This window comes from Schistocerca piceifrons, chromosome 1 (genome assembly GCF_021461385.2).
Source record: "Schistocerca piceifrons isolate TAMUIC-IGC-003096 chromosome 1, iqSchPice1.1, whole genome shotgun sequence".
Classification (NCBI taxonomy): domain Eukaryota; kingdom Metazoa; phylum Arthropoda; class Insecta; order Orthoptera; family Acrididae; genus Schistocerca; species Schistocerca piceifrons.
Genome location: NC_060138.1, coordinates 611,093,943 through 611,166,031, shown reverse-complemented (window position 1 = coordinate 611,166,031; position 72,089 = coordinate 611,093,943).

Here is a 72,089-nt window from a genome sequence, read left to right as displayed (position 1 = left end):
CTCTGTCGATCGATCTTAAACATCAAGGCACTGAAATATATAGAGTCTGGTTCTCAGCCTTTTCATTTCAGCATTAAATTTCCCTATTTAGTTTTTTAGAGACACTTGTAGAACTGTGCGTTCATATTTAGATGCTAATTAGCAGTAACCGTGTTTCTTTAGAATCGGTTTCCTGTGGTTTGTAATGATAATGTTACTCAAACTGTACAGTCAGAAACCAAAGAAAAATTTGGAATAGGAATTCTAGTCCAGGGTGAATAAATAAAAACTTTGAGGTTTGCCGATGACACTGTAATTCTGTCACAGAGGGCAAAGGAGGCGGAGGGGCAGTTGAACGAAATGGGCAGTGCCATGAAAGGAGGAGATAAGTTGAACATCAACAAAATGAAGATAACTGAATGTATTCGAATTAAATGAGATGATACTGGGGAATTTAGATTAGGAAACGAGATATTTAAAGTAGTAGGTGAGTGTTGCTATTTGGACAGCAAGATAACTGATAACTGATGATGGCCGAAGTAGAGAGTATATCAAATGTAAATTGGCAATGGCAAGAAAAGAGTTTCCGAAGAAGGGAAATTTGTTTGCATCGAATATAGATTGAAGTTTTGGGAAGCTTCTTCTGAAAGTATTTTTATAGAGTGTAGTCATACATGGAAGTGAAAAGACAATAGATATTTTTGAAATAAGGTGCTACAGAAAAATAATGAAGATTATGTGGGTAGATCACGTAACTAAGGAGGAGGTAGTGAACAGAATTAGAGAGAAAAGAAATTTGTGGCACAACCTGACTAGAAGAAGAGATTAGTTGATAGAACACATTCTGAGACACCAAAGGGTCACCAATTTAACACTCGTGGGGAGTGGTGGGGGAGTGGGCGGGGGGTGGGGGGGGGGGGGGGAAGGAGACTGAGAGATGAATGCAGTAAGCAGATTCAGGTGGATATAGGTTGCAGTAGTCACTCGAAGACGAAGAAGCTTACCGTGGATAGAGTGGCTGAATCAAACCAGTTTTCTCACTGAAGACCACAACAACAACAACAAATGATTCGTGTTCCACCACTTGTTAGTAATCTTATAAGCAGAGCAGGATTCTTCGTGTACTGTTCACCTTTTTAATTCAATATCTGCAGTACAGTTGTTGATGGAATCTACTATTTTATTTATTTCGTTTTTCGTATATTCTCGCTTCAAATAAAGTAACTTCCTTGTAATGCCTTGCAAGCTACAGCAAGATATCTTGTCCCTGTTTTCTTGTATCACAGAAATTCATTCACCCTTTTATGTCGGCATTAGCGTATGTAGTCAGTGACTGAGTTTGCTGTGGAAGGCAGTTTGGAATCTAGTCAGCCATGTGCAATTCCATTGCTATCAGACTTCGTTGCTAAAAATATCCAGTAAATATTAGCTTAGCGTTTCTCATAACACTATTCCCGTTTAATGAGAACCTATGCGTAAATTCTTTTTGCCATTTAAATGAAATTGCCTGATTTTTGAAGATTATTAGATTGAGGCCAGTTTCGTTTAAATTATTTCCCCCTTTGCTGTATTTTCCAGTCTTCTGGTCTGTCACGTTTCTGGGCTCCAATATTCACTTCCTTACTGTAAAGCAATATTGTCGCTGCTATTAATTTCCAGAATTTCGGAAGTGACTTCCATTTGCAATTCTGAAACTTCCTCTTAATTGTGCCACATAGAAGCCATAAATTTTAGGCTATGAAGCGACGTCATGATGTAATTTCGCAACCCAGATACAAGAACTTGCAGACTTGTCCTGTTGTTTTTTTGTTAATAATTGCCTCATCCCACACTGACGAACTTTTTCAGACCGCCATCACTTTAGTCTTTAATGCAGAGATGTTGAAATCGCTGGTTCCGTTGAAGAACATTCTGTGAGGCCGCTAAGCTGAACTGGCCAGTCACAAACAGCAAAGCAAAAGTAAATTCATTAATTTTAATATACGCACATATTTACCTCTACATTTCAGTAAAGTCGTCGTTAGTAAAAAAGATTATGAAAAAGAGTGGGTTTACGCTTGACATCCATGCCTAAAACTTGTGTTACGTCAGCATATGTTAAGACAGATCCTTGCTGAAAAATATCTGGAATAACTTTAATATGCCACAGAAATTTATTTCATACTATGTAAAAACCAAAGTAAGCTGGTAAATCGTATTCCCTGTCAGTTGCTATTAGGTACGCAGCAGCTGCAGACTGTGCACATAGCGTCTGCTACAACTTCAGTCGTCTTTAAATCTTTCTGCCACTGATGTTATTCACGACACTTTTCAGTTGTCATTTTATTTACTTTCTTAGGTATTCGTAGTAAAACCAAACGTCCTCAGCTGAAGGAGACAGTGACCTGTATTATTTGTTACAAATTTTAATCTTCAATGGAATACAATTCAACAATAACTAGATGATATCTGGTTTCGGTTCACTGACAGACATCTTGAGATCTACTAAACCAACATGAAAATTGCCTTTCTGTTTATATTGAAACCTCCAAAAAGATTTTTGAAATCTTATAATTTTTTGAGTACTTAAGTACTCAAAACAAAGTACAATGCTTTCACTGTAATTGTTATGTAAGACACTAGACAGTGTTAACCATCACAAACTCATTGCTATGAGTAACTTGCCGAAATATCTGAAGTTCGTCAGAGCGTGTCTGGCGGCAAATAGAACCAGAAGGAAACTGATGATTGCGCGCGTCTTTAGAAGAACAGGAGATAGAGACTCCCACTTTGTACTGACGCAGCCATCGATAAAAGGTTATATGAACCACTGAGACTGACACAGCTGTCAAAATCGGTTTAGCCAAAAAGAATAGATGTGAGCAACTGATTGCTGACCTCTGGAGCTCATGTTTTAGTTAATACACTGAGAAGGATGCTCTCCCACAGTAATTTACACACCGATAGCTGTGATGGTCTACGACCAGCTGTGCTCCCTAAATCGTCTTTTAAAACAGCGTCGTGTCTGACCAACGTGATATTGGTAACTATCACTGTAGCTAACCTTATATATCCCTGAACTAAGCTATTTTTACCGTTTGCCGCCAATTTTATACCGAAGACGTAGTTTTAAAATATGTTTTGGTCTGCTTGTTGAAAGCTTTACTCAACTTTTCCGTAACACTCGGTCGTTGTATGTTATTGCAATAACTCTGTTTTTAACTTTTCTTTCTTATTATTATTAACAAAGAAATTGTCATTAGTATTTTGCGAAACCTTTTTTTAAGCCTACATTTTAAGTTTCTCATAAATGTTAGTGACATCTGAGATTACGTTCACATTATCTACTGTATCACGTTTGTTTACCTTAAATAAGATAATTAAATTAATGAATAAAACCTTGTGATTAAGACATCCTTTAATTAATATTTGTAATAACTAGTTGATTTCCCAGTTTCAACAAACGTTTAATTTTGATGAAATTTCGGATCACTACGAGCGCTATGTTTAGTAATTCATATTGCAACTGGATTATTTTTAGCTACACGTTGTGCGTCAAATACTGAAATAAAATTTAGGAGCGTAGTACATATCTGTCAAAATTTAAATAATGGTCGAATTATTCGAACCTTATATGAAAATTTATTTTCTGTGTTACTCAGGACGCTGTAGGGATTACACATGTACAACATTTAGTAAAAATTACAGTGTGCATTTTACAAAGCATCAAATCACAAATACGTATTTTTAACACATTCGCCTCTAAGCATTATCGTACACGTCACTTTACAATCGTTGTACAGTTACCCGCCGTGAGCTTCAGTGCGTTTGTGCACTCTTGGGAGATCATATCGTGTTGCTTGTCTGGTGCCTCTGTACGTTCCCTAATGAGGGCGCAGCGACCATGACGCCACCGAACACTTCATCTGGTGTATTCAGCCTTCGATTGTACACTTCCGACTTCATATAACCCCATGGCGTAAGGTCTGGTTATCATGGTGCCCAGCTAATTCACGCGTCTGCTAAAATGTAGAGGGGCTCCCTCGTGCTGGAAGTATGTTGCTGTCGGCGTGGCCAAAGGAACATCGTAGAGGCGTTCTTTGGCTTCATAAGTGAATAGCAGTAACTGAGGCAAATAACGACTGTCGTTTAACAGGTCACAAAATTCAAGTCGTGTGGCATTGCCGCCAATGTGTAGTTTGTGGACGAGCTGTACGTGAAATGAGTAGAAGTTTTCGGCCTGTAATGTTCGCCACACGTCTTCGTGCAGGAAGTCGCCGTGTGTTGACAGCAGGACTGCGCTGCACTATTTCAACAAAGTGTTGCTGTTCCTGCACAGGTTGTTGAACTACACGTTCAGAAGAAATATGGACCTTCGAGGAATATCTTTTTCAAGCAGTTTACCGAGAACTCTGGTAAACACCGTACGATCAGGAACTCAGCGTGTCAGAAAGAGCAAACGGTATTCTTCGACAGCAGCGGGAGCACTACTGTCGCAAACCTGGAAAAATACACGATATGCGCAGCTTATTCTTCAGTACTGTAGATTGTTATTTTAGCCAGCATTTGTGTAAAGACAGTTAATCAGTGCTTTTCTCTGATACACTATCAATCCCTCGCGCTACGTCATTCACAACACACCACGGACAACAGCGCATTCAATGAGCTAGTTGAATGGCAGAAAGACATCCTGGGCAAACAGGTTGCAACCGGATGGGTTGGGCCAGAGTAAATTGTCAAACTGGTTCAGTTGGTAAGACACATACTGCACGTTACCTGCCCAAAAACAGACGTACAACGTGAGCCAAAAGTCCGTTAACATTTGAAAAGGGACAAATTCACAGAATAATGGTAAAAATTGACACACATGGCTGATACGACATGAAGTTTTAATGAAACCAAAAATGAATACAAAAACTAGCCCAAAAGGTGGCGCTGGACAGCAACATGTCACTGACGCTCTTTAAAATCGAGTATAAAATGAGTTGTAGGTACGCCGATATGTTGCAAAATCGCATCACCCCTAGCCTGGCTGATAAACACCTGCTGGAAGGTACGACCTTTATGCAGGATGGCACTCCATCCCAAATTGATACACGCGTGAAAGATCTCCCGCGTGCATCGTTTGGTGAGGATCACATGCTGAGCCGCCACTTCGTCCAAGCTTGGCCTCCCAGATCCCCATACTAAAATCCGTGTGACTATTGGTTGTGGGATTACCTCAAATCGCATATCTACCGTGATCGTCTTATCTCATTACAGATGCTGAAAGATTACATCCGATGGCAATTTCCCACCATACCTACTGATATGCTGTACAGTGTTGTTCCCAACAGTTGTGATAAACATTCTGCATTTCTTACTTTATGTTTTCGTTTTCTTCAAAGGGAAACAGAAAAGGTGAAGAGGTAGCCTAGCGTAGAGCCTGTGCCTACCGTCATACATTTTTTGCTTTTCAGATGTTAAAAAACATGTTTTCCTGTTCCTTAGTACGAGGACGGACTTGCTCTCTGCTAGTAAACGAAGGTTGATGTAATCGGAGGTAGCCATTTTGTGCTACGTGGATAAGTGAAAAGTCTGTATTTTCTTTATGCATCGAACAGAAGAATATAGTATTATTTTACTAACTAAAAGATTGTATCAGTTGTTATTCCAAGTAGTATTGTAATAAGAAGAACTGAAGCCCACCTGTCTACTTCAGAAAATTCACGAAGATCCGATCAACGCAACATGAACACGGTCAAGATTTTGTACGTAGATATGGCGATCGGACATAGCATTATAAATTGGTAAGCAAAAATATTCAAAGGGAAGAAGAGAATTTTGTGCATGCAGAACCAACATGAACTAATAAGAATTCATTTGCAGGCATAGCCCAGCTTATTGTGCTTGTCCGAGTGCAAAAAATGTAATGTCATTAATTCAATATATCTAAAAAAACATTTTTATTATACTTTTTATTATATTATAAAGTGGCGACAAGTGACATGATGTAATACTGAAAAAAAAACAACTGAAAGAAAAAGAAATAATAAATAAATTAGAAGGAAGAAGACAACAATACCAAAAATGGACAACAAAGCGCAATAGAGGAAGAACCAGTTACAAGACAATAGTCAGGCAGGACCGCGCAATGCATATGGAAAATGCGTCCCCAGTAGACATATTAGAAGATCCAAGCACCTATTTCCTAAAATCCAGAACCTAAAGCTTCAGAGGTTGACGCTATTAAAATCAAGTAGAGAGAAAGACATGTCTTTATCAGTACAAAAAAACATATTAAGTGAACAACAATTGAGACTACAATCACAAATAGATGTACATGCATTCTGTCGCGCGAGAAGTAGCGTGGAAGTAAAATTTAAATAGAGGAAATATTGATTTTGGTAACTGCAGAGGCGTAAGGAATTCTGTAATGGAGGGTCGGAACAATAAGGAAATGACATTCCAAAATCAAAATGACAATGTCGTAACCTTGCATTTACTAAACGCAACAATCAGCGGTTTGGAATCGTTAATGTAGTGATTATTTGGATGCTGGGCGCGACATGCCACTGTTGTATTCGACGCCCGTGAATACAAAACATTTCATTACAAGCCATACGTTGATTACAGTAGACGAAATTAATGACACCTCAAGGCAAGAAAATATTTTAAATGAAAGTATTGCTCGTAGTACAGACGCAGATGCTGACAGGCGTAGGCCGGAAATGAATGGGGAAGATATACAAGCCTTATTTCGAGCCTTAACAGGAACAGTACAAACAGGCATGAACGCAATGAAAGCAAATATAAATTCTAAAATGTCAGATTTAGAAACAATACAAGCAGACATGACCTCAATAAAGGCCGGCCGATGTGGCCGTGCGGTTCTAGGCGCTGCAGTCTGGAACCGCGAGACCACTACGGTCGCAGGTTCGAATCCTGCCTCGGGCATGGATGTGTGTGATGTCCTTAGGTTAGTTAGGTTCTAAGTTCTAGGGGACCAATGACCTCAGAAGTTGAGTCCCATAGTGCTCAGAGCCATTTGAACCAACCACAATAAAGTCCGAGATCGGGAAGGTAAATGCAAACATGACACACATTTCAGACGAGGTAAAAAATTTTCGCACAGAACTCAATAATTAGGATACGAAGTTGGCACAGAATATTTCGCAGATTTCCACTTAGGTGGATAGGAAAATTAACGAGCTAGTACAAACTTCAGTCCATAATATGAGTGAGAAATTAAAAGGTATAGTGGAAGAAAAATTTGACACACTAACGCGCACGTATGGTCATGAGCTATTCGGAATCAGTGAAACTCAGCATAATTTACAGGTAATGCAAAATAATACGCAGGTTAACATAGACAATGTACAATCCGAAGTAGCGAAGCTGCACTCTTTCTATGACGAATTGCCTGAAAATGTAGAGAAAATCACAGTGGGGATAGGGTTACTTAAAGTTAGAACATAAAAGAATCAACTCAGACATTGTGCAACTTAACGAAACAGTAAAGATTAATACAAAGTATGAAAACACAACGTTCGCAGAAAAATGCGTAAGCAAACAGCTTAATTATGTGGAAGTGGTAAAGGAAGTAATGGGGGACAAGGAAGAAGAAATTTTAAAACGCCTAGAGCAGGATATCAGACAGTAGAACAAAGGGTAAGGGACGAAATAGTAAACAAAGTACGATAATATCGTCGCCGGGGGCGGTAAGCGGAGCTATAAACAGCCGTCCGCTGGTGAGAGAAATCAGTGGCGCGGACAACAATGCACAACCCACGCCGCGTGACGCGAGAAACGGGCAAAACTTCTGTGAAACAGATATGCCATCACTGCACGTAAATGCTGTTCAACCCTGCTGGATAGCGATGTTAATGGACGAAAGTTTAATAAAACATCGACAGTTTCCTGTCTTCTCAAATGAAAAAAACGAATGCACCCGGTAGTGCTTGTCCGAGCCTTTAAGAATGTACTGCCTAGGACTTGGACAGAAGCTCAAAAGATCAAATATGTGGTAGGACACACCGAGGGTGACGCCCTTTTGTGGGCTACAGAGATGTCGGAACTTTGCGAGACATATGATCAGTTTGAGAATGCATTTTTAGATAAATACTGGTCAACAGTTATCCAGGAAAGATTAAGACGAGCCGGCCAAGGTGGCCGAGCGGTTCTAGGCGCTACAATCTGGAACCGCGTGACCGCTACGGTCGCAGGTTCGAATCCTGCCTCGGGCTTGGATGTGTGTGATGTCCTTAGGTTAGTTAGGTTTAATTAGTTCTAAGTTCTAGGGGACTGATGACCTCAGAAGTTAAGTCCCATAATGCTCAGAGCCATTTGAACCATTTTTTAGATTAAGACGAGAGGTATTTAACCCAGTATCATATCATTCAAAATTAGGGGGCCTAAGGAACTATTTTGAAACATATCTAAACAAGATCCGTTACTGGAATAATTCGGTATCTCATGTCGATGTATTGAAAATCTTAAAGAACTAATTACCAGAAAACGTTAGAGAAAAATTAGTAACCATTCCCGAATATGATCTCGAGTATTTTCTTTCAGTGCTCGACTCACTAGATCTAATTCATGAGGGTGGGCAAGCCATGCCTAGCTATCGTAACGGTATTGAACACAACTCAAATGGGAAGAACAACTACGGTAACGGCAATGGCTATTGAAATTTTAATGGTCGTGTGCGTATGAGTGAATGGCATCCGTATGTACCGCCGCCGCGCCACAACGGAAATCCGCACAATCGATTTGCCCATCAGCCATAGAGTGACCGAAGGTACGAAAAAAAAATATCAGTCCCTTAGAAACGGTAGTGGCCGAGCCAGGAGAAATTCGAGAAAAAACTTCAACACTAGACGACAAGGAAATGCAAATTACGAGGATCGGAATATGTAACACAGGTATCCAAGAGAGAACCAACAGCCCGTACAGTCAAACCGAAACAATCGGGACACGATCTGGCGAGCACGCAAGCATACGGTAAACATAGTAGAAGTGACGGCAGAAAATGAAACAATACCTATACTGCCCCCAGGAAATAGTAATGGAGCGTGACTAGAGGAAGAAGGTAATGAACTGTCAGAGTGCCACAGTAATAGTACGAGCAATATAAACACTAACACGAACAGAAACAGAAAGGAAGAAGCAGACAGTAAAACAAACTCATATGAACAGTATATCCGGAAACTATTTTTAGGGTGTGATAAGATCGCAGATATCAAAGAAGACTTGTTTACTGAAGAGAAAGAAATAACACGCAAGGTAAGTGAAATTATTCAAGCAACAATAAAGGTAAAGGTGGGACACACAGATGTAGCAGTTGTTTTGGATACTGGCACGTCAACAAGCCTGACGTAAACCAGCTTGTTTAAAGAAATAGCTTGGGAAGTAAATATACCCACGCTGCCTGTAGAGAACTGTAAGATCGTAAAGGCGATGGGAAATAAATCTAAAGTTATAAAATTACAGGCCAGCATACCACTAGCATATGTGGTGTAAATTTGCAGTGTACCTTCGTGTTGGTAGATAAACTTATAGCGAACTGTATACTTGGTATGGAGGTGTTCAGAAGAACTGGGGTAGAAATAGATAGCAGCAGCGGGGAATGTAAGTTTCACGTAGGAGAGCGCACGGTGACAGTGGACTTAATAAGAGCTACAATGACAAATCAGACAAGGCAGATACCCGACATTAATGTTAAACTTATCTCTCATCAAATCTTAATGGCAAATGAAATGGAACTTGATGTCACTGGCGGAGAGATCCTCGATGAGCAAACAGTAGACAGTAAAATAAGTAAATCCACTTTTCTTAACAATGAACAGCGAAGTGAATTGACAAAGATACTCCTTAAATATCATAACATTTTTCGTAAACAACCCAGTGATATTAAGGGATATGAATATAAAATGGAAATGTACCCGCATGAAACCTATTGTAGAACGTCATATGGCATGCCTTGGGCAAAGAAAGAGGCTGTAAGACAAGAAATAGAGGTTATGATTAGGTGGAAGGTTATTGAAACATCGCACGCACCTTACTGCAGTGCGATTCTCCCAGTTGGTAACACTGACGGAACGGTGTGGTTGGTGTTAGACGCATGAGAAATAAACAAAATCATCGTTCCTACTAAAACAAGGCCAGAGACTTTAGAAGAGCAGTTATTAAAGTTTCATGGCGTTAAGTATTTAACATCCCTTGATTTGAAAGCTTCATACTGGCAGATTTTATTACATGAAGAGAGTAGAAAGTATACAGCTTTGATAAATGCCGGGAGGAGCTACCAGTTTAGGGTGCTACCTTTCAGATTAAAGGTGAGCGCTGGTATATTTATTGAAGCATTAGACAGAGTACTGGGACCCGGACTGCTTAGCCAGGTTACACTCTACGTTGATGATCTATTAATCGGAACTCAAACATTAGATGAACATGTAAGTATTTTGCAAAAGGTTTCTCAAAAATTTGATGAATACAATGTCACAGTTAACTTTAAAAAGTCTGAATTCGGAAAGGACAAAATAAAATTTTTAGGGCATGTTATTTCGCCGTTAGGAATTCTACCTGACACCAGTAAACTAGATGCGATACGCAATTTCCCTACACCCTAGACAAAAAGGTTTTCTAGGAATGACCGCGTTTTTCAGGAAATTTCTGCCACAACAATTGAACAGTAGTTCACTATTAAACTTACTGCGTAAAAATCACAGTTGGTTGTGGACTAAAGAATGTGAAAATGATTTTCAGCAGATTAAGCAGGCGCTGATTAACGCATCTATCCTTAAACACCCAGATATGGAGTTGGTCTTTTGTTTAAGCACCCATGCTTGTTATCAGGGCCCGGTGCGTGTCTGTTTCAAATAATAAAAAAGGATGGTAAAGAAGAAATCTATATAATCAGTTTTGCCAGTAGAACCCTCACACAACGTGAAAGATCTCATTCTGTAACTGAGCTAGAAGCGTTAGCGGTAGTTTGGGCGTTTCGCATATTTGAATATTATCTTTGGAGAAAACATACCAAAGTTTACTGTGATCATCAGGCTTTGTACTTTCTTCTTACGCGTAAGTTGTTACATAAGAGAATAACGAGGTGGTGCACCTAGGTTCAAGAGTTTGATTTTGAGATAGTGTACATAAAAGGGGAACAGAATGTTTTGGCAGATGCACTATCACGGTTACCCCAAGGCCTCGCCGATTTCCACGAGTTAGAAGAAAAAACATCAGATTTCAAGGTACTTTTAATAAATGATGGAACTTTTAAACCATATTATATCAAAATGTGCAAAATCATGCAACGCTTGCAGGAAGAAGACCCGAGATGGAGCAAGGTAAGAAAAAATTTGCAGGCTAGAACACACGTACCTTTAAGAGCAGTATTACATTATACATAATGGCGTCCTTTTCCACAGAAGAAATCGACGAATGGATAACTGGTGTTTGTGCATACCTCAGGAATACGTGCACAACTTAATTCAACACACGCACCGCACATGGGGACACTATGGAGTGCTAAAGTGTGCTGCCAAAATTTCTACGTACTGTCATTTCCCTAATATGAGGCGACGTATAGAGCAAGTTATCAGACGCTGTGCGGTTTGTCAAAACGTCGAGCACCAGAATGGACATGTCTTAATGTATTACACCCAATAATAGCAAAGCAACCAAGAGATCTTGTATCTATTGACGCCGCAGGACCTTATCCCCAAACCCGCGACGGGGTCAAATACATCGTAGCCCTTTATGACGTTTTTAGTATCTCCAACTTTACGCAGTCAAAACAATTAGGTCTGGACCAATTATAAGGCAGATTCTGGAAGACTACACAGCACGCATTGGGAAACCCCACGCAGTCTTAACTGATAATGCATCAAATTTTACAAGTGACCAATGGAAATCATTTTTGAAGTCACAAAACATACGCCATATTTTAGTATCCAAGTTCCACCTGGAAGCAAGTCCCGTCGAACGGTGCTTCCCTGAGTTTAATAGGTTTATCCGGACATATATACCACAGAACCAAAGGAAATTAATAGAATGCCTCGGTCCGTTTCAGCATATAGTAAATCACCTACCGCACATATCAACAGGGTACTCACCGGCCGAACTTATGTTTGAAAAGGTAGAACTAGATGAATGGGCAAAACCGATACCTAAATTAGAAAACAAAGACGTAGCCTTAGATGAGAAAGTACGACGAGCGCTAATAACATTGGAAGAGCAAGCTCAAATAAGGAAAGGAATTTACAACAGGAAATTGAAAAACGTAACAGAAGTCCAGATTGGATAGGAGGTACTACTAAGAACTCATCCGAAATCATCGAAATTAAAGGCAGTGAATAAAAAATGGCAATTGTTATATGTTGATCCATATATCATTGGTGACAAGACACACCCTGGGTGCTACTTGATAGGAAATATAAAAAATTGTAAAATAAAGGGCATGTGCCCACGTAAAGATTTGCGGAAATTTATTAAATGAAAATTCAAGTCTCATTCTTTCCTTATCTGTTGCATCAGTAAAACACATGAAGGTAGGAGGTTTGTCGCCCTTTGACGAATAAACCGACTTGCGCTCGTTTCCTGTCCAGCTAGGGGGTACAATATTTATATTTCCGGTATCCTCTGCCTCTTCTGCCAATGAGACTGTCCAGTTTTCTTCTACTATCTAACATGCAACCTAGTGAGTAAAAATTTTCCTTGTATTTTGATACAGTACTTTCTTAAGACTTAAATAACTATAGAAGCAAAGGAAACCTTTTGATATTCCTCAAGGAAACACTGAATATACAACAACAACTAAAGCAATTATACACGATACTGAACGAGTGAAAACCATTACATGAAGTAGATATGTTACATCAGGAGAAAAAACTTAAACAAGAGTGATGGAAAAGAAAGGGATCCACAGCGCGCGAGCTTTAAGTGATAGTCCTGAGCGGTGAAGTGTACTGAGACGCGCAGCCGCGCTTAAAGCGGAACGTACATTAACAATTATATGCGAAGTGGCTAACAGGTGATCGCAGGGTCAGATATGCAAAAAGCAAGATTGAGTTCAGTGTTCCCTTTAAGATGCGCAAAGACACACTGAGCACCGCGACGGAAACTACACTCCTGGAAATGGAAAAAAGAACACATTGACACCGGTGTGTCAGACCCACCATACTTGCTCCGGACACTGCGAGAGGGCTGTACAAGCAATGATCACACGCACGGCACAGCGGACACACCAGGAACCGCGGTGTTGACCGTCGAATGGCGCTAGCTGCGCAGCATTTGTGCACCGCCGCCGTCAGTGTCAGCCAGTTTGCCGTGGCATACGGAGCTTCATTGCAGTCTTTAACACTGGTAGCATGCCGCGACAGCGTGGACGTGAACCGTATGTGCAGTTGACGGACTTTGAGCGAGGGCGTATAGTGGGCATGCGGGAGGCCGGGTGGACGTACCGCCGAATTGCTCAACACGTGGGGCGTGAGGTCTCCACAGCACATCGATGTTGTCGCCAGTGGTCGGCGGAAGGTGCACGTGCCCGTCGACCTGGGACCGGACCGCAGCGACGCACGGACGCACGCCAAGACCGTAGGATCCTACGCAGTGCCGTAGGGGACCGCACCGCCACTTCCCAGCAAATTAGGGACACTGTTGCTCCTGGGGTATCGGCGAGGACCATTCGCAACCGTCTCCATGAAGCTGGGCTACGGTCCTGCACACCGTTAGGCCGTCTTCCGCTCACGCCCCAACATCGTGCAGCCCGCCTCCAGTGGTGTCGCGACAGGCGTGAATGGAGGGACGAATGGAGACGTGTCGTCTTCAGCGATGAGAGTCGCTTCTGCCTTGGTGCCAATGATGGTCGTATGCGTGTTTGGCGCCGTGCAGGTGAGCGCCACATTCAGGACTGCGTACGACCGAGGCACACAGGGCCAACACCCGGCATCATGGTGCGGGGAGCGATCTCCTACACTGGCCGTACACCACTGGTGATCGTCGAGAGGACACTGAATAGTGCACGGTACATCCAAACCGTCATCGAACCCATCGTTCTACCATTCCTAGACCGGCAAGGGAACTTGCTGTTCCAACAGGACAATACACGTCCGCATGCATCCCGTGCCACCCAACGTGCTCTAGAAGGTGTAAGTCAACTACCCTGGCCAGCAAGATCTCCGGATCTGTCCCCCATTGAGCATGTTTGGGACTGGATGAAGCGTCATCTCACGCGGTCTGCACGTCCAGCACGAACGCTGGTCTAACTGAGGCGCCAGGTGGAAATGGTATGGCAAGCCGTTCCACAGGACTACATCCAGCATCTCTACGATCGTCTCCATGGGAGAATAGCAGCCTGCATTGCTGCGAAAGGTGGATATACACTGTACTAGTGCCGACATTGTGCATGCTCTGTTGCCTGTGTCTATGTGCCTGTGGTTCTGTCAGTGTGATCATGTGAAGTATCTGACCCCAGGAATGTGTCAATAAAGTTTCCCCTTCCTGGGACAATGAATTCACGGTGTTCTTATTTCAATTTCCAGGAGTGTATTTTAGAATTTAAGCGAGCGGCATTCGCGGCGCGCAGCCAGCTGGACAAAACAGGAGCAATACGAAATGGATTACCTCTCAGCTGATTACTATGACGTAAATTGGTTACACAAACAAAACGAATAGAAAAATTTATTCCCAAGTCGGAGACTGTAGTGTAAAGAGCACTGATTTTAAGAGTATGCCATTAAGTTAACAATACGTAGTTTTAAGAAAACGAACACATCAGTGCAAGTAAAATATAAGGAGCGTAGAATGAGCTAAATTTGTGAACTTAACATAAGCTATTGAGTGTACATAGTTAGAAATATGAATAAGTATTAAAAATAGAAGAGAATATACACAGTTAATGACCTGTTCGACTAAATACAACAGGATTAAGACAAGTTTAAAAGAGAAGTAACAGCATGTACATTTAAAAGAGCGCGATTAGCACAGAACATAAGAACTAAGCAACCTATATACAGCTCTTAAGTAAGCGACGATGAGAAATGTAGAATGAAATATACACATAGAAAAATGGATGTGACTGAGACGTAAACTATATCATAACATATCGTACAAGATTTGGCGAAGTGGGGCGCGTACAGAACTACACTTCTTTACAGACAAGACTAGAAGTAGCGAGAGTGACGTAAGGGAGAATACATAACCACAATTATGCTACTACAGAACTCACTTTTGTTAGTTGCTATTAATTACATGGTACCTTATAGGAAAAGCGTAAGGAGCAAAAGAGAACTGCGAATATGAACCGTACAACACGCGGGAGATAAGCTAAGTAAGTACGAAAACCAACCAATACATAATTACATGAACTTAAACAAAATAACTGAGGTAAGTACAGTATGTTTAAAAAGTGATACGGAGAAATAAATAAAATTTCAATGCTGGATGATACTGGTAAATAGAGAGAGAGTGAAAGATTTTAGATTCAGTTGGAGATATAAATTAGTTAATCTACGTTTGTAGTGATATACCATACATGGAGTGAAACTAGGAAGAGAATGACAGTGTATTAGAGTAATAGGAGTTTATTTATATTTGTGGGAAGAAATAAATAGGGAGGTGGTGCTAGTGTGAGAACCCCATAGGTAATACATGGGTATAAATGGAGATTTATGTGGAAGATTTCTAATAAATAATTACATGGGTATACGGTGATGAATATGAAGATTAATATTACAGGGAACCTAGGCTATGGCCACGAAGACGACGTAAGAAAGAATAAATTATATAGTTTTATGTCTCAGAATGAATGATTGTATGAGTACGGAAAGTGAAGTATGATGATACATGTAAGGTAAGTAATTGTGAAAACGAACATCTCGAAGAAACAGTGAAGAATAAAGAAGAAACAGTGAAGCCTATAGTAACAAAGGTACACGGTACATCTAACGTACACCACAGTACAATGATTTGCTACACAGACATCAGAATGTAAAACAACATAGCATGAAAAATATTTCCTTAGCGACTAAGTTAGAGCTTGAACAACTATAAGGTAGATATAAATGAAAATATGACATACAATTAGTACGAGGAATGAACACAAAATGTAGTGAAATAATGTTTTCTACACTGAGTTCTTGACAGACGCAGAAGCAAAAGCAGTACTTCAGCATAAGTGTCTTCTTCTATAGCAGGAATGCATTATGAATGGGATTAAACATGACAAAAAGACAGTAAAGTTACCGGTCACTCGTTAGAAGGTGAACATGTATATGTCGTCGCACCAATAAGACAGAAATACGTCTTGGAGTATGTGTACATGAATGAGAAATATTACGACGATTAACAAGCAGTGATGAAGTCAGGACTGTCAAGGGAGAAAACATTCCCCACACTCGCTCACAAACGAGCACTTGTAAATATTGTACATAGTATGAAGTTTATCAAATGCCAAGGATAGAATAAGTACACTAATGGCGCACTACAAGCAGTAATCCTAGAAGTAGCTTGATCTCTGAGGCACACTCTAGCAAACTCTCTTTTTTCCATGTAGTGAGTAGTGCTAGAACGTATTTTCTATGTGTATTTGTGAAGTTAAAAACGCGCAGGAGATTGGTCCTGCAAGACAACAACAGAAAATCCAAATATTCAGAGTAAATGAAAGATTCCTTCTGATTTACATATTAGTGTGTAAGATGGTGCATGTCATAGGGTCCATATATGAAATGTGAATGTGGGCTGTAAATTTATATGTGAACTTTATTATTGTCAATGTCTATGTCTATGTAAAACGTATGTACTATTGTCAATTTTATGTGAAATTTTATTCTTGAAGAACCATTTATGTATGTAAGTGAAGGGCAACGCGATAGACGAGTAAAACACTCGCGTTTGTGAAGTGATACAAAAATAGTAAGCCTGATACTAGTGAAAATAGTGGCTGAGCCGTGATAAGAGTAAACGCTACAGTCCAGCGAAGTGAATACAGTGAGTGTGATGCGTCTGCGACGGAGAAGTCAGAGGAAATCCATATAACCACTAATTGATGTGTGAGGACGGCCAAACTACAATTCACAACGGAAGATAACGCCGAGTCCTGCAGTGCAGCCCTTACCTTCAATGCCACTGGCCAAAAACCTCTGTCCAGGTGCGAGATGATGTATTGGTGTTCTTCGGGTTGAGCGTTGGAGCTGAGTACGTGGTATCCAGTGTCCGGACTGGAGACCATATACAACACCGACTTCATAAGCCGGGAGCGACATTACAATGTATGCGCGGGCAGTGCTGCTGCTCACATGACGCTTGGGTAACTGCTGCGGGCGCATTAAACAGTGAGCTGCTGCTGGCCATAAGCGCAGCGAACAGTGAGATAGCATGTGCCCAGAGGACATCTTCTCAGAATTGTCAATGAACCAAAAGCCAGTGAGAACAACCATTTAAAAAAACATGGTGCATGGTGGAAGGACAATTTAAGAAATGTAAAATTTTTCCCCTGTTCATACAGCTTAATAAGTGTATTGAGAAATAACAGACTAAGACGTTAGCACAACATGGACGCGCAATTATGTAATAGAAGTATATGTGAATATATTTATGTGTATGAATTTGCAAGAACAAAGAAATGAAACTCTGTAGATATACTTGTAGTAGCATAAGGGCATCAAAACTCCATTGACTTGCACTAAGTGACTGAACTATGAGCCCCAAGGTAAATAAGGCTACTGTATACTCTCTCCCTAAATAAAGAGACTTATTTCCGACAGTATACAGTAGGGGAGCATTTGTGATAAACCTTTTGCATCTCTTACTTTATGTTTTCGTTTTCTTTGAAGGGAAAGAGAAAAGGTGAAGAGGTAGGCCAGCGTAGAGCCTGTGCCTATCGTCATGTATTTTTGATTTTCAGATGTTAAAAAACATAAGATGTTTTCCTGTTCCTCAGTACGAGGAAAGACTTGCTTCCTGCTATTGAACGAAGGTAGACGTAATCGGAGGTGGCCATTTTAGGCTATGTGAATAAGTGGAAAGTCTGTATTTTATATGTGCAGCGAACAGAAGAATTTAGTATTATTTTACTAACTGAAAGATTGTATGAGTTATTATTCTAAGTAGTACTGTAGTAAGAAGAAATGAAGTCCACCTGTGTACTTCAGAGAATTTACGAAGATCCGATTAACGCAACATGGACACGGTTAAGATTTTTTAGGCGGATACGCCGATCGGACATAGCATTATTAATCTTAAGTAAAAATGTACAGAGAGAAAAAGAGTATTTTTTGCATGCAGAACCTATGTGAACTAATAAGAATTCATCTGCAGGCATAAACCAGCTTATTGTGCTTGTCTGAGTGCCGAAAAAGTAATCTCATTAATTCAATATATCTAAAAAAACATTTTTATTATATTTTTAATTATATTATACAGTGTCCCTCGACTACAGGTATTGCTGATGAAAGACGGTCGAAATGCTGAGCATTTGCTAAAAATCAATTGTATGAATCATTCCTTTTGTATTATACGAAGCGCCATCTGTTGGTAATTTTGTACATACTTTCTTTCAATAAACCGCCATGTCATTTCAAGCATGTGTATCAGTTTTTACCTCTATACCTACATTATTCAGTCAAGCACTGAATTTTCAGTTGTTAGTCGCCTTTTGGGTCACCCTGTATATTAAACCGTTTCTATCTCAAAAACCATTTGGAATAGGGCATATGAGCATATGAACTACTTCACTTCCTGTCATAACCCTGAATGCTGATCATTCCTTCTGCTATACCACGTATATATACGTCTAGTATGTAAACGTTTGGAAGAGTAATGTTATTCCTAGTTATAGCAACTTGTAGCATACATTTTGTCTTGAGGTAAAGTATCTTTTTGAGGTGACTCAGTAGCCACAAATCTCTTATCAGCAGTTCTATATTAGGGAACAGATTTAGTTTAGTTAGTCTGAGGAGCATTTGCCACAAATTATGCTACATTAAATCGAATTTTACATTTGATTTTGTATTACTATTTGCCATCGCAGCTACAGCTTCAGTTCACTTATTTTTTAACTAGCTATTTAATTCATTCCTTACTGATGGTATCTTCACAGTTACCTTCTTTGTACGTATGTTTTTTTCTTTCCAACTTCTGTTATTGCCATTTTTAGAGATGTCCATTGCTCTTCAACTTTACTGGCTACTGAGGTATTCATTACCGTTGTATCTATAGCTTTAGAGAACTTCAAGCGTATCTCGTCAGCCCTTAGCACTTCCGTATCCCACTTCTATGCGCTTTGATGCTTCCTGACTAATCTCTTGAAATCAGGCTACTCTTCATCACTATTATGTTGTGATCTGAGTCTATATCTGCTCCTGGATATGCCTCACAATGCAGTATCTGATTTAGGAATCTCTACTTGACCATGATGTAATCTGAAATAATCCCATTCACTCGGTATTTTCCAAATATACCAACTTATACAAGTTAAATACATTATCATAACAAAACTAAGATAAACTTCCTCAAAGGCATATAAAACCAAAAGATACAACAGCAAGCTTAATAGGAAACATAAAAGAAGAAACACGACCACCAAAGAAAACTGAAGCTAATATACTTATAAAAACAGTTCTAGTATACTATGCAAAAAGTTAAAATAAATATTTAATAATAAACCCTGAAACTAATTCAGGTTTGCACTCAGTAAAATGAAAAGAAGTATGATTAGTTTCAGTTAAACATGAACCAAAACAGGTTAAAGGAAATGAAATAATAATACAACAATAATAAATCTGATAATTTATAAAAATCATGTATGCAAATATTGCCAATTAACATAATTAAAGACTGTTAAATTTGAAATAATCTAACTTTAAATGAAATAGTTTGAGCAACAGAATGTAAAGAACTTATTAAAGAATAATTTGAATTTGATGATTAGCCAGTAATTATCACAGTATAAACTCCTAATCTAGCACAGCATAAAAACAGAAAAAGAAACTAAATGAAAAGAACACATATAAGCTGAATAAGGAAAAATCACCCAAACAGTAAAAGAAATCATCAAATTAAAAACAAGAGGAAAATAATGAAGTAAGCAATTTGATATAATAGGAATAAATTGCACCTTCCAATTTAATTTAATTGCGTCACTAAAAGGCTGAGGAATACCAATAAGATCTACCTCATCAATACGCTTTACAATCTGAATATAACCTAAGACTTTTTGTTCTAATAAAGTTAAAAAAGCTACACTAATTAATACACAAATATCCAAAAGAATAAAATTTAATGTACATATAAATAAATTATAAAACGTCATTACCCTTTGCAGAAAAAATATGTCATAAATCAGTTGTTAATTCAACGCATTACTCTGTAAAAATAGTACTTAATTAATTTTAATAAGTAATAAAAGGTATTTTATGGACATATCCTCCTGACATCGCTTCTCGCTACTGCGAGGCACGAGATTTACTCCCAACCACACCTTTGGAACATGGAAGTCATGTGTCAATCAATGCCGAGCCATGCTACCGGACGAGGGGGCGCACTTGTAACTGCTATAGCTTGTTGGAGTAATAAAGACTTACATGCGCGCGTTCTGTCTTGCTGCAGCCACCTTCACTTCCGACGAAGTCGCATAGTGTTTCCCGACTCATCGAACCAACAAAGCCCAGGTGGGAGAACCGTCGCCGTCTGACCACTAGAAGAACGGTTTTTCTTTACCTGTCCATAGCGGTCTTTACACCCCGCCGCGCTGCAGTTGGGGGTGAATGGAAGCCTTAGATTTGTTGAAATGGTCGTCTGTCACAAATAGGAACTTTCAGTACTGACTTTCCTTCACGTTTTCTAAATTCTGTACCGAGCAAAATGTTCAAATGTGTGTGAAATCTTATTGGACCTAACTGCTAAGGTCATCAGTCCCTAAGCTTACACACTCCTTAACCTAAATTATCCTAAGGACAAACACACACACCCATGGCCGAGGGAGGACTCGATCCCCCGCCGGGACCAGCCGCACAGTCCATGACTGCAGCGCCCTAGACCGCTGGGCTAATCCCGCGCGGCTGTACCGAGCAACTGATCTCTGAGAGCATGGATGACACCCTCAGTAAAGGTCTACTAGGAAGCAATTTCACGAGGCGGTTACGGTGGGCCAGTCAGGAGCGAACGCGCCGGCTCTTGTACTGGGAACGTTCAGTTTGAATACACAGAGTAGTTGGACATTGGTGGCTGACTGAGATTCTGGTTTGGTTGAGTGAGATTTCAAGTAGAACTGAGTTCAGTTTCTGATGTTCATTCGCAGATCTCGTGCTGTAAATATTTGCCCATTTTATGGTTCGTTTTGCAAGGCTTGATTTAGTGGAATTTACAACATTCCCAGAGCTTTAACGAGCCCTTATCAACGCTGAGACGCCCTGTTCGTTGATCGGTGAGATGGGCAATTTTTGAAGCACAGTATAAAGTTTAGATTAGTCCAACTGAAAATCACAGTAGTGGAATGAAATCATCACCTCCGCGTTCTCTATTATGCATATGGAACTCTTTTCCTTTAAATCTTTCTGCAATAATTGTCCATTGTACCATGTATATAATACATGAATGTTATGTGCTTCATTATTTAAATGCAATTACAATTCTCAATAGAAATTCTGAGGTTATTCGTGATATTCCTTTGCCTTTATTTCAAATTTCCTTACGGCTCAACGTGTGCTTTTCTATCAGAATCAAGCAATCTCACGTAATGTTGTATACCTTGTGCTTTCAGCAGAGATACCAGTTTTTTCTAAACAGTTATTACAATTATTACATTAGGCTACACATTCCTGAAAAATCGCAGTTCGTAGTAACCTTAGTCTATTTCCTTGAGGTTTTTTTTTTTAAAAAAAAAGTCTGAATGTTATTCAGCAGTTGGAGTTGCAGAGAAAGCTGGCAGCCCATCATTTTATACAGGCTGTTCAGCTATAAAGTGTTGATTATTTTGAGAGGTGGCCGTACCCACCAAAACAAGGAAAAGAAGTGGTATAACAATAGGTTCTAAAATGATACCTTAAGAGCTAGGAACGCTTGTTCATCTCCGACACTATGAAACACTTCTATTCTACTGCAAGTTCTTTGCTTTCTATATTTAAGTCGCTGTGCAATGAACCGAAACAAGAAACAAATGACCACTAAACATAAGCTCTAAAATTCTGGGAAAGTGCGTTGTATCTGTAAAGGAACTCTAACACAAGACAAATTCTAGAGCACCTCTCCATCGATTTGAATCCTTAACAAGTAGACAAGTCAGGAGACACGGAAAGAGTTGAGAGACTCGCTGCTCTTACGTGAGAATTCCGTCAGTATCTTTGTTACGAGACGAAAAGATAGGTTGTGAACCATACCTCAAAACATGACCAAATGAAAATACAACTAAAATCACCAGTAACAGGTCGAGAACGTCTATATTGCATTATAAAATGGGAATCTTTGGAAAAAAGTCGATGTCGTTCTCACCAAATTCCGTTAAGTAAATTTATGGAATCAGTGTTTAAAGAAGAATTTGCGATAATTCTGCTTGGGTTTATCGCGTGTCTTGCGTAGCGATCATGAGAATTAGAAAAGAGATGTTAGAGAGCATGTGGAGGCCTTCCCTCTTTCCGTATCTAATGGAGTAGGAGAGAAAATCGCCGCTATAGGCACGAAGGAGACTCTACCACGCGCAGTACAGGGATTTGCAGATTCTAGATAAACAGAGTTATCCCGCGATAATTTCAAGGCTGATGGAAATTGGCAAATGTATCAATTTGACGTAAGCGACCCTGGTCCAGAAGCGACAGAGCCGGAAGTTCTGAGCGAAAATCGTTCTGTTACTTCTGATAGTGGAATACATGTGCTGGTACTGTTTTTGCTAAGACTGTATTTTTATAGAGTGGAGCCCCTCTACGCCCACACCAGCATGATGGCCATCATTGAAGGTCTATTGCCATCTCTGCATATCGGTTCGTTTTCACTAAGTGAGGTCTCGCAGGATGTGTTATGATTAACCACTAACGCGCTCTTATCTGGAGATAGACTGGGTCGAAAGCTGAACGAAGGGTAGCGGTTTGAAAGGCAGAGGATAAAAAAGTGCCAATTCAAGAACCAACGGGATAAGCTCTGCGGGAGTAGAGACGCATAGTAAGAGCAGTAGCAGATTGCTTGCTATCTGCGAGAGATCATGCAAAGGTTAGGTAAATTGGTGATGGGTATCATGCAGGCAGATACCTTTGAAGTTGTGAAGCATTATTACTCGGCGGCTGCAGACGGTTATCGGTGCTGTCTTCTCGACCAGCACCACCATACCTATAATGGTTGCGTTCATCATCGGTTAGTGTCCAATAGGTCATATACCGGATTCACAGTGTAGGGTAGTGCTGGTTTGTTTGCCCGTTAGAGTGCGAGCTTGTCGGCTTCCTGCTGTTGTCTGCTGGTCGGCTGTGATAGCAGCTGGCATATCCAGCCAGTGTTGCTAATGTGCAGGGGCTTGACGATGTTGTCGCTTGTAAGTGTGTGTTAGCTCGTCATAGGTGGTTATGGCTTAGATATACAGTGTCTTTGTTCGCTTATGCTTCCACCATCCACCTACGGTTGTTATCGTAGTTCCCCAGAGTTAAGGATGAAAGGATTGTTCGAGTGTCTCGAGTTCCTATATACTGGTGTGGCGAGTTTTTTGAATACTTCCTTGAGGATTTCAAGGCGGTATTCATTGTGAAGATCCACGGTGCGAGTGTAGAGTGGAGCGTTGCTATTGATGTGTAGCACTTTGTTCTTTATGATCTGCAGGCGGCGCAAGCGTATAGAAGCTGCATACCCCCAGACGGGAGCTGCATACGTCATCAGAGGTCTAATTAGTGTCATGTATATGGACCTCGACGCCTTCCTATTTAGTGGGCACTGCGTAGAGTTGCTTGAGCCTCGCATGCGCTCTGTTGACAATGTATTCAATGTAATCCCCCCCCCCCCTCGCCCCTCCGCCCCTTGTAGGTTTCCAGTCCAGCCAGATATCGAGGTATCTAACTTTCTCTGGTACTTATTGGGTGTGCATGTAGTGATACCTGTCTACAGAGCTGATGTTTGTGAACAGAACTGCTTTGCTCACTAAGACTGGAGAGTAGGCAACTTTCAGAGGTGGTAGCTCAGACCAAAACAAGAAAAAAAATGTCTAGAGACCATGGGCTCTACAGTGCATACCTTCACACCTACGAGCACTTGTTCATCTTCGATACTGTAGAACACATCAATTCTACTGCAAACTCTTTGGTTCACATATTTTTGAAGGAGGTAGTATGGACCAAAAGAAGGAAAAAAGTGTATTAAACATGAGATCTGTAATGCATAACTTAAGGACTATGAGCCTGTATTGCACAGTATCGAAGAAATTTTTTCTTCTTTTAGTCGATACTACTTCGTCCCAAAATACGGAAATCAGCTAGTTTGCAGTAGAAATGGTTCACTGTTCCCTGAATGTTTGTATAAACATCAAGCAATCATGCTATAAATGTATCCATTCGACAAAAGACAAAGGAAATGGAGTTTAGTGGTTGGTTGGGTTGGGTTGTTTGGGGGAGGAGACCAGACAGCTACGTCATTGGTCTCATCGGATTAGGGAAGGACGGGGAAGGAAGTCGGCCGTGCCCTTTCAAAGGAACCATCCCTGCATTTGCCTGCAGCGATTTAGGGAAATCACGGAAAACCTAAATCAGGATGGCCGGACGCGAGATTGAACCGTCGTCCTCCCGAATGCGAGTCCAGTGTGCTAGCCACTGCGAGTTGTTGTGGCCTCACACTTTGTGAAGTAGTGTGATGCTATTCCCAATCTTCGACTTGGTGATGCTTTCTTTTGTTCTGATCCTGTAGGAAGAAAATAAAGTGTATGTTCATAGCCTTTCAAAGCCAGTATCAGTTTGAATAAATCATTTTGTGTGTTAGGCCGAATAATTGCAAAATAGCAAAATAACTATAGAGTCGACGATTCGATCGTCTCTGCAGCTTACCTTTTAGTCGCTCTGAAGAGCGAAGCTCCAAAGAAGGTCCAAACGTCGAGTATATACAGTATCTGTTTCAGTGTTATGCACGAGGTGGCAAAGTCTTGGGATAGCGATATGTACACACAGATGGAGGTAGTATCGCATACATAAGATTAGCAGTACGTTGCCGGAGATGCCATTTGTATTAAAGTGACTCACGTGAAAAGGTTTCTGACTTGATTCTGGCAGCACGACGGGGATTAACAGACTTTTAACGAGTAATGGTGGTTGGAGCTAGACGCAAGGGACATTCCATTTCGGGAATCGATGGAGAATTCAAAATTCCCAGACCCAAAAGTCAAGAGTGTTCCAAGAATACCAAATTTCAGGCATTACCTCCTTCCACAGACAACGGATTTCACTTAACGACCGACAACAGCGGCGTTTGCATAGAGTTGTCGATGCTAACTGACAGGAAACACTGCCTGAAATAACCGCAGACATCAATGTGGGAGTACGACAAACGTATGCGTTAGGACAGAGCGACGAAATTTGGTGTTATGGGCTATGGCAGCAGACGACAGACGCGAATGCCTTCGCTAACAAGTTAGTGGTGGCTTCGTAATGGTAAGGGCGTGTTTACCTGAATGGACTGGGCTCTGTGGTCCAACTGAAACGACCATTGACTGGAAATCGTTACGTGCGAATACTTGGGGACCACTGCAGCCATTCATGGACTTCATGTTCCGAAACGGCGATGGAATTTTTGTGGATGGCCGACCGCTGTGACCGAGTGGTTCTAGGCGCTTCAGCCCGGAACCGCGCCGCTGCTACGGTCGGAGGTTCGAATCCTGCTTCGGGCATGGATGTGTGTGATGTCCTTATGTTAGTTAGGTCTAAGTAGTTCTAAGTCCTAGGGGACTGATGACCAAAGAAGTTAAGTCCCATAGTGCTCACAGCCATTTGAACCATTACGCCGAACAATAGGAGGTGCGACACGACATTAGAAGGTATCGCATGACTTCCGTCACCACTGTCTGTAATGGCGTGGTCTAGCACCAGAATGATTTTGTACACAGAGGAGCGTCCTTTCGAGCTCATATTTCGATTTGTTCTAAAGTGTGTTCACAAGCTGCCGACGAAGTCTCCCGCAGAGCCTCTCGGATGTCGGTGTATCTGGGAACAGCTGTTGGCTCGGCAGGAGCCGCCCCGTCTTTAACCGCCTCGAGCAGAAAGTCGCGGCATGGGCCACTTGTGCGCCGCTCTCGCTTTGTTGCACCGCAGCGCCGCAGCCGGCGGCATTCTTCACGCGCGGACGCCTCTCAAGAGCCGCAGCCGGCCCGCCACTGGCCGAATTTTCCGCATGGGACGCTCTTTTCATATTCGATTTTGAGCGCCGAGGCGGCCAATTATCCGACCCAAGTGCCCCGGTGACGCGGGGGCTGCAGCTGCAGGTGTTGTGTGCACCGCCGCGCCTCGGGACCCGCGCCGACACTCCAGATTCCCTCTCGCGCAGCATCCATCAGGGATATTTCACGCTCAAACGCGTCCAGTCGTGACTCCTGTGCCTGAGCTTTAATGCTGGTTGCCTCACACATGTATTCCTGTAGCCAATCAGTGTCGTCAGAAATGTAGACTCTTTCGTGCGCGCTAAATTCTAAACGCACTGACAGTTATTTCCCCGTTGGTCAATGAATCCACCCCTTTCAGTGCGGTTGCATGGTTACGTTCGCTCCTGCAGGAGTATTTAAAGTAGCGATCACGGAGGACATGGACGCTGACCTCAGATAAGTGACGCTAGATGGGAATGAGGGTCGGACGGGAGGGGTAACGAGCCAGTCTGCGCAGTTGCGCTAGGTACTGTGTTCGACTGGTGCAATGGTTAACACAACTCCCTAGTAAGAAGAAGATCCTGGTTTCGAATCATTGTATGACGTACATTTTCACTCGTCACCTCTGATTCCTCATAAAGTCTCGATGCAGCTCACATCAATAGTTCCTTCCCTTTAAATTCCTTTCTCCCCTGTTCGCCTTCAATATACATAATTATTACTAATCATATGGTCTGACCGCAGCGTCTACACCTATTCAGACAGCCAGGCAGCCCTGAAATCATTGGCAGCTCCTGCAACAAGATCTAAGATTGTTGCAGATTGCCACAGGGCTCTGGTGGAGCTAGGGGGAAGCAATATGGTGTACCTAGTGTGGGTCCCTGGCCACTCAGGGATCTGTGGCAATGAACAAGCCTATAGATTGGCTAGGATGGGGGCAACAACTCCATTTATTGGACCAGAACCTGTCTTGACAATCACTAAGGCTATGATGAAATTAGAACTACAGAACTGGCTTAGGAAACAGCACGTAGGATATTGGACCAAGGTCCATAAGCAAAAACGTGGTAAGGTAATGATGCCCAAGCCATGTTTTAAAAGAAGCTCTGTAATCCTGGGTTTGAACAGGAAAGAGATCAAACTCATGACTGGACTGATGACCGGCCATGGGAACTTCAAAAAACACCTACACACAATGGGCATAATGGAAGAGGACCCTAAATGTAGGATCTGTGATGAGGATGAAGAAACTGCATCACACCTAATCTTTGAATGCATGGCATTGGAGAGTAAAAGATACAGAACCTTCGGGACAACTAGACCTGAAGAAATTGTGTCTAACAAAAAACTGGTAGAGGGACTTCTTGCACTATTTAAGAGCACTGGTTGGCTTTACTAGATATACAGGGAGCGATACCGCACAATAAACCTAGTTTCGGTGCGGGCAGTGGCAGGTTAGACCTAAGCTGTTTTAGCTCTCCTTTTAAAATCAATCAATCAAATCATATGGTCCATAAAACTGCGTCTGTAAACCGTTCTGCCATCTTCAGAACAAGAACTGACGTTAATGACGTTATTCTGAAAGGTCTGGAATCCATATCGTTTTTAAAGGATTCACATCTTTTCACATTCATGCCTTCTGTCTAATACAATGCTCAGCAAAACTTAAAGACGGTCTAAATACCAACGTATTAATTACTCGGTGGAAATGAAAGGAAGTGCCGGAATATGTTTCCAGGGTCCTCCAACTTGTGCGCAGAAATTGCAATCAGCGTGACTACAGAGCCAATACGAGGCAGTTGAAGCAACTGGAAAAGACACTGTGTGTCAATCATTTGGTAGTGTTCTTCACTACATGTCCCAGAGACAACATTTCTATGACATCAGAAGGACAAGAATCATCACGAAATTGTGTAGGACAGAGCGTGACGAGTGTAATCCAGGGATTTGGTATTGGTGGCAGCATTATTTGATGTTCATCTGGAGCTTTCCAAACCACAGGCTCTGCTGTCTGAAGGAGAAGAGATGGTCGATCATGTTCAACAATAGCAGCAAATTACCGCTATAGACTACTAGCAGCAGGAACAGACCCACATCAAACAATAGCGCTTTGGTGATCCAGGTATTATGCTGTCGGCAGGTGTAATGTTGCGTGGGTGTACTAACCTCGAAATCTGTGGACACGGTACGCTTACTGGTCACTGTTACTGTGACAGGGTGCTGTTTCCCCAGGGCGTCTTTTCTAGGGTCCATTCAGCCGTGACTTCAGTTTTATGAATTAAAATACGCTACGATATCCAACTGCGGAGGTTAAACTCTTGGAACGAGAGACTATTCGGCGAATGGACTGGATAGCCTGTTTCCCTAACTTAAATCCCATAGAGAGCGTGTGTGATTCATTGGGAGAGACGTGTTGCAGCACTTCCACAAGCACAAACGACCATCCAGCGGTTGTCATCCGCACTGGTGAAGGACTGCAACGCCCTAAGACAGGGCCGGCCGTGGCGCGCTAAATTTCACGTGGGCCGAGTGTGCCGGCCACGAGCGGGCCGAGGCTTCGCCAATATCGTCTTTGCTTGTTACTACCCGGAAGTACTCGCTACAGCGGGACGTTTGATTTGGCATTTTTCGATCGACTCCGCCTTCTTCAGTTCTGCAGAATCGTAATGTCACCACTTTTTACCCTGCGCTAGTTGTTCGTGATATGAAGGACGTTCACAAGTTCAGTGGATGTTTGCACAAAAGAGATAGTTTAGCAATCTATCGTCACAAGCCTTTAAATGGGGACGATAGAAGAGAGGGATGAGATTTCTCGGTATTCATTATGCAGTCCCAAAAGCGACGGGTACTGCAAATTTGCTTTGAAATGATAATACAATATGAGGCAGAAGGAATTTCAAGATTTAGTAGATAATGAAAGAGATTGGACTCATTGTTCATCAAGAACCACTTAGTTCTAAATTTTCGAGCACATAGCTCGAGTTGTTGGTATGAACACCAAAATTTATGAAGTTGCATGCATTATTCCACCGCCATTTGCAGTAGCTTCCCATGGAGTTGAACGAGGAGTATGGAGCCTTTATTTATTACTGTAAAGTAGTTGGTTAAGTCAAGGCATATGCACAGAACTATTTTTGGGTTTAAAACTCGCTATTGTTGAACTTATGAAAGAAAAAGGAGTGCAGGAACGAAACTTACAACATCCGGAATGGATTGCACACCTCACATTTTAAGTGGACTTGACCGCACCTAGCCCACAATAAAACACTGAAAGGTGAAAAACAATTTATTTCTAATTTGATGGGGATGTGTTATGAAAGAGAATCACACTATAGAGGGGACACATTCTGACAAACGCTGTTCAGTTTCGTAAGCTCATTGCCACTAAGGAAAGCGTGAGGTTTGAAGAATTCATTGCAGCCTTGAGAGAATTACACGGATAGCTTTGTAATGGTTTTGAGGAGACTGTCAATCTTACATCCGTTTTCGAGACCGTTTTCCATCTCAGATGAAACCGTCTCTATGAATGTGCAGATGTAGAAGACTAACCTGCAAGGTAACTCTAGTTTTAATGACAAATATTTTACGTTGAAGCTCTCTAGGGTGTTTACATAGCTTTACTAAGGCAGAATTTTCATGTCTACATTGAAAAAGTACATATTTGCAACGAAAACCATTTTTCGATTACAAAACTAAATAAGTTATGATTATGTGGCAACTTGACTTCGAAAATATGTGATATTGTTTGCATCTGTCCATATGCCAACAGTTTGTACCAGATAAAAATTATTCTTCAGTGCACCAATAATTATGAAATAATTCTGAAAATTTGTTTTGTTTTTGTTCTACGTTGCTGAGAAATGTGAAAAATAAAATCAGGTCGTATGTAGTGTGATTGCACTACCGTTTACAGACGGCGCGCTCGCAGTTTCCCACCATTCACATTCCTCGCACCCAGATAGTGGCTTAGTGGTGCGGTCAACGTGCAGCGAGGCTGAGCGCTTTGGCACTCGGGCCCCGGGCACAGTACGTGAGTCAAAATCTTGGCTGCCACTGCCCTACCACAAGAACTCTTTACAACCCTTTTTGGCCAGCATGGGAGCACGTTGCAGAGCATGCGTTGCTGTATGTGGTGATTACACACGCAATCAAGAACCATGTACAGCCTTTCATAATTGCCATTAAATGCTACACTGTGATACAGGCAGTGAGGTACCCACATCAAAAAATAGCGTTTTCGTGGTCGTGGTGTAATTATGTCAGTAGGCATAATGTTGCACAGGTGCACTAATCCCGAAATTTGAGCACACAGTACACTCACTGGTCAACGTTACTGTGACACTGTACTGCTTACCCATCGGCGTCTTTTCAGGGGTGCCTTCGACTCTGACTTTATTTCTACGGATAATAATCCGCGACCACATCAAAAAGTGCTGTTGGAGAAGCTCTTGGATGGAGACGGTATTCGGCGAATGGACTGATCTGCTCATTTACCCAACTTAAATACCACCGAGCACGCGTGGGGTGCGTTGGGGGAACATCGACAAGAACTCCCTGCCAACCTTGTGACCAGCATTGGAGCATGTTGCAGGGCGTGCATTGCTCTCCGTGGTGATCGCACATCCCATTAAGAAGCTTCAACAGCCTTTTGTAATTTCCAGGGAACATCGCATTTCAGTGTAATTATTGTCTTTGAATGAAAATGTCATTTGTGTTCGTCTCATTGCGAACTTCTTTTGTACTTTTTGTACTAAGTTATAGCAATGGTCGAAGTTCCGCTGCGCTGTGTGTGATCCAAGTTGGGCACTTTCGTCTCAACTTTCGCATACCAGTCTGATAGTGGTTTCCAAACGGCTTTTAGTTTAGTCGTGAGGGTTACTTCATTGTGTATTTGTTTGGGATATTTTAAGTTTAAAGGCGGTCGCTTTGTAGTGAGTTCTTTTTATACATGTACACTGACTACTTCCGCTACGCGTAGGTAAGTTTTCAGCCGTTCAGTCGCCTGTCCTCGCTTTCCGAGGGCACGGTATGTATATTTTTCCAGACGGGAAAGAGCAGGTATTTCTTGTAGCAATGCCAGAACTTTGAACTGAGCCAACCAATGGAACCATTGCGAGCATACATTTATGTTGGCTGCCTCAAGCAGTTTGAAGTACAAAACCGCTGTCGTCTCGTCCCTCGACCTGGGTTTCATTAATTTTCATATTCACGTCTTTTGTTTATTTTCTATGGATGCATTCGATCAGCAGCTTCCGACACAGTTGTGAGAGCGCAGTAAGCTGACAGAATTCAGGTTGCATTCACATGTCTGCAAGCCGTGACACTGTTCAAGTTATGTAAAAATAGTGTTCTTTTACCTGGTGCCTTTTGCAAGTAGACTTGCCGCACATAAAGTTATTTTTACTCTCGTTCCCATGTGCTTTAGGACCCGGAGTGATCGATATCTGGGACTGTGAATTCAACTGACTCAAAAATCGAGTCTCTCACTCGCAAGGCCACTTTTAAAGAGTATGTTATACACTCCTGGAAATTGAAATAAGAACACCGTGAATTCATTGTCCCAGGAAGGGGAAACTTTATTGACACATTCCTGGGGTCAGATACATCACATGATCACACTGACAGAACCACAGGCACATAGACACAGGCAACAGAGCATGCACAATGTCGGCACTAGTACAGTGTATATCCACCTTTCGCAGCAATGCAGGCTGCTATTCTCCCATGGAGACGATCGTAGAGATGCTGGATGTAGTCCTGTGGAACAGCTTGCCATGCCATTTCCACCTGGCGCCTCAGTTGGACCAGCGTTCGTGCTGGACGTGCAGACCGCGTGAGACGACGCTTCATCCAGTCCCAAACATGCTCAATGGGGGACAGATCCGGAGATCATGCTGGCCAGGGTAGTTGACTTACACCTTCTAGAGCACGTTGGGTGGCTCGGGATACATGCGGACGTGCATTGTCCTGTTGGAACAGCAAGTTCCCTTGCCGGTCTAGGAATGGTAGAACGATGGGTTCGATGACGGTTTGGATGTACCGTGCACTATTCAGTGTCCCCTCGACGATCACCAGTAGTGTACGGCCGGTGTAGGAGATCGCTCCCCACACCATGATGCCGGGTGTTGGCCCTGTGTGCCTCGGTCGTATGCAGTCCTGATTGTGGCGCTCACCTGCACGGCGCCAAACACGCATACGACCGTCATTGGCACCAAGGCAGAAGCGACTCTCATCGCTGAAGACGACACGTCTCCATTCGTCCCTCCATTCACGCCTGTCGCGACACCACTGGAGGCGGGCTGCACGATGTTGGGGCGTGAGCGGAAGACGGCCTAACGGTGTGCGGGACCGTAGCCCAGCTTCATGGAGACGGTTGCGAATGGTCCTCGCCGATACCCCAGGAGCAACAGTGTCCTTAATTTGCTGGGAAGTGGCGGTGCGGTCCCCTACGGCACTGCGTAGGATCCTACGGTCTTGGCGTGCATCCGTGCGACGCTGCGGTCCGGTCCCAGGTCGACGGGCACGTGCACCTTCCGCCGACCACTGGCGACAACATCGATGTACTGTGGAGACCTCACGCCCCACGTGTTGAGCAATTCGGCGGTACGTCCACCCGGCCTCCCGCATGCCCACTATACGCCCTCGCTCAAAGTCCGTCAACTGCACATACGGTTCACGTCCACGCTGTCGCGGCATGCTACCAGTGTTAAAGACTGCGATGGAGCTCCGTATGCCACGGCAAACTGGCTGACACTGACGGCGGCGGTGCACAAATGCTGCGCAGCTAGCGCCATTCGACGGCCAACACCGCGGTTCCTGGTGTGTCCGCTGTGCCGTGCGTGTGATCATTGCTTGTACAGCCCTCTCGCAGTGTCCGGAGCAAGTATGGTGGGTCTGACACACCGGTGTCAGTGTGTTCTTTTTTCCATTTCCAGGAGTGTATATATTTGCGTAAGGTTGTGTCGTGATTTTCGGAAGGGATGTAAAATGTTCTGATTCAATGTTTGTATTTAACCTTAAAGGTTGAGTTTGTACAGGACATATATTCACGTATTATACTAGATTTTTCATATGTCTAAGCTTCACGAATTATACCACGTGATCTCCGTCTTTCAGTACCTAATATTTGCTTCATACACATCCATGCTCTTTTCATTTCTATTGCAGTTTGCTTACAGGTTTCACTACGCATGCTTCCAAAGTATACATTTATTCTGGGAAGCAAATTTTCAGACGCTGACACTGACCTTTGACTTACACGACCGTGCAGACGGTGCCTTCGTAAATTATTGCTTCCGCCACAGAAGCTCTCTGTTTTCATGTTATTAGGGACTCCCAGCAGACGAGCTGAGAAATAAGTGTTAAAAACATGCGATAGGTTGCTCCGTTCCCGAGTTACTTAGCATTGAAGTTAGACAATCAGGAGGTTGTGTTCGCAAATTCAAGCGGCCCGCCAGAGACGGAGTCGCCAAACGTGTCCTTCGTTTGGTTTCCTAAAATCGAAAAAGTGAACGATACAAAAACTCGACATGCGACGGCTGTAAGGATCGAACCCGAGTCACAAGCTGAACACTCTTGTGAGCTATCATCTTCGCTATGATAAAAATTGACACTAAATGTATCTGCCGGGTCGCTTGAATTTTCACACGAAACGGCCTCATTGGCAACTTTAGCCCTAATTAACTCCGAAATGGCGCAACACATCTACATCTGCGTGATTACACTGCTATTCACAATAAAGTGCCTGGCAGAGGTTTCAAGGAACCACCTTCAAGCTGTCTCTCTACTGTTCCACTCTCGAACGGCGCGCAGGAAAAACGAGCACTTAAATTTTTCGTGCGAGCCCTGATTTCTCTTATTTTATCGTGATTATCATTTCCACGTATGTAGGTGGGTCCAACGGAATTTTTTCGCAATTGGAGGATAAAACTGGTGATGTAAATATAATATATTTTCTTAATAATTGGTTTGTTGGTTGGTTGATTTGGGCGAGGGGACCAAACAGCGCGGTCACCGGTTCCATCGGATGAGGGAAGGACGGGGAAAGAAATCGGCCGTGCCCTTTCAAAGGAACCATCTCGGCATTCCCCTGAAGCGATTTAGGGAAATCACAGAAAACCTAAGGCAGGATGGCTGGACGTGGCTTTGAACGTCGTCCTCCCGAATGCGAGTCCAGTGTGCTGCCCATGTGCCACCTCACTCGGTCTCTTTAATAATTATTTCTCAATACACCCTACTCCGCGACAACCCTAAGAGCTTTTAAGACTATTTCGGACCACCCTGTGTAAGTACAAGGGAGATAGCTGTGAAGAAATATTGGGTAACAAGAGAAATACTTGAAGTGATCGACGATAGAAGGAAGTACAAAACTGTTCAGGCAAACACAGGAACAGAGCAATACAAGTAACTTAAGAATTAAATAATTAAGAGGTGCAGGAAAGCAAGGCGAAATAGCTGGAGTAAAAATGAGAACAAATTGAAAAATAAAAGTTCCTCGAATGAAGTGATTCAGTGTATTTGTTAGACAAAACATCTTTCGATTAAATTAAAACCAAAGGTGTCAACATTAAGAGTGACTGAAGTGTGAGTCGTTTCCAGCTGTTAGATCCCTCAGGCCTATACAGTGGCACAACTTATAGAATTAATACAGGTACATAAACACGTGGAGGGATGTAGTTACCAAAGGGTTACGAAAGTATGTGCGATAGCACCGACAATATTTACGGCATATATGTGAATTCTGGCTTAAGGTTATGGAAACGTACCTGTCATAACAAGGAGGTGTCTATAAATAATGACTATTTCCTCACTTTCCATTTTGCTGATGGCCAAGTCATTGTCACACAGGATTAGGATGACATGAACTTCATACTTAAAAAGTTGCACAGAGAAAATCAGAAATGAGGTTTAACCATTAATTTAAAGAAAACAGAATATTTGGTTACTGGAGCAGTGAGCCATGACCCGACATTATATTTTGTGGTAGTAAGGTTATAAGCTCCCTGTGTCTTTGGAGATTATATGGGTTAATTGATGATTATTATGTTAATATCCTCTTGTTGTAGTTGAACGTGTATATCGAGACTTCGTTCATTTTTAAATGCAATGGTGTGGTACTAACTGATGGAGACGCACTAAGAAACGGTAAAATTTAATTTATTTCCTTTATCACACTGCACAAACAGAAACACACTATTATTCAAACTGTGTGCCACTAATATTAAACATAGAGATAAATCCTTCGCTACGCAACCACCTTTGGCTCACGCAGCCTACACCTTCCACAGCCTCTCAACAACTGCCTCTGTTTGCGACTCTCTGCGCCACTGGGCATTGTCGCCCTCCAAAGAACAACCACTTACAGATACTACATACCAGTACTCTTACAAGGTCTTTGTAATCTCATAAATATTTAGCAGGCGTTATTATCAAAAACAGGTCTATTAAAAGCGGTGTTAAGAATTGCATTGACCAACGTTGTTTTTCTACCTTGGTCAATGCAGTTCTTAATATCGCTAGACAAACAACCAAACAATTAAACTGTATGTTGTGGAGCACACACATTAGATCAGAAACGAAGACTATGATAGTTAACACTAGAGCAGAATGTATAGCAATGTATGCAGTAGGTACGTGAGAGATAATTAAAATAACGTATAGAAACTTTTTGTCAATGGGGATGGGATTTTGGAAGCATTCCTATAGGCTGACACCATGGAAAAGAATTAAAAAGGAACGCACGTGAGAAAATGAACCTGATCATCACTGTATTGGATACAATCGTAGCAAAACGATTGAGATAGTGTAGGCATGTATGCCGTTTCAGTAAGGACGGATCAACTAAGAAGGTAACGGAAATGATTCCATCTAATAGAAGAAGAAGAGGAAGAAGAAGAAGAGACCTGAAAACAACATATGAAGAACCTGTCAGAAGAGCTATGTCAGAGAGGAATTAGCAGGCGAAAGAACGGAAAGATAGGAGACATTGGAAGCTGGGAAGTGAGAAACAAAAAACTTTGTTTTAAATCGCAATAACAAAGAAGAAGAGGAAACGGGAGACAGAAAAGAAGTAAGTGATCCAGTATCAGATACAGAATGTTACAGAACTTTGGGAGACTTGATATCGAATAAAGTGGGAGACATAATTAACATTCATTCAGGATTTCTAAATTCGTTTATGGGAGCGGCAAGCAAAGGACTATATTTTGTTGCTAGCATGTATGACTTTCGATAAATGTTTCAGACTTTCGGATAAACGTTATCCACATAGTACCAAAGACAGTTGTAATAGCAGTTCATCAACATCCTTAGTCACCACGAAATTTGCATCCTGACCCATGTCGTTGCCATTATTGCTTTCCTCAACCACGTGAGATGCACCACAGTAATAGTCCTAGATCTACATCTACATTTATACTCCGCAAGCCACCCAACGGTGTGTGGCGGAGGGCACTTTACGTGCCACTGTCATTACCTCCCTTTTCTGTTCCAGTCGCGTATGGTTCGCGGGAAGAACGACTGTCTGAAAGCCTCCGTGCGCGCTCGAATCTCTCTAATTTTACATTCGTGATCTCCTCGGGAGGTATAAGTAGGGGGAGGCAATATATTTGACACCTCATCCAGAAACGCACCCTCTCGAAACCTGGCGAGCAAGCTACACCGCGATGCAGAGCGCCTCTCTTGCACAGTCTGCCACTGGAGTTTGCTAAACATCTCCGTAACGCTATCACGGTTACCAAATAACCATGTGACGAAACGCGCCGCTCTTCTTTGGGTCTTCTCTATCTCCTCCGTCAACCCGATTTGGTACGGATCCCACACTGATGAGCAATACTCAAGTATAGGTCGAACGAGTGTTTTGTAAGCCACCTCCTTTGTTGATGGACTACATTTTCTAAGGACTCTCCCAATGAATCTCAACCTGGTATGCGGCTTACCAACAATTAATTTTATATGATCATTCCACTTCAAATCGTTCCGCACGCATACTCCCAGATATTTTACTGGGAGTGGTCGCCTATCTGTTCTTCTTCCCGACCCGCTCCTAATCATCTGTCTCGTCAAATATGGGACTATTCCAGACCGGACTCGAACGCCTGCCGTGCCCAAATCCATATCCTAATCGAAAATCTTGATGGCATCTAGCACGAGGCTTAGTTCCTACAATACACTATCACGGAACCCAAATGTTTCTCTTGAACAAGGTAGGTGTAAAGATTATTTCTGAATTCTGACACCTGTTTCTACGACATTCCCACGTGAAATTCAGCGAGAGTTACTGTAATAAATTAGGCTATAATAAATTAGGGAAAAATTCTCGGCCCCCGTATCAAAGCACATTTGCTGAATACATCTCGGCTAAAGTGGCCGACTTTAAATTAACTTTATCACTTCGGCCACTGAACAAAGAATCTCATGAAGGGCAGAGCTCATACTCTTTGATGCTAGTGTTTGTCGCTTAGTAAAACAGTGTGTTCAAATAGCACGAGAAGCCTCTTTACGGATCAGAACGCAATCTGGTGCAACAGCCCACACAAATTTCCAGGTAATGTCGTTTTCTACCATTGAAGAACGTAGTATACGAAAGAGATCTGTTGCTCTTGTTTGAAGAATTATTTTCCTGAAGAAAAGATGATCTTCATGAAATTAGTTGTCAACTTTAAACCGCAGGTAACAAATTAAATGGGCACCATCGTGTTTGTCTGCAGCTTCTGAATACCGAAATCAACATTACTTTCGAGTTTTTTAAGCAACTGATCGTTAATGTTGTCAGGCATATCGTATATTCGTTGTTGTTTGGGAAAGAAATACTTGCTGACTCTCGTATCGTAATAGATACCATGCCCAGAACTCCTGGTAAAATGATGTCTTCCGCTATGGTATGGGTTTTTTTTCGTCTTTGTTACACGACAGACAACTTTGTTAGATTTAGGAAGAGCCTTTTAGGATTCTTAGCTTGTTTACTGAAGGTTTTCTTTCTGTCTTTTCTTTTGACTTTTGGGGATAGTGCTCACGTGGCTTGTTTACTAGATAGACTAGAATGATCTGACTCCAAATGTATTTTAATATTATTAGAAAACATACTTTCAATAATTAGGACTGTGAAACGAATAACACACTGTGGTGGTTATCCATTTCCAACAGCATTATTCGTAATACCGAAGTATTAGTAATTGTCGGCATACTTCCTTTGCATTTTCTTCTTTTCATGTCCTTAGAACTGCATAAAATATTTGAAATAAGACTTTTCATTCTCACATTTGAAAACCTGGCCATTAGTATAAACACAAATCGCAGACCTCAAACAACCAATAAAACCTTCAAACTGACTGCTCCTGAATAAAAGCAAATGAGACCCATAGTACGATTCGACTTCCCTCTACCACGCTGCCATAATATCTTGACAGCTCACTACGTATCAGTACCAGCGCACCGTGTCAACATGTTGTTCAGTTACTCAACAAATAAACCAAATTATTATTTTTATGAAAACACGGATAATATACAAAATGTACAAGAACCAAGAGGGAACAATAAGACTGGTGGACCAAGAACGAAGTGCACGGATTAAAAAGTGTCCGAGACAGGGATGTGGTTGCTCCTACTGTTCAACCCATACATTGAAGAAGCAATGACGGAAATAAAAGAAAGGTGCAAGGTTGGAATTAAAATACAAAGTGACAGGATATCAACGATAAAGTTCGCTGACGAAATTACTACCCTGTGTGAAAGTGAAAAAGAATTACAGGATCTGTTGAATGAAATTACTACAGAGTATAGTTTGAGAGTATATCGAAGAAAGATGAAAGCAATGAGAATCAGCAGAAATGAGAACAGATTGGTGATTACAGAGTGGATGAAGTTAAGGAAGTCTGCTATCTATGCAACAAACTGCCCATGATGGACGGGCCAAGGAGAATATAATCAGAGTAGCATTGCCAAAAAGGGCATTCCTGTCCAATAGAAGTCTACTAGTATCAAACATTAGCTGTAATTTGAGGAAGAAATTTCTGAGAATATACGTTTGAAGCACATTGAGGACGTAGACTACAAGTGCTATTCGCAGAGGAGTACAAAATGCGGCGCACTGCATCAAAACAGCACTCGAAAAATACATATATATGTATCTGAACTTTAAACAAATCAAACTATTTCTTACAAATCCATCTTTAGTTGACTGTTACAGACTTCCTTGCTTTCGTGCTGCAGATCTCAAATTTTGGCATCATTGTTTACTGTCATTATTTACTGGTTTGTGCAGTAAGATAAACAAAAAGTAATTCATTCAAAATTCAGTTAACTTAATAGAGACCCCCTTTTTTTTTTGCATTGCGAGGAAACATACATGAAAAGGATTCTACATTTTAAACAGATTATTACATGTTTAACTGATTGGCCAGTTATAAGCTGCAATGTTTTAATTAACTACGAATATCATAATAAACCCCAGTGATAGACACCCTTACTGTAAGGGCGAGACGCCCTGTGAGTTACAAAGCACAGTTTGAAAACCCTTGCTTTGGAGGCAAATTACTAAACAAATTACAGTATTTATTGCCGGAATGAGTCGCCATTGATTCATATCTGCATTTAATTTGAAATACAGTGATTGATTGACGTGCGACAGGGCCTGAAAGCAGCTGCACAGCGTTGCACGGGACCCGCTGGCGGCCAGTTCGGCGCCAGCTCGCCACTTCGTTCACGCAATACAGCGAGCTGCGACAGCGGTGCGTGTTACACAAACGCGCGCCTGTGTCCCGGCCAACCCCCGCCGGCGACGCACCGAAAGCCAGCTGTCATGGCGACGCGCACAAAACACGCACTGAAACTCGATATGGACACTCATTCATTGCTGTCCTATATGTCTTCACACGTTCGCGCTGCCTCTCTGCTGCCCACAGTGTGTCTGAATTCACTCCGCGACAGTCGATGTGGACTCACAGTGTGAAATTTTGTGGCACGCCTAGTGTCACTTTTGTTTTGCTGAAACCGGCTTTGCACGGTCAGTGACTACTAACAAAGGTTGCACGGGAGCAGAGAGCCAATGTGTCTCCCGCTGAGGCGGCAAGCTGCTACATTTCCAGGCATAAATTCAAAATAAATCGAAGAATAAACTTTTCCCTGTCCTTGTTTTTTGGTGGGCCAAAGAATATGAAGAACGTTAGCAATACATTGCTGCTTATAACCTACTTTCATTCGCTAAAGCTTTGTCGATTAATATTCTGGGAGTACCTCGACCTTAAAAGTTATAGCATTACTATAATATCTTTTAAGGGGGGTAGGACGTCAAACGGGCCGACTTGGAGCAGAAGAGGCAGCACAGGACATTTTAATTTCCACTGTCTATACTTTTACAAGTATATTCATAAAACTTTGTCAGCATGACCAGGAAGGATTCAGGATTCACACTTGTAGCAGCGGAAGTTCAAAAACATAACAAAATAATTTTTTTCCATGTGAAATTTCATCATTTTTTCACTTACTAGTGGCTGCATTTGTTGCTATAGGTACACTTTCCTTCATAAGTAAAAGAGACCGGTTGACGAATTTTGCACAGCATGCAAACCATTCTTACAGGTGTCTGACGCTCTACAATCTATTTAATTTATGAAAAAATGAATGAGCTGTTACGTTTTAAACTTTATGTTTAGAAAAAAATCAAACTTTGTTGTTAATTATCTCAATTTTTACCACAGTTTTTAATAGAGTTGGAAAATTCTAGAGTTTCAAACACCTGTAAGTATGGTTTGTATGCTGTGCAAAATTCACCAAAGAATCTCTCTTACTTGTGAAGAAAAATGTACCTCTATGAACAAATGCAGGCAATAGTAAGCGAAAAAACGATGAAATTTCACATGTAAAAATATTTATTTTGTTATGTTTTTGAACTTCCACTGCTATGAGTGTGAATCTCGAATCCTTATTGGTCATGCTGACAAAGTTTTATGAATTTATTTGTAAAAGTATAGACAGTGGAAATTAAAATGTCTTGTAGTGCCCGTTTGACGTCCTATCCCCTTAAAGCTGTTTTGTTGACTTTATGAGAGCCGAGGTTGTAATATAATTGTAAGGTTTACAATATGCAACATCAGCTAACCACAAGTATGGTTTAAAACGGTTATTCAGATCAAACTACTTCTTACAAATCCATCTTCAGTTGACTGTTACACAGACTTTCTTGCTGCAGATCTCATATTGCCGTCGTTATTTATTGGTTTTTGCAGTAACATAAACAAAAAGTAATCCATTCAAAATTCAGTTAACTTACGAGACACTTTTTTTGCATTTCGCAGAAACATACATGAAAATGACAAAGTTAACAGGGCACGAAATTAGTGACAACTACAGTGATGTATATATCTCTGTGACGTATGTTTCATATATTTCAGACACGAGGGTACATTTTAAAATTTCCACTTCCGCATGTGCAGTATACGAGTGTTGATATTTCTTGGAAATCTTCGATTACACTGCGAGGTGCCGGGGTGGAGAAGAGTTTGTACCTCTTTAAATCCGGCGAATTTTGCATGACAACTGGACATGCACTCGACTCCCTCCTTACCAACAGTAACGAAAGGAATTGATGGTGGACCCAGCTAGTTCGTAAAATAAGGAGCGCACACTCACAATAATTTAATAAAAATCATTATATGCTCAGTAAAGAAAAAGGGAATTTTATCATAATAAACAACAGGAAATGAGATTCTGCATCTAGCTATGAAATTATATGCTATTTGATTTATTATACATCAGAACACAAAGGTACTTGATTGTCAATACAAACATTAGGCTAAAGAGTAGGTTATACTGAACTACTATGAGAATAAGAGTTGGCTCGAAAACAAGGGGCCCCTACTCTCTGTGATGCAATAGACTGACGATAATGACTGGAGGTCCTAATGAATCAAATATTACTACCCCGACTATAATGCAGTATTGCGATTAGTAGTGAGACCTCAAACGGTGTTACATGGAGAAACAAGCAAGGTGGACGTGTAGCAAAGCGAGCGCTCTTGCCGCTGAGGACTTCAGTATAAAAATGATAGGTCCTACAATGCCAGAGCTGCAAAATACTTTACCAGTGCTGAAACCTGCAGCACGTCGTCAGTAGGCAGCGTTCTGCTGATGTAGGCGCCGACTTCCACTGTGCAGCAACTATGTTTCAATCCCTGGCCTCGGAAGCTGTCCGAGAATTCTAAGTTCTGCCGAAAAAGAGTGACTGAGTTGCAAGACCGTCCGACTCGGACGAAGATCAGATCCCGAATGCCTTCGCCCACTCAATGTAATAGCGGAGCCAACGTTACTCAGCACCCACTACCCTCGAAAAACCGTGATCAGCAATCAGTGCTGATTCTAAAATTCCCCCACACTATCTCAGAACATCATTCGCGCCCGTAGCGACCATTCCCTCTAATTTCGAGCAGGGCTTTATGATGTCAACTGGCCTCAGTTTAAGTTGACCAATCGTGCCTCTGCAATATAGCTGGGGGCACTGAACTTGCCGTTTGAGCGGCTACGAAAACAACATGCCTAGACAACCAGCCATCCGGCGCCAGACAGTCGCACCCGGCAGTGCACGGTCCACAAGTATTCTCAGAACCATGAAGACAATGCAGTCAGTCGACGCCAGCAGTCTTCATTCCAGACGCGCCGGAACGGTAAACAGATAACCTGCGGTGACACTCAGACGGATCGGAGGTCGTTTTGCCCTAACTCCGGTGTTCGCCTCGCAACAGGCAGTTCCCAACATGCACAGCAATCAAATGAAAATTACTTTGAGCTCTCAGTACAAATACTCTCGTTAGAATAATCTTATTCGGCCTGTTACCACTGTACAGTGACATAAAACATTAATAAAATTGATGAAAATGAGAGGCGACATGCAAAAGAAGGCATGGAACTTCTCAACACATCATCCTACGTATTATGGCAGCACACACGCGCTGTGTTCACGAAGCATGGTACAGCATCACATAAATAACAAAAATATTGGTACGAGAGATGGTAATGAAGTATACATGTTGTATTATCGATGCTGTGTACATTATACATGCACTGTAAAATTTATCTTTGCTGAAGCAATAATTTTAATTCAAAGACCGAAAAGAAAAGGTTAAGCTATACAGAAAATACCAATATGACATCAAAATATGCCACCAAATAGTTGGGTCAAGACTTGTGTCTTACATATATGTGCACATTTATTACAACCATCCTCAGTACACCATAGGTATATATATATATATATATATATATATATATATATATATATATATATACTTTAAACATCAAATATAAAGTTACACTCTACATTTTAAACAGATTATTACATATTTTACTGTTTGGACCGTTACAATCTGCAGTGTTTTAGATAACTACAATATAGTTAAAACTCGGATTCCACAATCAAAGTTAGGAAAAGAGTTTTATTTTGTGAAAAAAGATACAGTAACCAGTCGCAACTTCTGCTTTTTGCAGGAGATCTAGAGTTCAGTCACTGAGTGACCATCTTCAGTGCAAGAGGTAATGCAGGAACCAACTAACATACAACTGCGTGCTTCTTAGCACCAAAGTACAATTGTACAAATTTCACACATACGGGATGGTACATACCAGCAGGTAAAGTTCAGCCGTCATTTGGCATAGTCCCCTTTGGACTATACACTAGAAGAGTTAAACTGTGCTGAGTCCGCTGTTTACAGTTTTCGGAGCTGGCTTCAGTGTACGTCATACATGACTTTGGCGCTCTTTATGTATGTGTCATATTATAAGAATATATTGCATATATGTAGTTGGTTATTTGTATTATTATGAAAATAGTCTTTTTAAGGAAATACAGTTCTTATAGAATAGAAGCGAATGCAATGGTTAATGTTAAAGCAGTAAAAACTCTGTAAACCAAAGTGGTGGTAGTGTGAACTGCTTGGTGTGGACTATTGGCGTGTACATTATCAGTATTCATATTGTTCCAAAGAAGTACATCATGTATAAATGTATCTAGGAACATAGCACATCCATTGTTTTCCATGTAACTTATATTAAAAACTAAAATTTTAGGTACTTCATTATGCATCCCTTGCCGTGCTTATGTGACTAGTCACCTACTTGATTATTGTAATTTCCATAACTATGCATCGACACTAATACAAAACAAATATACAATAGAAATAGATGTTGATTAAAGTACATTAGTCAAAGTTCAATAATTAATGGAACGAATTTCAATTAAAGCTGATTAGTGAGCTTAATGACACCCAGTTACTGAGCAATTCATGAGCTTATATGGAATAAGATGTCCTCACATGGTACTAATTTGGTGTTAAAGATATAAACCAATTACATACTTATCAATAGCTTCATACACAAAATAGTTCACATATTAAAACCACTTTCACTGTAAGAGAATTTTTGCTGCTTAAACACCACTCTCTGTTGTATTCGGTTCTCTTGCACAACGATAAATAATGTATTTCCTTAAAATGGCTAGTTTTGTGATAATGTAAATAACTAGGTATGTGTATGTAGAACGCATTAATGTAGCATTACGCATGTATAGAGGGCATGTATAGTTATCTGTGATGTACATTGTAAACAATGGCTTCAGCGCAATTTGAACTCTTGACATATGTATAGTCCAAGAGAGACTATGCCTAATACCGGCTGACCTTAATCTGCTGGTATGTATTATCCACTTATTTGTGAATTTTTTGTAGTCATGCTTTAGTGTTAGCACGTATGTGAGTGTATTTTAATTGTTGACTGAATTACCTCTAGGTCTGTAGATGGTCACTCAGTGACCGAAATTTAGATCTGCTACAATTAACACAAGTTGCGACTGCTTGCTGTTCCTTTTTTCACCAATAGAAATAACTATGGTCGCTGAGCACTTCTAGGTTACATATGGATCCAAATTTAAAAAATTGGACGCGCTGTGAAAAATCGTAGACCACCTCAACATTACGTCCACTTGAAAATGAGAGAGAACCTCCTGAAACTTATTTAGTTAACTGGTGTTGGGTGACTGTTTATTCAGAATTAGGGTAGATATTCTAGAGATTGTGAAATTCAGTCTCCCTCTCCTTATCTACAAGGCATAAAATCTGAAAGTTGTTTTTCATATTGTCAACTGCATTATTATTTTATGCAAGTTGTTGATTTAGCCAATGTAAATTTTGGGGCAGTCAATACAGTTCAGTTTATTAATTTCTGCTCTTTCTTGTTGAGATATTAATGTGTGTAATTCTTTGCTGCATTTTATAATTAGTGGAAATCCATGCTGCACTTGAAACGAACTTTTTTAAAACTGTGCTTGTGCCTGGTAGTAACTGCACATTGTAAAACACATAAATATCTTTTGACCTCTAACATACGGCACCCCCAAATACTTCGAAGATCTCAGAGACTAGTTACGCATCGTCAGTGACATGGAGGAGTAGTTGTTGTACCGACATGATCAGTGGTCTCCACTGATATGTCTAAGCTCTTAGGCATTGTGAGCGTTATTGTACTGATTTGCTACACATTACCATGAATTTTCTCCTACGAATAGAATGGAATAATTCTATTTCATTAACAACAACTAAATTTAGCGTATGAGAATATATTTAAGTTGCACAATCTGATAAATTTGCTAATTTATCGCAATTTTGAGGGATCTGCTTCCTGCACTGTAACAGTGGCACAAGCAGCATTTGTTTGGATGGGACCAGACAAACGCCGGTCGCTATCCGTCCGCTAAGAGCAGTGCAGGAGTGCGCAGTATCACATGCAATTGTTATCTTCAGACAACTGGAGGGATACTAGCGTCTCTCTCTAGTGACGAGAAAGCCAGCCGCCACTAAACGTCAAAATTTGCTTTTAGTGTTTGCTTTTGATTATTTTTCTACTTCATTTAAGAAATAGTTATTGTATTCTAGCGCTTCAAGAGGTAGTGAAATATCAAGTGTCATTACTGATAGTAAAAGAAATGTAGATAGCGCAAAAACGCATAAATGAACTGCCTTACCCCCGCAATACGATGGAGAAGGGGGGGAAGGGAGGGAGGTGTTAGAGGCTCAGGACCTTAAAAAATATCCATTTTTTTCCGTGGTGATCGTAAAATACTCTCCCTCCTTGGCACTTCACGTTCCGTATTTGCACTTCAGTACCTCTTTAAAAAGTATGTTGTTAAAAAAAGTCAACAATAGTTCACGAACTTTGTTTTTTATTTTTTAGGATGGGCATAAAGCACTCCCCCTCCTTGGTAATGCGAATTATGGGAAATGCGTTTGGATTGATAAAGTTAAGCTTCAAAATGTCAGTTAAAAAATGTTCTCGAAACTGCATTAAATTCAACTAACCCCGCAGAAAGCATGACAATACAGAATAAACACAGTATTTCATGCATAAAAAGCTTGTATTTCTGTAGTTGACTGCCTTTATTATGATGGGCATTTTGACACACAACAGTCTTGCATGCAATCTAATGGTACCCGCACCCTTTTACTTTACGACTTTTCAATGCGTAAATGTTTTATTGACGTAATTTGTTTCTCCTTCAAAAAACAGCTGTCTTAAAAAATTCTGAAATTTCTGGTCTGATGGCGGAATTGTGTTTCCTATTTTTAATTTTATTGCTTCCGACGTGTTATTTTAACGCCTGTGTAATAGTTTTTCTTTTTCAGTAGAGTTGTGGAGGCTTATCTGATACGTTTAACGTGTAAATACAGCATTCTGTGACAGTTGTCTATTTAACAGCTTCACAAATAGGTTCTGTTCGCAGTAAGGAACGAAATTTCAGGTTATTATGTAGATTTACGAGGTATTTCTGAAAAATCATGTCTCTTGCTATTTGCTGTTCACTTATTTTTCTTCAAAAGAAGCGTTATTTTTTTAGTAAATGTCAGTAGTGTATAAGATAATCGTGGCTAAACAGTATTGTAATATTTTGTTCCACACATTTCATGGTCCTTGGGAAACACAAAGTATGAGATATTTGGCATCTTCTTTTTGTATTGCGGCAATTTGTTGCTCTACGCACGTTCCTGATAAAAACCTTGTTTAGGATCGCCAGAGAAAATAAGGGATCGAGGAGGAACCGTACAAACTATAGATTTCGAATGGTGTTTTCTACAAGGAACAAAAGGAATTATTTAAAGTGGACATGCATGCTTCATTTTAAAATACTGCTTGCATGTATTTATAGACATTGCTTCTTTTTGCTAAGATTCATTAGATTTTACTCATATAAAGAATTCCCTACAATGAAAATTTAAACTCACTACTACTTGCCGTCCTACTTTCATAAATTCGGTGGTACATTTGTTGCGCACCTCTGTCGAATCTATCGTTCATTAGGGAAAAAATTCTTTCTGCCTCAACATTTGAATCATGAATGCTTAATATAAACCCAACTAAGGTACTTTCACCAAATTTGGAAGCTGGGCTTTTTGGCTCTCAACATGCCGAAAACATTAACCCATCTTCTGTCTGCATTGCCTTCCATGGATATGGCTTGCTTCGAAATATCCTTTGCATTACGAAATTCATCATACAAACAATCTTCGTCTACATCATCTTTCCGAACAGAGTCAATTATTTCTTGAAGATGCTTAAATTACAGGTCGGAACTTAGACAAAGAGGCACCCTAGCCTCTATTTGCCTCAGCAATAGATCTCTAAATTTAAAATTTTTGACTAAATACATTTTCAATAACACATAAAATTCCATAAGACTATTTTCAATGTGTTTTCTGCTTTTTGCATGCAGAGAACAGTCGGTATTACCGCCATGCGCCACACCAAATTGCCGTTTGCAGATAGAAGAGAAGGCTTTGAAAAAACTATCGTTCACAGGACGAATCCAGGAATATGTTTCTTCCCAACACGAACGATAAACACACACGATCTTATTTTTTTACTTTTTCTCGTTGGTGATTTCACCCTGTCTTCATCACTACTCATATTAAAAACGAGGAATCGCAAACTCCGAATCTGACCAGGACAATGCTCACCTCCTTTAGCTTAGCGTAATGTGGTCCATCGTCCAAGGACCTATCCAGAATTTTATCAAAGTGGACGAGGATTTTCATTTATTCACAAAATTTCCATAAAGAACGATAAACCATTTTGCTCGACGTCGATCGTTGAATTTTCAGCAAGCAGAGATATAATCCCGTTAGTTAAGTTTGCTGTAGTTTGGCAAACCACTAACAAACAAACGTGCTCCAATCTCCCTTCACTCTCCAATGCCATTTTACCCTGTTCTTGTTTCAGTCTGGATATGAGTTGAGAAACTGATCAAGAATGTAAGAGTGCAAATTTTTTGGGACACCGTGATTATTACCTACAGCGATTTTGGAGTAAAGAGATCTCCGTTCGACAGAGAACATAGAATTTGTTGTAGAAAATTCAAAGGATCCGGAATCATTCAAATTTACACTTTACCAAATTTCCTCATTTAAGTGTGTATCTGTCTTTCCTTGCAACGTAGGGAGATCATTTTCTGCATTAATGAATCTCCTGGCAGACAAATGCTTCAGCCTAAATGAAAAGAATTGAGACAGGGAGTCTCAGAAGAGATGTTCGGCTTGCCTTCGGGGCAACTCTTTTCATTTATGCAGAGAGGCTGCATCTTTAACGGGATTGGAGTCAGCCAAGAAAAAAAAGGATTCGGAAGAAATTGGCTATGGGACCACAACCAGAACTTGCTTAAATTGGAAACAGGAAACCACAGAAAACCATTTTCAAGGTTGACGGCAGGTGGATTCGAACAATCTCGCCTTCCGAATCCAGGGATTGCTAGCTCAGCGCCTCAACAACGCGCAGAGTTATCCCGATCGGTTGAGAATCTGAAAAAAACTGGTGGTTATACAATGTTTCAAAATAAAGCAAAGTGCATCACAACAAATGGAATTCTAATACTATATGTTTTTTTCCTGCAGTTGTTCATGGTTGTTTTAAGACTTAATTGTGCATGGAATTGCTGTCTTCAGTTATTATAGTATCTCAGCATCGTAAATAGAATTTGTACGAAACCGGCGGAGAGGGGGGGGGGGGGGGGCGGGAAGCAGGGCGCAGTCGGCTCGGACGAAATCAAGCAGTCCGCTGAAAAAAATCTTCTAGAAACGAACTAAAGATTGTGCTGTCATCCCATACCCCTTCCATTCTCCACCAACCCCTCCCCCTCGTTCCGTAACGGAACCGGTTTTCACAATTTGGTACCTCTTGGGAGACCGAATACGCGATATTTTTCCATTTGGGCTACTAATGATAGAATATTTAGCAACGTTTTTTAAATGCAACCACCGAGGTTTTGGCGATATTTTTGTTGAGCAACGTGATGTTTGGGCGACAAGGGCAAGTCCTAGTGTATTTTTATGGCCAAATTTTAATCTTATTTGCAATGCAACTTTGATCATGGCTGTCTCTCAGCAACCAATGTAAATTTCAACGGAGGAATACCACAGCCAACCGGTTGCAAATAACGTTTAATACACTGGCCTAGGTTTCGACACCTCTAAGGATGTCTTCATTACAATAAGACTTTAACAACCGTAAAATTACATTGCAAGCAGGCAATAGTCAAAATACCGAGCAGATATGCTCGAGTCAAAAAATAAAAATTAAAAATGTTCCAGCGTTTCGTACGTATACCTTGAAATGAACAACATCCGACTCTGATGTTTAAGCCTGTCGTTGTCCTTACTGACTATCGATAGCGTGTATTCCTCATTCGTAGGATTGAAAATTCTAGTATCTATCAGTTTCAATACACCCTGTGTAATGTTAGCTGATAGCTGGCATGGATGGGGCGGGGGGGTGAGGAAATCCGGATCCCATAACACCTCCCCCCCCCTTTGACTACGTCATTGCTTCGTCCAGTTTCTAGGTCGCCGGTCGGCAGAGGAGATCCTTTACGTGAGGAATGTTGCGGGTTTATTTGTTTACTTGTTATCCACAGTTCCGGGTATTGTAGAGGATGCCGTGGTGTGCCAGGCGAAATAAACTGTTTTAACCTCACTGTGAAAATTAAATACGGGATGTACTCGAAATAGTACGGGAAAGGAGATCTAACAAAGATGTAACCAAAACACGGGATTTCTCTGGTAACACGGCACAGATGGCAACCTTAACCTCAGTATTAACAATACGATTCGCTACACAGGATACTGTATTCAATAGCGTAGCTTATCGCCCGCTTTGCGCTCTGCCATCGCAGTGTGTAATAGAAATGAGGCGGAGTGCCGCAATTACACGTGGTGAACTGCGGTGCAGTATTGCTAGCAATAAAGTGAAGCATTTGTTGTTTACAGTCATTTTCTTTTGCCAAATTAATTGCATAGACTTTTTCTTAAAAAAAGGGAAATCAGATCATCTAATAATCAGACATGAAATTATGAACCTGTGATTTGTTGCATTGTTTCTTTCACGTGAGTATTTCATAGATGTCAAGTGCTAAACAGAGTAATGAATACAATAACAATAATACAGTATCCATCCACAATTATACCATGAAGAAGTCGTATGTACCGAATAATTTGTTTCCAGTGTAGCCCTAAAAGTTTTCTCATGGAAGTAATGGGCGATAGGTAGTATCTGTAACCATATTACTAGAAGCGAAAAAGACCTTAATTATTCATAATGTCGGAAAGGTCCACATCATAGGTGTAGTGATTAATGCATGAGTACTCACAGCTACTACAACTGTCAACAAATTTTATTGGTAATCTTTTATGCACTAGCCACTTAATATGACCGCTTTTGGCAGCTTCTTCGCTACCTTTAGGTCAGGCACACCCTTTCCCACTCTAGTTACGCCTGTAACATGTCGATGCGTTTCCGTCAGTTGACGTCACACTGATGAAACTGTATGCGACTTACATGTTAGATGTGTAACTAGTATAAAATTGATCCGAAGATAGCCCATTACCGTCCGAAGCGGCTTAAAAATGATGTTTTAACGACTTCAATACGGCCACAATTAAGACTAGCCTTATCTGTAAAACTTTGAACATAGCTGCTAAGATTCAGTGATCGTGTCAGAATTTTATTAGAACAAATAAGACCTCAGTCACAAATATTTATGACCGAGGGCTTATTTGTTCTAATATTATCTGCAAAATTCGGTTAGTAAAACCTCTAGCAAACCCATTCATCTGCGGGTTCTACCATGAGGAAGGCACAAAGCTGCTGTTAAAGCCAGTAATAAGCTGCTGTTACGTCCCCTCCGCAGCAACTTCTATTACTGTTGAGTGTGTCTGTTATTGAATCGACAAATTATTATTGTTACTCTCATGTAGACGGTACGTGTAATACATCAGTGAGATTTATCCCTCTTGTAGACAGTCACCAAACATGGAGTCAGCTGGTACTGGATTGGTCCAAATGGCTCTGAGCACTATGGGACTTAACATCTGAGGTAATCAGTCCCCTAGAACTTAGAACTACTTAAACCTAACTAACCTAAGGACATCACACACATCCATGCCCGAGGCAGGATTTGAACTTGCTACCGTAGCGGTCGCGCAGTTCCAGACTGAACCGCCTACAACCGCTCGGCCAGGTACTGGATTATACAACACAGTCATCGTATGTAATTTCCCATTTTTTCCTTTAGGATTCAAGACAATTCCGAAACTGTTTGATACTTTAATATTGTATAAAAAAATACCTTATTTGTCACTAACGACTGGTTGCTATTAGAGATGTTAGTTACCAGCAGCAGTTGTTAAAAGAAAGAGAGGAGTGTTACAGTCAAGTAGAGAGCAACGACAGAAATACATAAAGAGTACTGCGGATACTATTAGCAAACGGAATATTTCATAACAGAAGATGAACCACAGTTTAGTGCACTCTTATAGTCTATGTGTAATTCACAATCACGTACATGGAATTAACTTTAGAAACTGGATGGTGCTCGTTTACGCCCTTCGGAGTTTACTCAAATAAGTAACCCAAAAATGGCGCCAAAGCAAAGGTTATTTAGAAGTCATAAGACAGTACAACTATACGCAAAAACGTTACCTAAGGGAAAAACGAACCAATATTTTTAAATATCTAATATATACAGTTACCTCGATGTAGTGGAAGAAAATAGATTTCAACAACACTTAATTCGATGCAGAAAGAGGTGGCGTATTGGTTAGTGAGAAGAGAAGCGTTAATGTCACATTTCTGTCCTGTACGTTTGGTTTTTCATATATTTACTAAATCGATTAAGGCGACTGCAAGAACTGTTATTTGAAAAGGACGTGACTGGTTTTATCTATTTTACCCTTGTCGGCGAGGCGCTACATCTTAATCTCCCCGTCCTTCCACCCTTGTTTCATCGGAGACGTTAAACATTTGGGTGAGGTACCATACTAGCTTAAATCAGACGATGCACATAATACGTAACACAGAAACAAAATAAAAATAAATGTAAAGAGTCGTATGAAATTAAATACACACCCTATAAAAGCGCAAAGACACAACTAGAAGCAACGGCCTTCAATTTATTTTTCGCGACACTAACTCCAGTTCGACTCTTCAATGTTTCCAATACTCTTGAAAACCGGCAGTCCCCCTCGCCATCTGTAACGTCTTGACCCGCAGCGTCGCACGTCGGTGGCTTTGTTCAATGTGTTGCCTGTACAACAACCCGAGAGCCAGACTAACAGCGTGACCGGATGTGGTCGTGCTTAAATAGCGTGTTCGGAAATTCCCGTTACAAACTTGTAGTAGTTGTAGAGGGGAGTGAGTATATAATATCTGAATAGGACACCATGTCCGGAAATATACCGTGTCCGTTCTACGACGGTTTCGATTACGATATTTAACTAATCCACTTTCGCTTGAGGAACTGAATTAGACGTGACGCAATAGATTTATTAGATAATAATACGAAAGCGAACATAACTAAGTATTCATTTATCACTTAATCACATTCGTTTGTATAAACACTCAAATATATCGTGTTTACGTTATTCCAGTACAAGAAAGAACCCCGTATAATGCACGTACAGAACAATACTGATGCAATATAAAAGCGCTCGATGTGGCGACCACCGACTTTGTTACACACATTGTAAGTAGGCTGTTTATGTTTTCTTTATGTAAGTAGGCTGTTTAGGTTCTTATATTGGTAACGCCGCCGCCACGTAGCGCTCTCTGTATGAAAATGAAATCACTGGCTGTGCTGTGTGCAGTCTGTGGCTAGTTTGCATTGTTGTCTGCCATTGTAGAGGGGCAGCTGGATGTTAACAGCGCGTAGCGTTGCGCAGTTGGAGGTGAGCCGCCAGCAGTGGTGGATGTGGGGAGAGAGATGGCGGAGGTTTGTAATTTGTCATGAACTGATATATATATTATGACTTGTGATGATATTAAGGTAAATACATTGTTTGTTCTCTATTAATATCTTTCATTTGCTAACTATCCCTATCAGTAGTTAGTGGCTTCAGCAGTTTGAATCTTTTATTTAGCTGGCAGTAGTGGCGCTCGCTGTATTGCAGTAGCTTGAGTAGCGAAGATTTTTGTGAGGTAAGTGATTTGTGAAAGGTATAGGTTAATGTTAGTCAGGGCCATTCTTTTGCAGGGATCTTTGATAGTCAGATTGCGTTGCGCTAAAAATATTTTATGTCAGTTTAAGCACAGTCATGTATAAATTGTTCAAAGGGGAAGTTTCATATGTCGACCCTTAGCCGAGGATACCTCACTGGAATCTTCTGATTTTTTTTCTTGTAGTTTGTGTAATTAGTGTAGCTTTTGTTTATTGCTAGCGCGTAATTGTAGAGAAAATCTCCTTTGTAGTTGCAGTCTTTCATTGTTGTACAGTAAAACAGTTGTGGCATGCATGTAGATTTGCACCAAGTATTTCGCAGCTGCAATTAACTAGATATTATTTTCAGTGTTATGTTAATGTGTTCTCTTATTTTTGCTCTTCAAATTGTGCTTTTCTGTGTTATCGTGAAATATTGTGACAATAATGGCGTAAGAAAAACGTAATACTAGGCTCCAAAGTAAACTGAGAAAAGACAGTGAAAATGAAAGCAGTGTGTTAGCGCCACCGAGTAATGAATTAACTGATGTTCCAAGTAGTAATTTGGCAATTGTGCATAGGGAAATGGAGCGGGCGGCAAACAATGGTGTAGACAGTGAAACAATTAGAGAACAGGGAAGCATTATCGATCGATCGGTCGGCAACAGCTCGCCTCAGGAATCCGAAATGACAGGAAACAATCTCGCAAATACTGTAGATTCAGGTTTTGCGTCCTCACCGTTTTCTCAAATAAGTCAAGACACATTTTCAGCTTGTCAAAATGTGAATGTTGCCGGTGCAAATGCACTGCCGAAAAGAATAGAGGAACAGATTCCAGACACTAATGCATTGTTATTACAACTAATGCAACAAATGGAACAAAATCAGAGACAAACACAGCAAAAGCTGCAAAAGTTAGACACAATGGAACAAAATCTTAAAAAGTTAGACTCATTGGAGCAAACTATTGAACAAACACGTGAGGATTTAACTACTGAGTTACATAACATTGAATCGAAATGTCAAAAAGTCTGTAATGACGTAAAAACACAAATTTGTGAGCATTTTCAACCTATTTTTTCGCGGCATGAAAATGCATTACAGAATCACGAAGCAGCCATAAAAGAACTGCAAGCCATTGTTCATGAAAATCATGAGACCTTGTGGGCTAAAATTGACTCAGTTGCATCTACCGATTCGGTTACGCAACTTGCAATAACTCAGGAAAACTTAAAGGACACAGTAGATTCGATTTCAACACAAATGGACACTCTGAAACTTGGTTCAGAAAAACACACTGAGGAAATGTGTTCACTATCGGAGAAAGTAGCTGAACTTTCGGATCAGGTCACTAACTTATCTACAAAGGTAGATGATGATCTGAATGACACAAGACCTGTAGCCTTCACTGACACAGAAGAGTATGAACAAATTAGAAAATTCAAACAGAATCAAAATCAAATCAATACACAGTACAAAAGAGAAATCCGGGAAGTACAAGATCAGCTGACACAGGTAATTCAAGAATTATGTATTTCAGAGGATACTCGCGCCCCAATACGGGAAGAGGGACACAGAAATACGGTACAGCCACAAAATAATAACACAGGGCATTTCGGAAGTTATAAAAGAAATTGGCAAGGTACACCGAATTTTGAGATGGAACCGCCGAAACGACGTAACAATGACCGACATGCGACTCGCCGACATGATGATTTTGATTATAAGCTGTTCATTACTACACGTAAATTCAAAACATTTAAGAATTCTGGCAACGACATTCACCCACAAGCATGGCTCCATCAATTCTCTCATTGTTTTCCTCCCAACTGGTCGTTAGAACACAGATTAGAATTTATGTGTGGCTACTTGGAGAATGAACCAGCTGTAAGAATGCGATCGGTAATTCACGATTGCCACAGTGAAGGAGAGTTTTACCATGCCTTCCTCTCAGCATATTGGTCTCAAGCCACACAAGACCGAGTAAAACATGGCATCATAATGATGAAACGTTTCGAACAATCTGAATTTTCCAGTCTTATGAAATATTTTGAAGACATGTTGCATAAGAATCAATATCTTTCAAACCCATACAGCCCCTCAGAACTCATCCGCATTTGCTTAATCAAACTGCCTGAACATTTACGACATATTATTTTGGCAGGACGTTGCAAAGACGACATTGAAGCATTTCAGGGACTCTTACAAGAATTAGAAATTGACACTGACAATAGCGGAACGCGAAACCAGGAACACAACAATTACAGGTCACATCCGTCGCAATTCCGCGATGAAAGAAGTAATAACTTGACACGACAAGGCTATTCTCACAACACAAATCGTGACCAAAACAGACACCACCCGTATGACAACCGTTGGCAGAGTAGTAATAACTACAGGGAAAGATCACCTCTCCATGGTAATGACTATCACAGAGACAATAAGAGAAACAGACAATATGGTAACCAGAACTATTATTGTCAAGGGAGACAGAATAACTTTAGACGCAACCGACCAGCGCGCAGTTACGATTCAGGGAGAAATTCTCCACCACGTGGCCGACAAGAAAGAAACTGTGTAAACTACCGACAAAACGACAGACCTGAATTCCATCAGAACTGGCGAGCTTCAAACAGGGCAGGGCCTTCTCGTCAAAGTGAACTTGTAGAAGTTAGGTCTCCTAATCCCAATAACGGCGCGCGCCAACAAAGAGACAGACAATGACTCGCACAGCAGGCAGCCGCGTGCGCCTGCTGGCTCCGAGAAAAATAACATAAGACGCTAGCCTTGAGAAAAATTTTAGCATTCTTTACCGATGTATACAACATGATAATTGCGTTGAAGTTGAAACTCTGCGTACTAGGAAGAGTAAAGGTTTACACCACATTTCACATGTAAAACCGTTTATTGAAAGATAATCTGCTTTTTAACTTTGTCTTTGCCATAAAACTTTTCACTTCACATTTCTAGTATGCTTTGTCAGATTTAGAATCTGTTAACATGTAACAATGTTTGAAGTGAAATATCCAGTCAAGAACCAAGAGAACTTATTTAAACAGAAATTACGAATGCATTGTTATAATGAACAGATGACATAGTGTTGCTAATTGTACATTCTTGCTTGTTAGTTGCACGATTACGTAACGACTATCAGGCTTACATACTTAGGACACATACTGATACTGCTAATGAGATTTTAATGCAACTTTTGGTTTACTTGAAAATACATTCTGGGTTTAAAGTACTTTCTGTGAGGTACCAGAGGACACAGTGGTTAGTTTATGTGACAGCTACACGATGTTATCACGACGCTACTAATGAGTGACAATTCACAATGTTGCTTTTGCAGTGTATTTGTTTTATATCTGCACAGTTTTCTGAATTCTTCTCGGAAGAAAAACATGTTTTAGTAGTAACTTTTGTGGTATAGCAACAATGAGACAGCCTTTTTTGTGGCATAACAATACGTTACTGTACAGTACTTTCTTCATCACACCAATAAGCATAATAACTACGATATCTATACGCAAAGCATTTCACTTTTGTTTATCATGTGGTAAGTACATTGACTTCTGCAGAACTTAGCTTTCGGAGGACGATAACTACGACACTTCCACAGAGATTATGTTGCGACAAGATGCACAGTTTAGCGCTACAGTACACGCATTTGAGTGATTAATCTTATACTTAAACACTTATTTTTAAAGATTTTTTTAATTACAAAGAAAGTTTTCCGTGATACATTTTATTCCATTGCTGTAATTTGTAACACCTGGGAGTATAATTACATTTATCCTCAGGGGGGTACACACTTACTTTGTGGACCATGTGTGTGGCAACCACAAGGAACCCTAGCTATTATGGTATTTGCTTATACAACTTTACACATCGGTACCATATTTTTCTAACACACAAATTACACAGCTATCTGATCATGTAACTGAGAGATAAACTTTTTTATTACATCAGTGACATATGTTTACGCAATTACAGAGTGGGATTACTTCACACTTAGGAAATTGTATTTTGTCTGTACTGTGTGATCTGTTCATATTTTTTCGGAACCATTGTGATACTATGAGAGCTTTGAATGATATATTTGGTAAGGGAGCATGATTTTAAAGTACGTTTGAGGTAGATGACACTATTGAAATGAGCAGAGAATTTTTTTTAGGTTTTGAAATTATTGCAGAAAGCTACGACGTTTTTGAGATTTGACTGAGGTGTTATGATGTTATTATTACGACGACGATGTGTACTATGCTGTTGAGATATGTTTATGATCAATAAGATGATTCTACCGTATATGAGGAATAAGAAGTATGTTGGAAACCAAGAATCGTACTTTAAGAGTTATGAAATGTGCGTAAATGCGTGACTGTATCACAATACTGACGAATATTTTATTTGGACACTTATATTTATAGGATTTTCTTTCTACAGATTTGCAACGCTAATTCTTGACCTGTGAAATATTTTTATATGAGACTGTCACTGTAGCGGAAACTGGTGTCGTAAATATTTCCGTAAGAAAGTTCAGTGACCACCTGCACGTAATGCGTTGTGGGCACACAGCTGTGACAAACACCTGGAGAACAAGCCATTAGGGTGTGCCTTTCCGGAAGCACAGGTAGAAAAAAAATGAAAAAAGGCAGGCCTTTATCCTCGCCATTGACATTCCTTTAGAGAAAATATTGCAAATGCGACACCCTCATTACTTCCATTAACCTTGCTATTGACATTCCTTTGTAGAAAGCATCGCAAATATTACACGCTCATTACCTGAAAACATATGATTACTCGTACTTTGTGCTAATTACTGCAATGCTTATGAATTGATGGGAAATATTCGTACATCTGCACACCTGATTATGACAAGTGTCTTTCTATGAGAGTTGAGAGCTACTGACTTACGAAATGCCACATGACTATTGAATGATGTTTTTATGCTTTGATTTGCGTAATTGCTTATTTCATTTGACATCTGTTTTCCAGCTGTGTTGCAGCATTGGTTTCATAAAATAAAATTAAATGCATTTGCTAATGTGAACACTTCCTGTCAACAGATCTATTAAATAATAATTTTGTGATCCACATTCTTCAAAAAAGGAGCACTTGGAAAGGAAAGAACAATAAGAAGGGACTAGTAACAGTAACTGCATACATAATATTCTTTTCAAGTACATGGTAATATGTTTTTTACAATAAGTTGTTGTGGTGCACCACTTTAATTACTTAGACATTAAGATGTGATTATACATTTCCCTTATCTGCATTGTTATCTTTAGTGTACTATTTTTTTTGCTTGAGCTATGTCATGTTTAGATATAAGCTGCTGTTTGCCAGGCATAGTGCTACTGAACTTTAATTTGTGTTACTCTGCTAAGCCAGATTTATTTTTTTGTTTGCTGCGCATTGCCTCATATTAGTTGTAATGTTGAATTGCTTGGTAATTTAGATTTACTGTAGCTTGCTTTGCGATTTTCCATTTTTTCATTGCTGTTTATATTAATTGTTTTATGTGCTGCTGCATTGCCTCATCCCTTAGTTTAGCATCTGAGCTCAGTAGATTTAAGTTAGCTTAAGAGGGGGTAGACTATATAAGAAACTGACTATGGAGAATAGGTAAAGAATGCATTGAGAAGTTATACAAAAAAAGTACAGAAAACAGGTTTAGGTAGGATTTTCTTGGAAATAAATGTTGAGGTGAGAAATGTGTGAACATACACTCCTGGAAATGGAAAAAAGAACACATTGACACCGGTGTGTCAGACCCACCATACTTACTCCGGACACTGCGAGAGGGCTGTACAAGCAATGATCACACGCACGGCACAGCGGACACACCAGGAACCGCGGTGTTGGCCGTCAAATGGCGCTAGCTGCGCAGCATTTGTGCACCGCCGCCGTCAGTGTCAGCCAGTTTGCCGTGGCATACGGAACTCCATCGCAGTCTTTAACACTGGTAGCATGCCGCGACAGCGTGGACGTGAACCGTATGTGCAGTTGACGGACTTTGAGCGAGGGCATGTAGTGGGCATGCGGGAGGCCGGGTGGACGTACCGCCGAATTGCTCAACACGTGGGGCGTGAGGTCTCCACAGTACATCGATGTTGTCGCCAGTGGTCGGCGGAAGGTGCACGTGCCCGTCGACCTGGGACCGGACCGCAGCGACGCACGGATGCACGCCAAGACCGTAGGTTCCTACGCAGTGCCGTAGGGGACCGCACCGCCACTTCCCAGCAAATTAGGGACTCTGTTGCTCCTGGGGTATCGGCGAGGACCATTCGCAACCGTCTCCATGAAGCTGGGCTACGGTCCCGCACACCGTTAGGCCGTCTTCCGCTCACGCCCCAACATCGTGCAGCCCGCCTCCAGTGGTGTCGCGACAGGCGTGAATGGAGGGACGGATGGAGACGTGTCGTCTTCAGCGATGAGAGTCGCTTCTGCCTTGGTGCCAATGATGGTCGTATGCGTGTTTGGCGCCGTCCAGGTGAGCGCCACAATCAGGACTGCATACGACCGAGGCACACAGGGCCAACACCCGGCATCATGGTGTGGGGAGCGATCTCCTACACTGGCCGTACACCACCGGTGATCGTCGAGGGGACACTGAATAGTGCACGGTACATCCAAACCGTCATCGAACCCATCGTTCTAACATTCCTAGACCGGCAAGGGAACTTGCTGTTCCAACAGGACAATGCACGTCCGCATGTATCCCGTGCCACCCAACGTGCTCTAGAAGGTGTAAGTCAACTACCCTGGCCAGCAAGATCTCCGGATCTGTCCCCCATTGAGCATGTTTGGGACTGGATGAAGCGTCGTCTCACGCGGTCTGCACGTCCAGCACGAACGCTGGTCCAACTGAGGCGCCAGGTGGAAATGGCATGGCAAGCCGTTCCACAGGACTACATCCAGCATCTCTACGATCGTCTCCATGGGAGAATAGCAGCCTGCATTGCTGCGAAAGGTGGATATACACTGTACTAGTGCCGACATTGTGCATGCTCTGTTGCCTGTGCCTATGTGCCTGTGGTTCTCTCAGTGTGATCATGTGATGTATCTGACCCCAGGAATGTGTCAATAAAGTTTCCCCTTCCTGGGACAATGAATTCACGGTGTTCTTATTTCAATTTCCAGGAGTGTATAAATACAGAAAGCATGCTTAGATAGAATTTTTTTGGTGGAAACAAAGGATGAAATAAGAGGAAAGATATATAAAGTTATGGGTTGGACTGCAGTACCAAATGTTACACTGAAAACGAACCCTATCCTTTCCTGTTGGTGTTATCCCACTATGTGTTTGTGTACCCTTGTGTAGTTGTTTTCTTCCTGTCTTCCTGTGTAGTTTCATAGAATTTTTTCCTCTTTTAATATTAAGCTACATTCACTATGATGAGGAATACTGTTATCTTCAAATATAATTGGCATTAATAATATGTTATTTACTTTGTAAAGATTTTAGACATTATTCATTCTGTTTAAATGCTCATGTGTGAAGTTGATGTTTCGCTAGTTATTCTGATCTTCTATGTATGTACTCATGTCATAATTCCTGTAACACTGATGTATATGTCTATTTCTATTCTTTTGTAAAGCCTGTTTTACTACAAATGTTATCTGTATTGTTATGTTCTTTAATGATGTATTCTGTACCTTTGTTATTGTATTCTCATGTTATAAAATTGTAATTTACACCAGTTTATCAAACTAAGTAACTTGTAAGCATTCATTTCACTGCACACATTTCCCTTGGTCATAGTATATGGACAATATGTGAGAAGTAGGGACCGATAGTGTTTTCACGTGTGTTAATGATTCCTCATGGGACTGGATAACAGCATTGTTGGTTCTAAGGACAATTCCAAAAACTTTGTGAGTGCACAAGTGGTGGTTATGGACTTGCTATATTATCCGCAAGACTCTTCAATGGTGATTGTGCACCTGCACAGTCGCAACAGATGGCTGCTGGCCGTCTCTACATGGACTACAGTGGGTCTGCACCTTCGGTGGCGCACCAATACCATTATTTCTACAAGGACTACAGTGGGTCTGCATCTTTGATGGCCCACCAATACCATTATTTCTACAAGGACTACAGTGGGTCTGCGCCTCTGATGGCCCACCAATACCGTATTCTCCACAAGGACTACAGTGGGTCTACTCTGTGATGACCTACCTACCAATATTCTTCCAAACTTCGACTGACTCTGCTGTGGGTTTGCTCTGTTGTGGCCCATTACTTGTCTGCCTGTCAAGAGTCAGCACTGTCTTTCCGTTGGAAGGACAACACTACTTCTTCAAGACTGTATGGAAATCCACTACTTCTGTGTGCAATTTCTTTTACTAATGAGAAACTGTAATTACTATTATGATGAATGATCAGGACTATCTTTATGGACTGTGAGAAAATTTTAGCTTTTGACCAACATTGTATCAATAAGTGGGTGCATTTTATATCTTTGTTACTGTAATTGTGAAAAATTTTTTGTCAAATCTGTATTGGCCAGTGTCCAACACCATTTGTAAAAATTTTTTGTGGGGAGCATGGGGGCTATGTAAGTAGGCTGTTTATGTTTTCTTTATGTAAGTAGGCTGTTTAGGTTCTTATATTGGTAACGCCGCCGCCACGTAGCGCTCTCTGTATGAAAATGAAATCACTGGCTGTGCTGTGTGCAGTCTGTGGCTAGTTTGCATTGTTGTCTGCCATTGTAGAGGGGCAGCTGGATGTTAACAGCGCGTAGCGTTGCGCAGTTGGAGGTGAGCCGCCAGCAGTGGTGGATGTGGGGAGAGAGATGGCGGAGGTTTGTAATTTGTCATGAACTGATATATATATTATGACTTGTGATGATATTAAGGTAAATACATTGTTTGTCTCTATTAATATCTTTCATTTGCTAACTATCCCTATCAGTAGTTAGTGCCTTCAGTAGTTTGAATCTTTTATTTAGCTGGCAGTAGTGGCGCTCGCTGTATTGCAGTAGCTTGAGTAGCGAAGATTTTTGTGAGGTAAGTGATTTGTGAAAGGTATAGGTTAATGTTAGTCAGGGCCATTCTTTTGCAGGGATCTTTGATAGTCAGATTGCGTTGCGCTAAAAATATTTTATGTCAGTTTAAGCACAGTCATGTATAAATTGTTCAAAGGGGAAGTTTCAACATTATACCCACGAAGCATTTTCTGATACACACTTCCATGCCATCTGATGTCTCCAGCTTCCAGTGCAGCGGCCAGAACTCGTACCAACAGATCTTCCTCTGTCTTTACAGCAGTCTCACAGCAAGGCAGACATCTTTAGAAAGAAAAAGAAAATTGCATGAGACACCAAGAATTAGTAAAGACCCAGATGTAATTTTACACTATAAAAATTGTTGTAACATGCTGAGAAAAGATGTCAGCAAATCAAAAAATATGTATATTAGAGACGAAATTAACAACTCGGTCAATAAAATCAAATCAATATGGAGTCTTGTTAGTAGAGAGACAGGAAAAGTAACCACTAGGGTAGGTAGTACTACAATTAAGGAGAATGAGACCATCTTAACCATAGGTACACAAGTAGCTAATGTATTTACCAACCATTACTTAAGTGTAGGTGAAAAACTCGTGAGAATATTTCAAAAGAAAAAGCCAAACGGTACCTGGAAGAGTCAGTTTTGAGAAATCCTTGTCAGATTAATTTTCATCAAACAAGCACTTGTAAAATAAGGAAAATCATTAAATATTTGAAAAATAAATGTTCTGTTGGAGTAGATGACATCTCTAACAAGATATCAAAACAATGTGGAGCAGTTACATCTGATGTTTTGAGTCACATCCATAAAGCATCACTAACTCAAGGTATTTTCCCAGACAGGGTAAAATACGCCACTGTCAAGCCTCTCTACAAAAAAGGGCAGTATTCTTGCTTACAGCATTTTCAAAAATTGTCGAGAAATAAATATCCTCAAGAGTGGTTAGCCATCTCAACAGTAATGGGATACTTAGTAAATCACAGTTTGGATTTCAAAAATGCTGCTCTACCGAAACAGCAGCATACAATCTTACTGCTCACGTAAAAGAGTTTTTAAATAGTAAAATGCAACCAATAGGAACTTTCTGTGACTTATGCAAAGCATTTTACTGTGTGAACCATAATATTATGTTGCAGAAATTACAATTCTGTGGTATAAATCGAACAACATATGAGTGGTTTAAGTCATATCAACAGAACAAGAAACAAAAAGTTTCTTTATATGGATTAAGTGATTTAAGGAAGTTTCCCATTTCATCTAACTGTGGTGAAATTACATTAGGTGTTCCACAGGGTTCGATCATGAGTCTCCTCCTGTTCTTGATACATGTGATTGACCTCCGTCTTATCTCAGATGAGAAGCTAAACCGACACAGTTTGCTGATGATAAAAGCGTAATTATTAATCCAGTAAAAGAAACTCCAATAGAAAATGATAAAAATAATGTAGATGTAGAGGCGTATCTCACTAGGGGTAAGATAGATACTGCCTACAGGAAAATTAAAGAGACCTTTGGAGAAAAGAGAAGCACTTGTATGAATATCAAGAGCTCAGATTGAAACCCAGATCTAGGCAAAGAAGGGAAAGCAGAAAGGTGGAAGGAGTATATAGAGGGTCTATACAGGGGCGATGTACTTGAGGACAATATAATGGAAATGGAAGAGGATGTAGATGAAGATGAAATGGGAGATATGATACTGCGTGAAGAGTTTGACAGAGCACTGAAAGACCTGAGTCGAAACAAAGCTCCAGGAGTAGACAACATTCCATTAGAACTACTGACAGCCTTGGGAGAGCCGCTCCTGACAAAACTCTACCATCTGGTGAGCAAGATGTATGAGACAGGCGAAATACCCTCAGACTTCAAGAAGAATATAATAATTACAATCCCAAAGAAAGCAGGTGTTGACAAATGTGGAAATTACCGAACTATCAGTTTAATAAGTGACGGATGCAAAATACTAACACGAATTCTTTACAGACGAATGGAAAAACTAGTAGAAGCCGAGCTCGGCGAAGATCAGTTTGGTTTCCGTAGAAATATCGGAACACGTGAGGCAATACTGACCCTACGACTTATCTTAGAAGCTAGATTAAGGAAAGGCAAACCTACGTTCCTAGCAGTTGTAGACTTAGAGAAAGTATTTGACAATGTTGACTGGAATACTCTCTTTCAAATTCTGAAGGTGGCAGGGGTAAAATACAGGGAGCGAAAAGCTATTTACAATTTGTACAGAAACCAGATGGCAGTTATAAGAGTAGAGGGACATGAAAGGGAAGCAGTGGTTGGGAAGGGAGTGAGACAGGGTTGTAGCCTCTCCCCGATGTTATTCAATCTCTATATTGCGCAAGCAGTGAAGGAAACAAAAGAAAAATTTGGAGTAGGTATTAAAATCCATGGAGAAGAAATAAAAACTTTGAGGTTCGCCGAGGACATTGTAATTATGTCAGAGACAGCAAAGGACTTGGAAGAGCAGTTGAACGGAATGGACAGTGTCTTGAAAGGAGGATATAAGATGAACATCAACAAAAGCAAAACAAGGATAATGGAACGTAGTCGAATTAAATCGGGTGATGCTGAGGGAATTAGATTAGTAAATGAGAGACTTAAAGTAGTAAAGGAGTTTTGCTATTTGGGGAGCAAAATATCCGATGATGGTCGAAGTAGAGAGGATATAAAATGTAGACAGGCAATGGCAAGGAAAGCATTTGTGAAGAAGAGAAATTTGTTAACATCGAATATAGATTTAAGTGTCAGGAAGTCGTTTCTGAAAGTATTTGTATGGAGTGTAGCCATGTATGGAAGTGAAACATGGACGATAAATAGTTTGGACAAGAAGAGAATAGAAGCTTTCGAAATGTGGTGCTACAGAAGAATGCTGAAGATTAGATGGGTAGATACATAACTAATGAGGAAGTATTGAGTAGGATTGGGGAGAAGAGAAGTTTATGGCACAACTTGACTAGAAGAAGGGATCGGTTGGTAGGACATGTTCTGAGGCATCAAGGGATCACCAGTTTAGTATTGGAGGGCAGCGTGGAGGGTAAAAATCGTAGAGGGAGACCAAGAGATGAATACACTAATCAGATTCAGAAGGATGTAGGTTGCAGTAGGTACTGGGAGATGAAGATGGTTCAAATGGCTCTGAGCACTATGGGACTTAACTACTGTGGTCATCAGTCCCCTAGAACTTAGAACTACTTAAACCTAACTAACCTAAGGTCATCACACACATCCATGCCCGAGGCAGGATTCGAACCTGCGACCGTAGCAGTCGCGCGGTTCCGGACTGCGCGCCTAGAGAGATGAAGAAGCTTGCACAGGATAGAGTAGCATGGAGAGCTGCATCAAACCAGTCTCAGGACTGAAGACCACAACAACAACAACTACAACAATGTCTTTGGGAAATTTATTGATTGGTTTTCTGCGAATGGGCTTGCTCTGAACTTTGAAAAAAACAATACATCCAATTTACCGCAAGGAGTGCAGTTCCTTCGATAAATGTAACACATCAACAGATGTCAGTAGCCAGGGTAGAGTATACTAAGTTTCTGGGTGTATATATAGATGAGAATCTTAATTGGAAAATTTATATTTTGGATCTCCTAAGGCGACTAAGTTCAGCAGCTTTTGTCATGATAGTAACTGCTAATTTTGGGGATATAGAAATTAGCAAGCTGACATACTTTGCACACTTTCACTTTCTGATATCATACGGAATAATATTTTGGGGTAACTCAACAACTAGGCAAAAAGTATTCATTGCTCGAAAGAAAGTGGTTAGAATAACATGTGGGGCTCATAGTCGCACATTTTGTAGGCATCTGTTTAAAAGGCTAGGAATTCTTTCAGCAGCCTCACAGTACATTTACTCAGCAATGAAATTTGTTCTCTACAACATGGACCAGTTTAAAAACAACAGTGACATTCATGATTATATTAGCAGAAGGAAGAAAGACTTAAACTATTCTCTACGTCTGCGTAACCTATCTTTGGCACAGAAAATGGGTAAAATACACTGCTGTAAAGCTTTTCGATAAATTACCATATGAAATAAAATGTCTGACAGACAGCAATAACAGTTTCAAAAATACACTGAAATCATATCTCCTTGACAACTCTTTCTATACCATAGATGAATTCTTGGATAGGAATAAATAAATCTATAGGTATAATATGTTCATTTTGTGCCATTTAAGAGAATGGGGTAAGTAATAAAAATTTTAAGCTTCTTTTAGAAAAAAGAAAAAAGCCTTGATTTGTGTGTGCTTTTCTAATGCACTTGATCCGTTCAACATCATAAAGGTTTCCGTGAGGTTTATCAATGGAACACGTAACTAACTAACATCAGGTGGCCGTCTGGTGTAGTACACGTCACCCCTCAGCAGACGTGGATGCATTACACGTCTGAATTCAAAACGTCGTTGAACGCAAAGCTTACGTTTTCGGACATGGGTTCCTGTTCAAGATATTATATACTTACTCTCCTCTACAAGTACTAGAAGTTTGTAAGGGGGATTTCCGAACAGCAAGTGTAGCCTCGGCTGTTACGCATCCACTTCGGCACATCGAAAAATGTGCCCGCAGCATGTAGTAAATCTAGTGACGCCACAGGAAGTGGAAGAGTGGCACAGGAGTTGGTATCGGGAAAAATAAACTAAGAGGAATTTCCTCTATCTCTGTCCCTAATGGTCCCTGTGTTAATATTTGAAATAATGATGCTTTTGGTCATGGTAACGGTTGACTGACAGTTGCTACTATAAGAACTGGTGCTACTGGTGCTACTCTGGAGACTTCTGATTTTCGTAATGTGATTTGTTAACGCAGCAATATTTTCACAAACACCGTGTCCTTTAAACTAGATACTAACAGCTTCAGTACCCTCTACTTTACACCTACTACGGATGTGGAGAGTCAAGGCCATTGTCAAAAACATAGTATGACCAACGATAGTCTTTATTTGCAACCTCACCAATATGATAAATGCGGTAACAAATCACATTACGAGAATCAAAGCTTTCCAGCCCAGCACCAGTAAAAGGAGTAGTGCAGGAACTTCGCAATAGTAACTGTCGACCATGTGAAGAGTAGTACTGGAGTTTGTTCTCAAGTCTTCCAGAGCTCTTTTAAATGCTAGTTCTTAATACTTGATCACCTAAGTCATCCATATTGATTCCAACTTCCTCTTCTGCGGCGTCATCAGACAAATCCTACTTCTCTTAGACACCTTCAACGTGCTTTCCGTCTGTGCGACCTCGCTTCTGCGGTTAACTGTGGAACTGCCTTTGCAATCTTAACGTTACCACCCTTGCCTTTAATTTCATCGAAGGTTGTTTTGACTTTCCTTTGTGCTGAGTCAGTCCTCCAGATCATTCCTTATTCGATTTCTTCACGTTTTTCCCACAGTCATTTCGCCTCAGCTGCCCTGCACTTGCTATTTATGGCATTCCTAAGTGATTTATGTCTGTCGTTCGTTGAACATTTTTCTACTTCCTTTTATCGTCGATCAATTTAAATATTTCTTCTGTTACCCAACGTTTTTTCGCAATTACCTTTCTTATACTTCTGTTTGTCTGTCCAACACCAGTGATTGGTGTTTTTAGATGTATCCACTCTTCTTCAACTGTAATGACTATTTTGTTGTTGCTTATCGTAGTATCTACATCATTAGCGAACTTCTACACGTTTCATCGTTCCTCAGCAATTCAGTATCCTACTTCCGAAACACTGATACTTTCGGACGATTCTCTTAAACTCCAGCCTACTCTCCATCACTACTAAATTATGGTATGGTAGTATATCTTCTCGTGGGTACGCCTTACAATTCCGTATCTTATTTCGGAATCTCTCTCTGACCGTGATGTGGTCTAACTGAAATCTTCCGCTATCTCCTGGCGTTTTCCAAATATACTTCCTCCTTTTGTGATGCTGGAATAGAGTATTCGCCATTACCACATGAAATTTATTGCAGAATTCAATTAGTCTTTCTCCTCTCTTATTCCTATTGCCAAGCACAAATATTTTCTTAACCCTTTCTTGTATTCTTTCCTCTGCCAGCGCGTTACGGTCCCCTTTACATACTGAATTACCCGTTCAGTATCATCATAGGCTTTCCTTACCTTTAGAACTTCTGTTTGCGACGTTGGCAAGTATATTGAACTACCGTTTTCGGTATTGGTTTGCTTTCGAATCTGATGAGAACCATCCTACCACTGCACTAATCACAGTAACTCACACACTGCCCTGTTTTCCTTTTCATAATGAATCCTACACTCGTTGAAACATTTTATGTTGCTATTGATATGAGGAAACCCATATCTTCTTTCCATTTCACTTCACTGAACGCTACTACATCTAGATTGAGCTTTTGCATTTCCCTTCTTCAGATTTTCTAACTTCACTACTACGTTCAGACTTCGGACATTCAATTATTTGACTCGTAGAATGTCATCCCATCGTTGGTGGTTATTCCACCTATTTCTTGTGGTCACCTCCACCTTGGTAGGGCCTCCCAGAATTCCGAAAGGGGGACTAATCCGGTATTTCCTTCCAATGGAGAAATCATTATTACACTTTTTCAGTTACAGGTCACATATTGTGTGAATGCTAACTATGAGTCTTTAATATAGGGATTTCCATTGCCTTCTATAACTTCATGCCGTTGATCATCACTGATTATTCCGCCTTTTAAGAGCAGTTCTCTAACCCTAGGTCAAAAGAGTGTCCTGAACCACTGTCTGCTCTTCTGCACTCCTGCAGATATTAATAAGATAATATTGTCAGAGATGAGGTACTGGTGGCAGTAAAGCTGTGAGGACGGGTGTGCGTCATTCTGTGGTAGCTCAGTTGGTGCCGGCACGGTAGCTCAGCGTGTTCGGTCAGATGGTCAGAGGGCCGGCTGCACTCCGAGATTTCTTTTTCTTTAAGTGAAGGAATCGAAGATAAACTGGAACAGATGTTATGTGGCATCTGCCCAGACGGAATTCAACCAATTCAACGAACAAAATGAAAGAAATAAAAATTTGCAGAGAACTTGCCTGTGAAAGAGAAAGGTCCCGACTTCCAGTGTCGGTTCGTCAGACAGTTTTAATCTGCCAGGAAGTTTCAAGATAATGTTCAAATGTGTGTGAAATCTTATGGGACTTAACTGCTAAGGTCATCAGTCCGAAAGCTTACACAACACTTAACCTAAATTATCCTAAGGACAAACACACACACCCATGCCCGAGGGAGGACTCGATCCTCTGCCCGGACCAGCCGCATAGTCCATGATGGCAGCGCCTAGACCGCCCGGCCAATCCCGCGCGGCTTCAAGGTAATACTTTTATCTCCGCTTCCTCGATCATCTATTTTACATATCACATTCTTCTGCTGCTATAATCCACTCTGAGAACGAAAACGGTAAAGGTCAGATAACAAAACTCTTGTAGCCAATAGAGGGAAGTTATAATTGAAATGGAAAGGAGATAAGGATTTCCTCATATCAACAGCAGCATAAAATGGTTCAACGAGAGTAGGATTCGTTATGAATAGAAAACCAGGGCTGAGTGTGAGCTACTATGATTAGTTCAGTGATAGGGTGGTCCTCATTAGATTCGGCAGCCGACACAATAGTTCAGGTATACTTGCCAACGTCGTAGTGAGAAGGTGAAGAAATAGAGAAAGTATATGAGGATATTGAACGGGCTATTCACTATGTAAAGCGTGATGAGAAACCTAATAGTCATGGGGTAGAGGAAGGAATAGAAGAAAGAGTTAACAGAATATTTGGGTTTGGCAGTAGGAACAGGAATACTTTAACTTGGAGAGTTTAAGTGCCCTTGGGGGTTAACATGCACAAATATAAATTAACCTATGCACAGACGGATATAGTTGTATCTTATCAAGATGTGTAAACTGGACTTGGTCTCTTAGGAATTCACACACATTTGAACACAGTTTATAAAATGGACTCATACCACTCCACCCAATGAAGAGAGAATTCTGCCCTTTTGCTGCTGCTTCCAGTGTGATTCCTGCTATTTTCCACTCTCGAATATTCTTAGTTTCGTACTTTACTGTGTAATTTGCGACGATCATGGCACACCATCTCACTTCAAACACGGCGCCCAAAGAGACGAGCGTCGGCAAGATACAGTGTTCAGCTCCGGAGATCAATCACTCGGGCTACTCATTTCGTCCGTCGCAGCTGCGCCCTCTTCACGCACGAGAGTGTGGCTATGTCCTTCGGAGAGGAAGAGCGCGTGTCGCCCTGTCCCGCCCGCTGCGGCAGCCGGAACTGATTGCCTCCCTGGTGCCTGATGCAGCGCTTCCCCCGCCGCTTGTTAGCCGAGGCGGTGCTCCGTGACGACACGTCCGCACCACGGTTGCTCTGGCGGACACCAGCCTGCTAATGAGGTGAGCACCCAAGTCCTTGAGCTCTGGTAACTAAACTACGGTGGCGTCGATACGTACTGGTTATTGTGGCTCGGTAGCTAAGTGGGTTCTGATGATTACACAGCCTGCCATTAAAACTACAATATCAGGACGGATATTAAATGACGAAATTTGCGTATAGAGTATAGTAGGAAGAGTGCATGATTAAATGTACAGCTGATTTGGAGCTACACAGAATACGAAATTAGCGACAGAAAGCTGCCACCTCCGGTGGCAACAGTGGCGTTAAGGCAGCTAGTTATCCTGTGAGCCGACCTGAGCTCGGATGACAGTTACATGTACGTCAGTCCATGATGTTCCTACATACTGAGTGCAGGAGTAATCACAGAGGCTGGCGTGCTACTCTTACAACACACGTCCACACGTTTCAGTAGTCGGGTGACAGATCTGGAGAACGTTCTGGCCATGGCAGCAGTGGAACACCTTCTGTGTCGAGGTACCTCAGCACAACACGGGGAACATACAATCTAACTTTACCTAGCTAAAAGGTCACGAAGACCTCGGTGATACGGCACAACACCATCCACAACTCAGAAGCAGAATGCTTGCTGTCCAAATCACCGGCTATGCAAATCAGTGCTGATCATTTTTTGGAAGGAATCATATTCGTCACTAACTGCAGGAATTACGCATTTTCACAATTGCAGTTTCGAGCTTAAAGCCAATCTGAAGAGAGGTACTTCAAAAGCTGAAAAATAAAGAACAGAATGTGTATACATAATGACACTAACATGCCATACGTGTGGTTGTACGTTACAAAAATGTCAAAATTAACGTGCATCTTACACTGTGTATCAGCACATGACAATCTGTAAAAAAAAATTCGACGTCGCGCACATGTCTCATCGTCGTATTAATTTAGACGTGGTATTTACTGGTAGTAAGGAAAACGTG